Source organism: Octopus sinensis, linkage group LG4, assembly GCF_006345805.1.
Source record: "Octopus sinensis linkage group LG4, ASM634580v1, whole genome shotgun sequence".
In the NCBI taxonomy this organism is placed as follows: domain Eukaryota; kingdom Metazoa; phylum Mollusca; class Cephalopoda; order Octopoda; family Octopodidae; genus Octopus; species Octopus sinensis.
This window is the reverse complement of record NC_043000.1, coordinates 5834676-5906764: the sequence shown is the minus strand read 5'-3', so window position 1 is coordinate 5906764 and position 72089 is coordinate 5834676. Positions and strand designations below refer to the sequence as shown.

The 72089-nt window shown below is 39.5% G+C and overlaps 1 protein-coding gene across 1 annotated transcript; it reads left to right on the top strand.

Moving 5' to 3' along the window:
* The first annotated feature begins 19529 nt into the window (after nt 1–19529).
* LOC115210925 (anaphase-promoting complex subunit 10) lies at nt 19530–43597 on the top strand. The gene is made up of 4 exons (XM_029779714.2): nt 19530–19636; nt 26787–26933; nt 41496–41658; nt 43202–43597. The coding sequence occupies exons 2-4, from the start codon at nt 26819–26821 to the stop codon at nt 43479–43481; spliced, it is 558 nt and encodes a 185-aa protein (XP_029635574.1). The 5' UTR covers nt 19530–19636; nt 26787–26818; the 3' UTR covers nt 43482–43597.
* Nucleotides 43598–72089: the final 28492 nt, after the last annotated feature.

The following is a 72089-nucleotide window of genomic DNA, read 5'->3' as shown; positions in this document are numbered from 1 at the left end:
AAGAACTTGGAAGGTTGAGCCTCTAACCAGGCCTCAATGCAATAACCTCAAAGCCAGGAACTTTTCAGAACCCTTTTGTATAGTGAAAGGCATTCAAGCCTTCGGATCAGGTGGTCACAACAGCTGTTAATGGCAAAAAGGATTCGGTTCAAGTGCATACCAGTTGTTTTACTTCTCTGCATGTTTCAAACAATGGGAGTCCCTGTATAGTGTTCAACACTAGTATGAATAACGGTTGTGAAATGTAGAGACTTAGCTTCCAAAATAGAATTGCGAATTATTTTTCAGCTTATGGAAATGAAATAGTTAAGTACGGCTGAAAGGATATTATAATTTCCATGATACATTGCAATATATGTAAATGAGGTGTGTTTGAGAAAAACCTATGAGCAATATGAGTGAGGTGTTAGATAATATATGTAAGGTGCTATCAGTAACTGAAAACCAAGAGAAATGATATTGTGTTACCTTAACACAATAACGATCCTATAATATTTCATGTTTTGTTTAACGATCTTATAATATTTCATGGGAGATTTCCCCTTTTCAAATAGAAGGAAATAATCAAAGAATCCAGAGAAATATGTTTTAATTGGTAAGCCATTCTTACGTGTTTTGAATAGCCTGCTGATATATACACAGTTCTCTGAACTCTGATTATATTCTTTCTGCTATATAGAATCATAGAACAACTTACAGAATCATAGAGCATCTTATAGAATCATAGACCAACATATAGAATCATAGAACAACTTATAGAATCATAGAGCATCTTATAGAATCATAGACCAACATATAGAATCATAGAACAACTTACAGAATCATAGAACAACTTATGCAAACTAATACGATGTATTTTCTCTTTGTTTTCATTCCTTGATAACACTTTACATAGTTGCCTAACTCCTCACTTATATTGTGCAAAGGTCTTCTTCAAACCTTAATCTCCTCTAAATAAGAACTGACCCAGATAGACAACCCATCCAACCAGAAACAGCACCTAAAGCAGATGTCGAAATGCTGCTGTTGTTGCTGTTGCTGATGTTGCTGTTGTGGAATATGAACTAAAACCTAACAAACTTTAAAAGCGTAACATCTTATGTTCTAAATCTTTTCTTTTCATAAATAGAGTTGTGTCTATGTGTGTCTATGTGTGTCTATGTACACACATAGACACATTTCCACCCCTACCTACCTACCTACCCAGCTATCCTTGATTTTCTTCCCCTATACTCTCTTTACCCACCTACATGTACCTTGAAGGTACAGTCTGATACCCCCTTTCCACTATCCTTCCACCTTTTCCTGCTGGAACAGCCAGAAATCTCCTTCACAGTTAGACACATTTCGTTTTCCTCTTTTCTACTTTAGCCTCTCAACCCCTGATACAAAACCACCTCCCCCAGTACTACACCCCCACCATCATGGTACCATGAAAAAATGCATCCAGTACACTCTGTAAAAATTTAGTCCTTTAACAATTAAACTGGTCATATTCAGCCCAGATATTCTAGTTTGTTTTTTATGTTCAAACTGGCCAGATTCAACCTCACAGACACATCCTACAATTCCATTCTGAAAATTAACAATCACATCATTAAAATCTTAAAGCTACAAGATAATGAATGATTAACTCAAAATGATATCTCTCTCACTCTTTCTCTTTTCTTTCTTTTACTTGTTTCAGTCATTTGACTGTGGCCAGGCTGGGACACCACCTTTAGTCGAGCAAATCGACCCCAGGACTTATTGTTTGTAAGCCTAGTACTTATTCTATCGGTCTCTTTTGCTGAACCACTAATGTTACAGGGATGTAAACACACCACCATCGGTTGTCAAGCGATGTTGGCGGGACTGACACAGACACACAAACATATACACCCACATACATATATATATATATATATATATACATATACATATGACAGGCTTCTTTCAGTTTCCGTCTACCAAATCCACTCACAAGGCTTTGGTTGGCCCGAGGCTATAGTAGAAGACACTTGCCCAAGGTGCCACACAGTGGGAATGAACCGGGAACCTTGTGGTTGGTAAGCAAGCTACTTACCACACAGCCACTCCTGCGCCTATATGAACAATTAAGTATTACATTTGATAAAATAATTTGAATGCTAAAGGATTAAATTATGCAAAGATTTCTGAATTTAGCTCCTGTCCTTGTTTTACTTCCCATATCTTGAGCTATTTCATTTACAACCCATACTTGGTGAGTCAAGCTATGGTGAATGACCTCGAGCTGGAAAAACTTCACAAACCTTTCTTGTCCTAGATATACCATAGACAAGTTTTACTGGTATCATTTTGACCCAATATTAGTTACAAGACATTTTCAGAAAAAAAATTATGTTTCTGCAACACATTCGTTTTGAACCAACTTCAAAGATTGGTTAGTACCCCATCCATGTTGTTGACCCCTTCAGAAGGATGACTAACAAATTTGCTTTGGTAGAATTTGAACTCAGAAACTAAAGAGATGAATCTAAATGCTGCAAATCATTAAATATCTAATAATATAATTTCACCAATTTGCATATTTCATGGAGTATCTGCTATAAGAAACTGAATTTTGTTGTGTATTAACACACACACACACACTTAACACATACACATTCAACACACACACACATTTAACAAATACATGCGCATGCATGCACACTCAACACACACACACACACACACACACACACACACGAACACATACACAAGCACACACACTCAATATGCACACACATACACACACACATATTGACAAACACAGGCGCAGGAGTGGCTGTGTGGTAAGTAGCTTGCTTACCAACCACATGGTTCCGGGTTCATTCCTACTGCGTGGCACCATGGGCAAGTGTCTTCTACTATAGCCTCGGGCCGACCAAAGCCTTGTGAGTGGATTTGGTAGACAGAAACTGAAATAAGCCTGTCGTATATATATGTATATGTGTGTGTGTGTGTGTGTGCATGTTTGTGTGTCTGTGTTTGTCCCCCAACATCACTTGACAACAGATGCTGGTGTGTTTACGTCCCTGTAACTTAGTGATTCGGCAAAAGAGACCGATAGAATAAGTACTAGGCTAACAAAGAATAAATCCTGGGGTCGATTTGCTTGACTAAAGGCGGTGCTCTAGCATGGCCACAGTCAAATGACTGCAACAAGTAAAAGAGTGACACTCAATACACACACACACACACACACATTTTTTCTTCTTGCTGTAATGTAACTGTAAGAAGAAAAGGACAAGAAAAGGAAGTGGAGAGAGCTGGAAAAAGAAGCTAGATGAGGAAAGGCATAGGTGTGTTATTTGAGGTAGAGTGAAGATTGAGAGGAGGAGAGTTCAAGAGTGGGAGAGACGAGAAAGAAAGAAAGAAAGAAAGAAAGAAAACAATGAAGGGAAGACAAAGGCAAAAAAGGCAGCAAATGTTGAAACAAGGGGGAGAAAGAATAAAAATGAGAATGAAATACAAAAATATCATAAATAATTTAAAACCAGTCTGCCATAACTTTATTGAATATTCCTAATGTGTGTGTGTGTGTGTGTGTGTGTATTCAGAGAATGTGTGTCTTTTCTGTCTTTCTGTCGTATAGTAGGAAGAGTAGAAAGCATCAAAAGTGAATGGAAATATCTCATGCTAAAAAAGTTTTGTCTTTTTTAAATTTATTTTGTATTGACCTACACTGAAATAATTTATATTAAAGAGATTAGATCTTTCAACATATCTTCTCTATAAAAACCAAATTTCTTCCATATAATTACTTTCTTGGCAGGACAAAAAAAGGAAAAATAGATGTTTCCATATAAATACATGTAAAAAAAAGTTTATTAGACCACACACACACACACACACACACAAAACATGCATTTCTTTTCTGTCCCCGCTAAATTATCCATTTATACTTGTTTGCATAATTTGTTTTAGTCAATGTAGTTTAGTGCTAGAACTAACAAAGTGGGCTACAAGTTCAACTCCTTTTACAGATGAAGCACTGCCATCTTTTTATGGCACAGGCAGCTCATCAATGACTTAAAACAATAGTTGGAAAAGTCTTCAACAATTAAATAAAGCAGGTTTTATTGTTTATATCAAAATAACCAATGTAAAAATTTCCTTTGGAATTAATCCTCTTTGGATCTGATTCTTCAAAGAATTTTCAATAAAAAAAAATTAAATAAACAAGTCTATATAAATAGATGGGATGCGTATTACTTAGAGGTATTTATTTAATAGTACTTTCAGCTTGTTTCCTTTAATATTCTGTGAATCTGATCTTAATAACTGATAATTATGATACCTCATCTGGAGGCAAAGATCATCATCATCATCATCATCGTTTAACGTCCGCTTTCCATGCTAGCATGGGTTGGACGGTTCAACTGGGGTCTGGCAAGCCCGAAGGCTGCACCAGGCCAGTCAGATCTGGCAGTGTTTCTACAGCTGGATGCCATTCCTAACACCAACCACTCCGAGAGTGTAGTGGGTGATTTTATGTGCCACCAACACAGGTGCCAGACGAGGCTGGCAGACGGCCACGCTCGGATGGTGTTTTTTATGTGCCACCGATACAGGTGCCAGACGAGGCTCGCAGACGGCCACGCTCGGATGGTGTTTTTTATGTGCCACCGACACAGGTGCCAGACGAGGCTGGCAGACGGCCACGCTCGGATGGTGTTTTTTATGTGCCACTGACACAGGTGCCAGACGAGGCTGGCAGACGGCCACGCTCGGATGGTGTTTTCTTATGTGTCACCGACACAGGTGCCAGATGAGGCTGGCGAACGGCCACGCTCGGATGGTGTTTGTTACGTGCCCTCAGCACGGAGGCCAGTCGATGCGGTACTGGCTACGGTCACGTTCGGATGGTTTTCTTATGTGCCACCGGCACTGGTACCACAAGGATACAAATTCCATTGATGTTCATCTATTTTGGTTTGATTTGGTTTGACTTGATTTGATTTGACTTTGATTTGATTTGCCTCAACAGGTCTTCACAAGTGTCACAAGAGGGAAGGTATGCACAGGTGGACTGACTACGTCCCAGGTAGGGGCCACTGGTTATGGCTTCACTAGTCTTGCCGGGTCTTCTCACGCACAGCATACTTCCATAGGTCTCGGTCTCTAGTCATTTCCATGGTGAGACCTAACGTCCGAAGGTCGTGCTTCACCACCTCGTCCCAGGTTTTCCTAGGTCTATCTTTTATATTGTATGGTATTTAATATATCTGTATTTGTCTATGTTGTGAAGTCACATGGCTTAGTGATTGAAGTATTCAGCTCTCGATTGTAAGGTTGGTAGTTCAATTCCCAGCAATGCATTGTGTCCTTGAGTAAGACGCTTTATTTTACACTACTCCAATTCATTCAGCTGTTAAAAATGAGTAGTACCTTGTATTTCAAAGCGCCAGCCTTGTCACAATGAATCTTCCTGAGAACTACACTAAGAATAAACATGTCTGTGGAGTGCTCAACCACATGCACATTAATTTCACGGGCAGGCTGTTTCAATGATCGGATCAACTGCGACCCTCGTCATCGTAACCAGCGGAATGGGCACTTGTGCCCTGTGCTAGTAGGGTGCTAAGAGCACCATCTGAGCATGATCGTCGCCAGAGTGGCTACCTGGCTTCCATGCCAGTGGCACATAAAAGGCACCATTCGAGCATGATCATTACCAGCATCACCTTACTGGCACGTGTAAAAACATTCGAGCGAGGTTGTTGCCAGTACCGCCTGACTGGCCCCGGTGCCACATAAAAGCACCCACTACACTCTCAGAGTGGTTGGCGTTAGGAAAGGCATCCAGTTGTAGAAACTCTGCCAGATCAAGATTGGAGACTGGTGCAGCCATCTGGTTCGCCAGCCCTCAGTCAAGTCGGAGAAATCACCATTGTTTGCAAACAGGCGTTAAGTCCCCTTCTAGCGACGAGTAAGTTTTTGTTAAAACTTTTGTTGTTTTTTTCCATAGAGGAAAAAGTGTTTTGTTGATATACGGGCAACACACACACAAATATGTATGCGTACAAAAAACATGAAGGTAATAGGTGTACGTACTTACGAGTGTGTATTTGTGTGTGTGTGTTGCCTATATATGTATATATATATATATATATCGTGACACATATTTGCCATTTGAATATGGCTAATATATATATATATATATCAACGGATTTCGCCCAAATTCGACGTCGATGTTGCTTAGTTTGGTTTGAAATAAAGAACTTGATTAGCTTAATAATCCTAACTTAATCCCGGGCAAGGCCGGGTTATACTGCTAGTACCGTATAAATTTGAAGAATTCTTGATTCTTGAGATTATCTCTTCTTCTCAAGTGGAACTGATTTTAATTGTCATTTGGTAATTAGGAAACAGACGGAGATATTTTGATAAACTAAGAAATTTATGTTGTATGGTATTTAACAGACATATATTTGTCTCTGTCTTTTATATTTTCCTAGGCTAGTCTCTAGGGGAGATAATTCTTTCTGATCTATATTTTCAATAAACTAAATAGTAATCCTTCCTACTAAAGGTACAAGGCTTGAAATTTTGGCGGGTAAAAGACTAATCGATTATATCAACCCCAGTGCGCCACTGGTACTTTTTCATCGACCCTGAAAGAATGAAAGACAAAGTCGACCTTCGACGGAATTTGAACTCAGAACGTAAAGACGGACGAAATGCCGCTAAGCATTTCCTCCGGCCTGCTGCAATAAACTAAATAAATAATGAAACGTAAAATAGAGCAAAACCACATAATTTAGACGAAGGAAGAGTCTATTAACTCCATACATTACTCGATCACAAACTCAACCCTAACCCAGATTAATTCTGAATTAGATATCTTTATCAAAACATTTTTGTTTTGTCTGTTAATTTATTTCAATAGAAAAAAAATCAACGACATAATCTTAAAATATCAAGATATGAATAACGCTTTTTGAAACATTAATAATGTAGTTATTATATATTATGAAGTTAGTGAAGACGATAAACCCGGCAGAATGGTAAGCACGTAGGTCGAAATGCTGTTGGTTCCAGCTCTTTACGTTTCGGGCTCAAATTCCGTAGAGGTCGACTTTACCTTTTATCCCTTCCAGATCGGTAAAATAAGGGCGAGTCAAGAACCAGAGGTTGATTACAACGACTGTCCGCTTCTATAATTAAGAGCCTTGTGCCAAAAATTGAAACAATTATGAAGTTAATGACACAAGTGTCTGCGTGGGTTCTAGTTAGGCAGAAAATTAAGTTTATTGGTAAAAAGGATGCTCTTGTTAGGAGATGGAGACGGGGTTGTAGTTTGGAAGAAGATAGGGCAATCGCGAGGGCTCTAGATGTTTTTCAGCTCATTCTAATGAAGGGTTGCGATATCTGATGTCAGAATCCAGGACGCTTCCTCTGACAACCACCACGACCCATCGTAGCTCTGGCCGACACATTTTGGTCCTTTCGTATTGTGTGCGTGTGTGTGTGTGTGTGTGTGCATGGATTTTTAAGTGATGGAAGCTGAATTTTCTGACTTATGAAGAATCTTTAAAATTATTCCAGGTCTCAAATTTTGACATCTGAATCCAGGATATGTACTCGTAAATACAGACGTATGGCAGCCCAAGCTTAATGGAACGGGGACTTTCAGGCTTTTTTAATATGAACAGTTCTCATTAATTGATCCCAGAGCTCAACTGATACTTATTTTATCGACCCCGAAAAGATGAAAAACAAAGTTGACCTCTGTGTAATTTGAACTCAGAACGTACCGTCTGTTACGATAAAGAACTCTGAAATCTGTTTGAGATTTTTGATTTAAAAAAAATATGTTTATTTCTATCGTAAACAACAACAAAAAACAATGTTGGTACGACGTACGACAAAACATCGAAATAGTTCGAAGATTATTTTTCTTGAACTGATCTGTCAACTGATCATTGAGTTGTGGTCGCCGTGTGCTTATTGTTTTGTGTTGTCACAGCACTTTGGTCAAGCTGTTGTCCTCTATGTCTCATCTGGTGTCTCCTGTCCGCCGCCGTCTTTGTCTATAGTTAAATTACTCTTTTACTCTTTTACTTGTTTCAGTCATTTGACTGCGGCCATGCTGGAGCACCGCCTTTAGTCAAGCAACTCGACCCCAGGACTTATTCTTTTGTAAGCCCAGTACTTATTCTATCGGTCTCTTTTGCCGAACCGCTAAGTAACGAGGACATAAACACACCAGCATCGGTTGTCAAGCAATGCTAGGGGGACAAACACAGACACACAAACACACACACGCATATATATATATATATATATTATATATATATATATAATATATATATATATATATATATATATATATATATATTTATATACATATATACGACGGGCTTCTTTCAGTTTCTGTCTACCAAATCCACGCACAAGGCTTTGGTCGGCCCGAGTCTATAGTAGAAGACACTTGCCCAAAGTGCCGCGCAGTGGGACTGAACCCGGATCCATGTGGTTGGTAAACAAGCTACTTACCACACAGCCACTCCTGCGCAGTTTTTGTTTGTTTTTTTTTGCTCAGAAGTTTTTATTTTTAACTGGAACTTAATTGAATCGCAATTTAATTAAGAAGGGAAAAGAAAACAAAGGTGACGCTGGGTGGAGGTTTAAGCAGCGGAATGCGGATGGGGGAGGGGCAATAATCCACACATCCCACAACAAATGGCACGGTGTCACGTGAAGTCTTGGTTGGTCAGATTCTTTTAATGACGTGGTTAATATTCCAGCGAATCGCGACCGTTTATTGTTGAATGGTTTATTTTGACATGGGGTTATCGCGGTCCGAGTTCAAATGCCACACACCGAACATAATGCTCATTGTCTGGTTCGCTGATAAGTATTTCCCCAGATTCTGCCAGCTCGTCCCCATCTCCACTCGAATGGCGAATGTCAAAGTTGATACTGGCAGGATTTCAACTCAAAAATTTAAGAGACCTAACTAAGTATCAGAACCCATTAAATTTTTATCAATTTTAAGGGAAAGAGGGAAGTTGATATTATCAATTTCCAGTACTTGAGATACATTATTTTATCAACCCCGAAAGAGTGAAAGGCGAAGCTAACCTGGGCGAGATTTGAACTCAGAACGTAAAGAATTAGAGTATTAAATATCCAAAAATATAATGCAATCAGTGGGATTCAAATAGCATTTAGGGGGATAAAAACCAAAAGCCTAACGAAATTTTGCGAAGTTCAGTGGGTTAAGGGAGGTAACTCTTTAAAATATATTTATTTAATAAACTAAATAATATTAATAATAATAATTTGTAACAAAGGACAAAATCACAATTTTTCAGTGAAGGAATTAATCCGATCCTAATACTTGACTGTTACTTTATTTAATCGATCGTAGAAGGACGGAAAATAAAGTTGACAGTAAGATTTAAACTTAAAAGAGTAAAGGGGAATAACTAAACACAATATTTTTTTCTTTCTCTTTGATTCGAGTTAATTCCAGGGCGAAGAACGGGATATTTTATGAAGAGGAATTGCAAACCATTCCGTGGAAATATGTTGAAAATATATGGATGTATTGAAGTATATGAGAAATAATAAATGATCCTAGAAGGATAAAAGATAAAGCTGTCCCCGACGGGATTTGAACTCAGATGAAAGGAAGAATATTTCTAAACATCTTTTAACCTTTTACTTGTTTCAGTCATTAGACTGCGGCCATGCTGGGACCCTGTCTAGAAGAATTTTTACTCGAATGAATTGACCCCCAGTACTTACTTTATTTTTTAAGCCTGGTAATTATTCTATTGATCTCTGTGGCTGTACCTCTGAGTTATGGGGATGTAAACACGCCAACACCGGTTGTCAAACAATGGTGGGGGGCGAACACAATTGGCTTCTGTGCTGGTGGCATGTAAAAAGTACCATTCGAGCATGATCGTTACCAGTGTCGCCTTACTGGCACTTGTGCTGGTGGCACGTGAAAAGACATTCGAGTGAGGTCGTTGCCAGTGCCACTGGACTGGCTCCTGTGCAGGTGTCGTGTAAAAAACACCATTTAAGCGTGGCCGTTACCAGTACCGCCTGACTGGCCCTCGTGCCAGTGACACGTAAAAGCACCCATTACACTCTCAGAGTGGTTAGCATTAGGAAGGGCATCCATCTGTAGAAACTCTGCCAGATCAGATTGGAGCCTGCCTGGTGCAGCCATCTGGCTTGCCAGTCCTCAGTTAAATCATCCAACCCATGCTAGCATGGAAAGCAGATGTTAAACGATGATGATGATATGTATATATATACGATGGGCTTCTTTCAATTTCCTTCTACTAAATCCACTCACAAGGCTTTGGTTGGCCCAAGGTTATAGTAGAAGAAACAAGCCCAAGGTGCCATGCAGAGGAACTGAACCTGGGACCATGTGGTTGGGAAGCAAACTTCTTACCTGTCTCAAAAGAGATACAGACATCTCAGGTAAATTGGGTCACTTTCCAAATCTCCTGATGCTTCTTGTTATAAAATTATAGGCGAAAATTTCGATAGGAACCACAAAGCCATGCCTAACATGCAGCTCTCATCTGCTTTATGTCAAATTTACTGAAAGAATTTTCTTCTCTAATCTTATGTTCTTCTTCAAGAGGGACATGGGTCAGTTGACAAGAGCTTAATTAGAGAGGAAAAGCTTTGATCTTTCACCTGAGTCTTTTTCGTCTTATTCACCACATTACTTCTCAGTGATTCCATAAACAACCTAGCCTGGATTTGTGCTTCAAAGGGTAACTTTTTAGGTGCAATTCTATGGTCATTTATGACTGAAGGGGGTCTTTACCCTTTTTACACAGCTTTTCAAACAGTCACCTCTTTACTCAAAGAGACAAATTCTATTTCTATTGTTGTCATAAACTCCAGATTAGTGTTAGCTAATTAGACATATGATCAAAGGCATTTTAGCCATGACCATTTTAACCATTTTTTTTTACCAGGTATGAAGCTTTTCAGCAGTTCTTCAAAGGATTCTGAATTAGAACTAACTTGTCAGCAAATAAAAATTACTAAAGATATCGAAATTTCAACTTCAGTGTTCTAACAATTACACTTTACTCTTTACTTGTTTCAGTCATTTGACTGTGGCCATGCTGGAGCACTGCCTTTAGTTGATCAAATCGACCCCAGGACTTATTCTTTGTAAGCCTAGTACTTATTCTATCAGTCTCTTTTGCCAAACCGCTAAGTTACAGGGACCTAAGCACACAATGTAGGGGGGACAAACACTGACATACAAACATATACACACACATACATATATATATATACATATATATGACGGGCTTCTTTCAGTTTCCGTCTACCAAATCCACTCACAAGGATTTGGTCGGCCTGAGGCTATAGTAGAAGACACTTGCCCAAGGTGCCACACAGTGGGACTGAACCCGGAACCATGTGGTTCGTAAGTAAGCAACTTACCACACAGCCACTCCTACAGCAACAATACCAAGAACAATGACACTAATAATGATTATATCTAATTTAGACATAAGGCCAGCAGTTCTGATACCATTGACTCCACTTCTTGACCTCAGAGGGATTTGAACCCAGAATTTTAAAAAACCAGGACAAATATTGTATTGTAAAGCATTGTTTTTGACATTGCAGTGATTCTGTCAGTAAGTATATTATATAAAGTAATCAAGGTGCAGGTGTGGCTGTGTGGTAAGAAATTTGGGAAGCAAGTTTCCAAACCACATGGTTCTGGGTTCAGTCCTACTTCATAGCATCTTGGGCAAGTACTTTTTACTATAGCCTCGGGGCAACCAAAGTTATATTAATAGATCTGGTAGACAGAAACTGAAAGCTCATTGTGTGTGTATGTGTGTGTGTGTGTGTATATTTCATCACTATCATCATTTAACGCCCTTCTTTCCATGCTGGTATGGGTTGGACGGTTTGAATGAGGGCTGGAAAGCCAGAAGGCTGCACCAGGCTCCAATTTTCTGGTAAGGTTTCTACAGCTGGATGCCCTTCCTAATGCCTACCACTTTGAGAATGTAGTGGGTGCTTTTTACGTGCCATCGGCACTGTTATTAGCCACACTCAAATGGTTTTTACTTGCCACCAGCATGGGTACCAGTCAGGCGGCACTGGCATCAACCACAACACCGATTTCACTTGACTCAACAGGTCTTCTCAAGCACAGCATATAGCCTGACAATTGAAGGATACCTTTAAATGGGCTGGTTATGCAACACTGGCATCAGCCACACACACACACACACACACACACACACACACACACACACACACATATATATATATATATATATATATAGGGAGAATTCACAAAAACACAAAAGACGAAGACAGGTGGTGTAGAAAACAAACAGATGTATTAGTATAGCGCTCAGGAATAGAAAAAGTCTTTTATGTTTCGAGCCAACACTCTTCTACAGAAAGGGACACAGAAAAAACAAGGAGAGAAAAAAAAATGTGTGTAGTGGCTAATGTTTGGAGATGATGTACAGGTATTTTATATTAGAAGAAATGAGGTACTCAGAAATTTGGATGGTTTTTATATTTATGGATATTTATTTGTATATTACATGTTTTGATGTATAAAACATGTAATATACAAATAAATATCTATCTATCTATCTATCTATATCTATCTATCTATCTATCTATCTATCTATATATATATATATATCGATGTGTGTGTGTCTTTGTTCCCTATCATCTCTTGACAACTGGTGTTGGTGAGTTTACATTCCCATAACTTAGCATAGGTTTTTGGGGGTTATTTGCCCAAACAGGAGTGTACCAACAAAAAGGACTGATACCAGGCTTAATAAAAGAAAAAAATAAGTACTGAGGTTGATTCATTCAACAAAAACTTTTTTAAGGTGGTGCCCCAGCATGGCCACAGTCTAATGACTGAAACAAGTGAAAGAAATGATAAATGTACAACAATTTATCAGGAAAAAGTAAAAGAAGAGTCAGAAAGCAAAATGAGTCAAGTGAAGAAAGACAACATCATCATCATCATCATCATCATCGTTTAACGTCCGCTTTCCATGCTGGCATGGGTTGGACGGTTCAACTGGGGTCTGTGAAGCTGGAAGGCTGCACCAGGCCAGTCAGATCTGGCAGTGTTTCTACGGCTGGATGCCCTTCCTAATGCCAACCACTCCGTGAGTGTAGTGGGTGCTTTTTATGTGCCACCGACATAGGTGCCAGACGAGGCTGGCGAACGGCCATGCTCGGATGGTGTTTTTATGTGCCACCGACACAGGTGCCAGACGAGGCTGGCAAACGGCCATGCTCGGATGGTGTTCCATTGATGTTCATCGATTTTGATTTGATTTGATTTGATTTGATAACCAAAAGTGCATGCGTTGCACTCAGTCACGCATGAGTTGGTTATAATGAGAAGGACTCCAGTCGATCTGAGGAATAGAAAAGCTCGTTTGTGAAATTAGCATGCAAATGGCTGAGCAGCTCCACAGACACGCATACCCTTGACTTAGTTCTCAGTGAAACATTTAAAAAGACAAAATGAATGCTGTCACCACTCACTGCCTCTTTCACTCTCTCACTCTCTCTTTCACTCTACCTTTCTCTCTCTCCCTCTTACTTCCTCTCTGTTCCCCTCTCTCTTGATTTGCCACTTCTTTGATGTAAGTGTGACGCACACAACAGGTAAGTACAAAAACATAAAGTCAGCGTATTAATATTATTGATGATAATAATAATAATTATGATAACAACAACAACAATAATAATAATAATGATAATAATAATAATAATAACAATAATAATAACAATAATAATAATAATAATAATAATAATAATAATAATAATAATAATAAATTAAAATTTATTCCATATCATGAATACAAAATACTGCAAATAGTTGATGAATGATGGAATTCCAAATGTGAAATATCAATTGTAGTTTGGATTCAACAAGCCAAAACAGAAAAAAAGAAAAAAATTTAATAAAATATGGTGCAGTATGAAAACAATAGCTATAGCGAAAGGATCATTTTGATTAATATGTGGCAGAGAGTTCATGTTAATACAAATATTCATTAGAAAATTAAAACAAAGCAGGAAAAATTTCCAACAGCAATACACGTAAAGGGCATAATTCTGTTTTATGCACAGCATATAACCCCACATAACTTTTTCATTGTTCGGAATTTTCAGTAAATTTTTTGTAAATTTGTATTCTTCACACAGGAATTCATGAGACTATATTAAAAGAATTTTTCAGATCTTTACCTTTTGACCTACAGATTTAAAAAATAATTTTTTGTAACTAAACACTTTCAAACTTCGGACACTGGTAGAATGTGTCATATAAAACATCTTTTACTCTTAGCGTTTTTGAGAAAAACTTATAGTTAGGAAGTTATTTCACGTTAAAGTTGTCCTATTTTGGTAATTTCAACCAACCAAAGGCAAGAGTCTCAAGAGAGAAAAGAGATGAGACTTTCTCAAGATCAGCAAATGCATGATGCAGCACGTCTGATGGAGTCTCAAGAGAGAAAGGAGATGAGACTTTCTCAAGATCAGCAAAGACATGCTATAGAGCATTGTAATGCAAAAAAAAAAAAAAGGAAATTTACCAATAATTCTACTGATTTCTTATATAAACATAAATAATAAATTTTGGCAGGAGGGTTTGGTTTATTCATCTGACCCATGTTCTTGACTTGTTCTTTATTCTGTCAACCCTGGAAGAACGAATGATAAGGATCAACCCCAGGAGAATTTGAATTCAGAATGTAAAATGATGTAACTTTTCCGTCATTTGTCTAAAATGAAAGTGATGTCAGTAAATATTGCAAAAATATTTTGTGAAGAACTCTACCAAGTTTGTCATTCACTGTCCTAAAATTTCTAATAATTTAATAACCAAGAAATATTATATCCCTTTTTTATGTTTCTAAATTAACCCTTTTAGCATTCAGATTACTCTGTCAAATGAAATGCTAATTTATAGACATTGTTCTGAATTAATCATGCAATATCTCATAGCTTTGAAATTTCAATGATGTGATTGTTTATTTTTACAACGATGTTGTAGGATAGATGTGAGATTTTGGATTTGGCCAGTTTGAACATAAAAGAAGCAGAAAATTTTGGCTGGAATTGGCCTGTTTAAATGCTAAAGAGTTAAGCCTTCAAGAAGTGATGATTAAAAGTAATCCAGCCATTACATGTTAACACTGTCAGTGAGTCATAGACCGTTTGTAAGCATAAATGTAAAAAACAAAAACAAAAATAAACATTACAATCTGAGTTAAAAACAAACAAATAAAAAATACATAAACTATCTCTGTTGTTCATGTTTAATGCTGGAGGAATTTCAACTGTGTTTCGTGGTCTGCTACCACAACAGCTCCTTTATAGGATCCAGTTAGCTCAAGACATCATCAGGAGGAACCACGTCCGGTTTCAGCCCCTACTCCTGTACTGTTTTGGTGTGGCGCTCCCTCCCTTTCGAAGGTGTCTTCAGCTCTGGTGTTGGGTGCATGTCTTCTTTCTTCTGTTCTCTGGCCTCTTCGATGTAGCATCAACGAGTGTCCGTGGGCGAATTGGATGGTTTGACAGGATGTAATAAAGCAAAGGACTATGTTGTGCTCCAGTGTTTGCTTTGGTATGGTTTCTACGATTAGATGTCTAAGGCCAAACACTTTACAATGTGTACTGGGCACATTTTTTAGGGCGTCAACATTAGTGAGGTTACCATGTAGCTTGCATGACTAGGTCCCCTTCAAATGAGTACTACAGCCAAGAGGGAGGCAGCTTTATGCTAGGTGATGTGAGTAAAGAGTTTGAAGGAAGATTGCATAGAAGAGGGTTTTTTGCTGTAGAGATACACAGCTGCTTCCATTATATGAGTATCTGAGAATAAATAGAATGGGTGTTGGAGAGAGAGAAGAACAAAGTATTTAATTAAAAGAATAAACAGCAATTGAAAAGTTAGAATTGAATTAAGGTTGCGCTAATTATTAGTCTTGGAATGTGAAGTAGCATTATCAGTTGATGATATCACATACGCTGCAAGAGTCATTAAGAACCGTCAAAGGTTTTCTTGATAGCCAGTTGGTAGATAATGGAAGAGGTATCAAATTTGATGGCATAAATCTTCTGCTGGTTCAAGCTGTTTCAAAACACATCTGCCAAACGTAGAGAAGTGTTTGAAATACCTGATCAGCTAAACTGGCTGATGAAGATTCACTGGTTTTATTTATAGAAGAAGGAAATGTGCATATATGAGTATGAGGTGCAGCAGGCGTTATTAGACTAAGAGAAGGAGACAGAATGACAACAATAAATATTATAAGTAAATACTTTTTTATTCTCTCTCTTTCTCTCTCATACACATATGCATATGTATGTGTATATATATATATATATATATATATACATACAAATATTTATCTGTCTCTTTATCTATCTATCTATTTATCTGCCTCTCTGTGTGTGTGTGTGTCTATCTATCTATCATTTTATATATATATATATTATATATATATATATATATATATATATATATTATATATATATATATATATATATATACGTATATATATATATACTTTATTTAAAGCAGTAGAAAATTCAACAAAACCTGGTACTCTGAGTTTCCCGTTGCCGTTCATCGGACAGTTTTTACTAGAAAAACTGTCCGATGAACGGCAACGGGAAACTCAGAGTAACAGGTTTTGTTGAATTTTCTACTGCTTTAAATAAAGCATATTACTCTACCACTGGTATTTGAGTACTCTTTTTTCCACCTTGTTTCACATTTATGTGTTTACTCCGGTATATATATATATATATATATATAATATATATATATATATATATATATATATTATATATATATATATATATATATATCGCCTTACTGGCACCTGTGCCGGTGGCATGTGTAGAAGATTCGAGTGAGGTCGTTGCCAGTACCGCGTGACTGGCTCCGTGCCGGTGGCACGTAAAAAGCACCCACTACACTCTTGGAGTGGTTGGCATTAGGAAGGGCAGCCAGCTGTAGAAACTCTGCCAGATCAAGATTGAAGCCTGGTGCAGCCATCTGGTTCGCCAGCTCTCAGTCATTCATCCAACCCATGCTAGCATGGAAAGCGGATGTTAAATGATGATGATGACATATATATATACATATATATATATATAGCTTGTAAAAGTATATTAAGCCTGTACTCTATAAAAAGTTTTGAGTAATTCTCCACTTTATGAACATCACTGTCATACAAGTGATGTCCCTCATTTCCAGGTTCCTGTGAAAATAGGCTCACTTGTGAACAGGTGAGTGTTGGTGACAGAAAACGTATCCAACTGTAGAAAATCTGTGCCAATGAATTCCACCTGACCTAAGTCAGCATGGCAAATGGACAATAAAATGATTATGATGATGATTGTATGCTAAAGTAGAAAATAAAAATGAAAGAAAATTGAATTTAATGGTGTATATATATATATATATATATATCATATCATATTGGTATATTGGCATAGAAATCTTTTTTCTTTTCCTCTTGTTTATAATTATATATATATATATATATATATACATATACATATATATATATATATATATGTGTGTGTGTGTATATATCATCATCATCATCATCATCATTTAGCGTCCGTTCTCCATGCTAGCATGGGTTGGACGGTTCAACTGGGGTCTGTGAAGCTGGAAGGCTTCATCAGGCCCAGTCAGATCTGGCAGTGTTTCTACGGCTGGATGCCCTTCCTAACGCCAACCACTCCGTGAGTGTAGTGGGTGCTTTTTACGTGCCACCTGCACAGGTGCCAGACAGAGCTGGCAAACGGCCACGAACGGATGGTGCTTTTACGTGTCACCGGCACGGGGCCAGGCGAGGCTGGCAACGGACACGAACGGATGGTGCTTTTACGTGCCGAGCTGGCAAACGGCCACGAAACGGATGGTGCTTTTATGTGTCACCGGCACGGGGGCTAGGCGAGGCTGGCAACGGGCACGAACGGATGGTGCTTTTACATGCCACCGACACGGGGGCCAGACAGGGCTGATATATATAATCATCAATGTACTTTCCCTGATTATCTATGATTTCCTTCCATCTATTTACAAGCTTTTAATCCCATCAATGTAAAACTCTCTGGGTTTCAAAGCGAAGAACTCTGAAATGTCAGTTTCGACCTCCTCCTGGCTTGCGAAAAAAAAAAAAAAAATCAAACTCTGTGTGAGTGTACGTGTATGTATGTAAAAGGGAGTCATGTGAATGTGTGTGTGTGTGTGTGTGTGTGTGCAATGGAAGTGGGATGGTGAACATTCAACACTGAAAAGAAAACTCAAACAGCGTTTAAACTCTGTGTGAGTATATGTGTGTATGCGTGTACAAGGACAGTATGTGAATGTTTGTATCTGTGATTATTATCTACATTATTTATGTATAAACTGCTACAATTAGCTGTCATTTTTGACAGCATGGGACCAGCTAGTATATATTAATTTATCCTATATTGATTCAAGGTCGCTGTTACATTTAGCGACAGGTGTTACCGGCTGAATCAGTCCAGTATACAACTGGTGTACACTTCATTAACCTATACCCAGTGCCAGATTTAGACCTAGTTGGGACCCTGGGCCAAAGGGTTTGAAGGACCCTTATGATTTTGCTAATTCAAATTATAATAATATAATAAATATGACCCCATTAATTCTAGGACATTAGGCCTAATGAATCCAGTTCGGGCTCAATTAGATTTAAACCATTAAAAAAAAAAATTACAAGTTATTTATTTGATTGCTGTGTATACATTTTAAAATTTCTAATTTCAAGCTTTAAGCTTCTCTGATTTAAAAGGGCCTCCAATGCTTGGCCAACCCATTCAAGCAAGGGGGCTGGGCTACGGGCATATGGGACCATACATAAATTCGGTCCTGCTCACCACCCCTAAAAGCCGTCTCCCGTGGGATTTGATTTAGATGGCAGGTGAACGAAACTTAACACTATATCGTATTTAGGTCCAAAAGGGCGTAAACTGGTGGAATTGATAGAACGTCAAACGGAGGTACAGAATACGTACACCACCCGTTTTCGGCCTAACAAAATCCCTAAAGCTAACCCTAACACCGGGTGTACGTATTCTTTACTTTCGCCGAAGAGAATACCTAATGTGCTACGCTCTGAGATTCTGCCATTCATCCCTCTAGAGTTGATAAAATAAAATACTTGTCAAATACTGGAGAGACGGCATCGACTAACCGTATACCCTCAAAACTATTGTCTTTAGCGAGCAGGCAGGATCGTTAGCACGCCGGATAAAATGCTTAGCGGAATTTTTAATCCGGCTTTACGTTGTGAATTCAAATTCCACCGAGGTCGACTTTACTTTTCATTTTTTGAGGTCGATAAGTCAATATAATAAGTACCAGTCGATGCAATCGATTAGCTCATTCCCGCCAAATTTCGGGCCTTGTACCTTTAATAGAAAGAATTATTAAAGACAGGCAAGAAAAAAAAAAAAAGTATAGTAATTATTCCCCTTTGTTGTACACTCTTCCTTTAAAAACACCAGATTTGTGGTTATTGGTACCGGAAGTGAGGGTTGCGCGCATTATTTGGAAATGTGAGAATTTCAGGTAATCTTTGACTGTCTTCGTTTGATGTCTGCATAGATAAACATTTTGAAGGATAGGACCCCAAAAAATAAAACAAATGGAATTCTTAGACCTAGAAATGTCATAATATGTCGCTATTGCCTGGCTCTTAATATATTCTTTAACATATCTCTCCTGTTTTCTTAGATGTAAACACATCTTTCTTTCCAGCTTGACTCAATATTTCGTTACATTTTTCCAATTTAGATTTAATTACGAAGGTTTTAGTGTTTCTTAAACAAGATATTGTGAATATTATGTAACGTTAATTCTGAATTATCATTTATTTACTTCTAAGATTAACGTAAATGCTTGTTTTCAATGTCAACAGCAACAATAACAACAACGGTTTAATGTGGGAGTTTACGGTGTTGCTTGATGTGTCAAGTTAGCAGCCGAATCTTCCTTGAATCACATCCACTGTCTTTAAAAAATGGGCTAACACATTTGACAATTGTCGTGTATTTGTCCACGTCCCACAAAAAAGACGGAATAGTCACATCTGGATTGGTTTTGATCACGTGGCTGCTTGATTGAGGTTAACCAATAACAACAACAACAACGAGCCAACTTAGGTAGGTTCTACTCGCAACCTGCTAGAAATAACTACTAAATCTCCCTGAAATCTTACTTTTCAATATATAAAAAGAAAGGGCATATTGGAAAAAAACTTTGTTTTCGATTAGTACAAAAAGTCAGGATGGTCAAGGCTGGAACATCGTTGATCATACGTCTGCTGCTCGATTAGTACAAAATGACAAGAGCAACAGTTACAAAAAACATCGAATGTAGTTTATATTTAAATCTCATAGAAACTCGTAAATGAACGATGGAACTGAATTGCCGTATTCTAACATCGTTCCATTTTGGCGGCATTATTTCGCATGGAACAAAGTTGCATAAGCAATCGTTCTGATGCTACAGAAACGAATCATGCGAACACTCTTTATATCACTAATTACTGGTACATTGCTAATTCTCCCAGTTACATATTAATTGATTCGTCTTATCAAAAGACAAAGAATTTTGGCGATCTTTTTAAAACTAATTTCGGTTATTAGCCGATTCCAGTTACTAATTAAAAAAACAACAGTAAAATCAAAAGAAACCAAAAAGAACAGAGAAGTAAAATTATTAAGTTTTATCTTTTTTAAAACTAAGATTATGTTATTAGTTAAAAACAAATTATAATGTTTTGTAGGGAGAGAGAGAGAGAGAGAGAGAGAGAGAGAGAAAATATATTTTTTAACTTTCAAAGAATGTACTGTTGATTTAGCTATCAAATAATGTGAGCCTAACTTGGTTTATATCGATTATTCTATGTGCTGATATCTTGTATCTATCATAACCCGTGGAAATATCTAACAGTGTGACATAACCCTAGGAATGCTATCTGTGACAACTATCAGTTTATTGTCAATATCTTAACTCTTTTCATTTCGTCTGCCCTTACGTTATGAGTTCAAATCCTTTACCTTTCGATTTGCTCGACTAAAGGCGGTGCTCCAGCATGGCCACTGTCAAATGACTGAAACAAATAAAGGATAAGAGATAATCACATCATCGAAATCTTGAAGCTCCAAGATAATGCATGGATTAATCCATATCTATGAATAAATAAGCAATACATTTAACAGCTTTCGCTTAATTTCTCTAAAACAAATCACAAATGTGTGACACGGGGAAGCAGGCATCCACTGGAACTGGTTCAACCGATCCATACTTGGGATCAATTGATGTAGTAAATATTGTTTACAACTGTCTCCAGCCTATCAGGTTCTTTTCTTACCATATTTCTGTTATGCCTTTGTTTCAATTGATTTTGAAAATAATGAAGAATTTAGTAAAATTCTTAGTCATTATTTAGTATCTGGTATTTTGGACGTAAATTAACATGAAATTTTGATGGAAAGATTTAATTTAGATTACTTAAAAACCAAAGACTTTCACCTGGGAAAAAAAAAAAAAAAAATTAACGAGCCTGGCGGGTTGTTTGTTCCTTCTCGAACCATGCCTGGCTCATAAGGGCCGGTTTCCTTGGAGTACAGGTTCCCCATCTGGACGGGACGCCGGTCCATCACAGGTGAGCTACAAGATGCAGGAGGAAAATGCGCACTGACGAACCTGGCGGGATGAGGAGGGGACTTTAGGAAAATTCACAAGGTCTGATTTTTCCGTCATAACTTTTGGGAAAATGGTTTTATATTGATTTTTTTTTTACGGAATCCCATGCTTTTGGTTATGGAGGAACTGATTCTAAAAAAATTTTTTCAAAAATCAGTTTTTCATTTTTCCGGAATTTTTTTTTTTTTTTTTTTTTTTTTTTTGCGAAATACGTAGAAAAATGCGAAGATTACAATTTTGAAAAAAATTTGTTTGTAAAATTTCAAGTTTTCAAGGAAAAAAAAAAAAAATGTACCCTCAGGCCTTCAAGCAGGCTATCCACATGCTAGAAATAACAGCCAAATGTCACAAAACTGTGATAAGATAATGAAATTTTGAAAATGCAATTTTCTGAAATGCTTTTTTTTCCGAATCGGATCCTTCATAACCAAAAACGTGGGATTCCATAAAAAAAAATCAATATATATCCATTTTACCCGAATTTATGATGGAAAAAGTGGATCTTGTGAATTTTCCTCAAGTCCCCTCCCACCCCAGGGTCGTCAGCGCGCATTTGTTTTTTCATACCTGTTTTCCACACACTTATTAACACCCACCAGACTGGCTAATTTCTTTTTTTGTTCCCGGGTGAGGATTTTTATACTGACCGAGCAGTTTCAGGTGGAATGATAAAAGAGTTAAGATATTTATTTCTTTATTGCTCGCAGAGGGCTAAACATAGAGGGGGCAAACAGGGAGAGATAAAGGGATTAAGTCGATTACATCGACCCCAGTGCATAACTGGTACTTATTTAATCGACCCCGAAAGGATGAAAGGTAAAAGATGAGTATAGAATCCTCTGTACTGTCCTCAGATTGACACTCAAACACTCTGAAATGTTCAGATTGGAGTTTCTGGCATGAATGCCAAGCAGTACAGCATGTTGTTTCCAAATTTCTGGCAGAGTGAATGGCATCATGGTGCTGTTTTCCTCACAGACAGTGCCCAACTGACCCTACTATACTGTGTAGTCAACAAAATCAAAAACAATTGCTAGAAACTACTTTACCTCTAACTTGTTGCTCACTCTATACAAAACTGAAATGCAACTTACTTTCAGTATTTCTCACATGTCTGCGATAGTGTAGACATCCCCGACTGCATGCAAGAGATGGTCACCAATTGATTGGCAAAGATTCACTCAGCAGTCCATGAGCACACTTATCAAACAGTGTCACACAACAGTATCTGTGCTTTTTATTCTGTTACTTCAACCCAGTTATTGTGATATATTTACCTCTCTTCATCAACCAATCATACTATATTTCTTATTTCTTTATTGCACACAAGGGGCTAAACATAGAGGGGACAAACAAAGACAGACAAAGGGATTAAGTCGATTACATTGACCCCAGTGCATAACTGGTACTTAATTTATCGACCCCAAAAGGATGAAAGGCAAAGTTGACCTCGGTGGAATTTGAACTCAGAACATAACGGCAGACGAAATACCACTAAGCATTTCGCCAGGCATGCTAACGTTTCTGCCAGCTCGCTGCCTTATCAACTTATACTATATTTCATTTACCAAATCTTACTATTAACTCATTCTTTCGTATTCTGGGCTGCTATCCTCTGGAATTGCTCTCTGCCCAGTCATCAACCCACAGGAATTCAAGTTAAACAGCAATTGCATTGATTTCATTCTGCCTCCAACTAAATTACAGAAACGAATATGACCATCTAATTGCTTTTCGATTCAAATTAGATTCTATTATCATTGTAAAATAAAATAAAAACAAACTAAAAAGTTAATTATAATCTTAAGTTGTTATAACAACAATTAATATATATCAAATGACAATGCAATGTCATTTGAGATATCATGCAATGATATAGCCAATAGAGTAGTAGTAGTGGCAGTAGCAGCAGTAGTAGTAGTAGTTCTAATAATAATGGTTTAATGCCAGAAATTTTGAGGAGAAGGGGGATCATCAATTACACCCCCACCCCCAGTACATGACTGGTACTTTGTTTTATAGAAAGGCAAAGTTGACCCGGGTGGTTTTTGAAACCAGAACGTAAAGAACTAGAAGAAATTCCTCTTAGCATTTTGTCTGATATGCCAGCAATTGTGCTATCTCATCACCTTAATAATAATAATAATAATAATAATGGTTTCAAATTTTGGCACAAGGCTGTTAATTTGGGGGAGGGGATAAGTTGATTACATTGATCTCAGCAGTGCTGAACTGGTACTTATTTTATTGACTCCTGCCAAAAGGATGAAAGGCTAAGTCAACCTTGGCGGAATTTAAACTTAGACCATAAAGATGGATGAAATGCCACAAAGCACTTTTCCCTGTGTGCTCACTGTTCTACCAGCTTGCCACCTTTTTAATGATAATAATAATAATAATCCTTTTTGTTGTAGGCACAAAGCCTGAAATTTTGTGGGGAGGGGAAATAATAATAATAATAATAGTAATAATAAATGCCCTGATGCAGTACCAGGCACTGGCTCTCATGGCTTCTGATTGTAACTGATTGGATGAGTTATCATGAACATTATTTTGTCTTGGTATAAAAGATGGGCTACAGCAAATATTCTGCTCAATAACACAGATTTGCTGGTCAGTTGTTTGACCAGTTGAGCATGCTCCTTAGTGGGTGATGATATGTGCATCTCTGATCATGAACAGAAGTAGTTGGGGAGCATCACAGCTATGTGTTGAGAGGAATTCTTTGGGGTTTGAACAAATCATCTCTGGAAACATCAGTGTTTCGTTCATCATCCTTATACAATTCTCATTCAGGAACCTTTTGCATGGGACAGGCTACTCAACTTGAAAAAAATTCTAACTGGGCCCCACCTGCAAGGTCATGCACTGTTTATCTTGATATGAGATCACCATGTCACATGCATATAGTTGAGATGCATGTACCTGGTGTACCCTTATGAGACAGGTATTCATGATGGGTATATTGGGCTTTGTATATTGTACCCCAATGTCACTTTGATGGTATGCATTTACTCTCTCACTTAGTAATGATAATAATAATGAGAATTATTAAATGTTTTATAGGATGGAAAAAAACAAAAGTTTATGAGGTGTGCATTGGCCTTGATGAGACAAAGCCTGAACCATTTGTTCTCAATGCAAAATTCCACAGTTGTTGTTTAGGTGCAAGCCAGCCTTGACCCAGCAGATCTATGATCAAAGATGTTCTGTCCAAGACCATCCTGTTCTTTTTATATTTATATATGAATGTGGCCTATGCCAGGGGCGTATCCAGTCCACTTATGCGTACCTTTCCTTCTGTGGACACTAAACTCTGCTTGCGAAGACTAGTTGAGGCAAGTGAAATTGAAATCGAAATCAAACTCGGTGACTGGCATCCGTTGCTAGTGGAACGCTAAGAGTACCATACGAGTGAGATTGTTGCCAGTGCAACAAGCTGGCCTTCGTGCCAATGGCATGTTAAAAACACCATTCAAGTGTGGTCGTTACCTGCGTCGCCTTACTAGCACTTGTACTGGGGGCACGTGAAAAAACATTCAAGTGAGGTCATTGCCAGTGCTGCTGTACTGGCTCCTGTGCCGATGATGATGATGATGATGTGTGTATGCACATTCTTTTTGAAGTCAATAAGTATGATTTGAGGGAGATATGGCTGCTATGTCTGGCAGGTCGGGTGACCACACAAAAGTTCTCCATTGTTATTCACACTAGTATTTCATACAGAGGCAGATTAAAACAATGGTTAAAAAGCTTATTAACTCCTTTATGTTCTTGTATATAAATATATAAAGCCCTAAACATTCCTGTTGTTTGGTGCCATAGGTAAATAGAACAATGATAAAAAGCATTCCAACTGTGACGTACGTTTTTTTTATCAGTCATAATGTACCTAAGATTACATTGCTCTATGTTCTTCCTTGTTGTAATTTGTCTTCAAGTATGTATTTGTATTTACAAAATACCATAAAATGCCATGTCTGATACACAGTTTTTTTCACCAAAACCATGACTAAAACTAGAGGTACATATAATACCTGATATTAGTTGTAAAGTGTTCTCCCCACCCACTTTTTATTAAGAATAAAATCATACAATAATGCAATAAAGCTTTATTATTATCTTCTACCTGTTACCTGTTACAGTCATTAGACTCTGAGGCCATGCTGGGGCACCACATTGAAGAATTTCCAGTTGACCCCCAGTATTTATTTTTCTTCTAAGCACGGTACTTATTCTATTAGTCTCTTTTGCTGGACTGCTAAGTTACAGGGATGCAAACACACCAACACTGGTTGTCAAGCAGTGGTGGGACACACGCACGCACACACACACACACACACACACACACACACACACACACACACACACAGAGGCCTTCTTTCAGTTTCTGTTTACCAAATCCTGCCTGCACATATTTAGATTATTATTTTCATTCATCATCATCTTCATAATTATTGTTTTATGTCCACTTTTCACTGCTCACGTTGATCAGATGAAGTTTATTGAATTAGATTTTATACCACTGTATACTCCTGTTACCAAGCCTTACCTGTCTCCAAGTAAGGTAATATATCCCCATGCCTAGACATATTTTCATGAGGGATATAAATTGAAGGACACCACTTGTATGCAGGTGAAATTCGTTTACAACTGCAATGTGATATATATAGGGGAAGAATTCACAAAAAAACAAAAGACGAAGACAGGTGGTGTAGACAAGAAACAGATGTATTAGTATAACAGTCAGGAAGTGAAAAAGTCTTTAACGTTTCAAGCCTATGCTCTTCCACAGAAAGAAACAAGGAGAGAAAAGAACGCCAAGAGAAAAAGATGTTTTATGTGACACGTTCTACCAGTATACGAAGTTTAAAAGTGTTTAGTTACAAAAAATTATTAAAAAAATCTTCTGGTCAAAGTGAAAAGATCTGAAGTTTTTTAATGTTGGTTAAAAGTTTCAATTTTGCTTTTCTTTTCCTTTTTTTTAATGAATATTTTCCTTTTTCAGTTGCCTCTGCAACTTCTTCAGTTGTCTGTGTGATGGCTGTCAAACTAAACACCTGCCAAGAGGCTGCAATCTTTGAAGATGAACGAGAAGGTAAAATCAGAGAAGTTGGTAATCAAGCTGTTTGGTCACTTTCATCCTGTAAACCAGGTAATAATATTCTTGTATTCTTCACTGGTTTAAGTCCTCTGAACAGTTGTTAGCTTAGTCCACGCAGCTTTCAGTAGATGTTGTAGGTGGTTGGTATAAAACACATAGCTTCAAGAAGGTGGTTGATACAGTCCTTATAGCTTCTCTGCCCATCCATTCATCCATCCACATATATATATATATATATTGGAAGGTTTGGAGATGATGTACAGGTATTATATATTAGAAGAAATGAGGTAATCAGAAGATCGGATGGTTTATATTTACAGATATTTATTTATATATTACATTTTTTACATATATATCATATTTAGATCATTAGCGCTTTCTCCCATTCTAGTGGGGTTTTCAAATAAAAATTTTGATTTGAAAACCCCACTAGAATGGGAGAAAGCACTTATGATCTGAATGATATGATATATATATGTAAAAAATGTATTATATAAATGAATATCTGTAAATATAAACCATCCGATCTTCTGATTACCTCATTTCTTCTAATATATATATATATATATATATATATATATATATATACATACATACATACATATAATGTATGTGTGTGGGAAGACCCGGCAAGCCAAGTGAGACCATAAGCTGTGGCCTTTGCCAGCGGTGTCACCAGCCCACTTAGGGATACCTTTCATTCATTGGACACTAAACTCTGCTTGCGAAGACGTGTTGAGGCAAGTGAAATCAAAATCAAATTCGATGACAGCACCGCATGACTGGCATCCGTGCTAGTGGAGTGCTAAGAGCACCATCCGAGCGTGATTGTTGCCAGGGTCGCTGACTGGTCCCCATGCCAGTGGCACATAAAAAGCACCACTCGAATGTGATCATTACCTGCGTTGCCTTACTGGCACTTGTGTCAGTGGTATGTGAAAAAGAAAACATTTGAGCTAGGGTGTTACCCGTGCCACTGGACTTGCTACTGCATAGGTGACATGTAAAAAAAACCCATTTGAGCGTGGCTGTTGCCAGTATCGCCTGACTGGCCCTCGTACTGGGGGGCATGTAAGAGCACCCACTACATTCTTGGAGTGGTTGGCGTTAGGAAGGGCATCCAGCTGTACAAACTCTGCCAGATCAGATTGGAGCCTGGTGCAGCCATCTCGTTCGCCAGTCCTAAGTCAAATTGTCCAACCCATGCTAGCATGGAAAGCGGACATTAAATGATGATGATGATGATGTGTGTGTGCATCTTTTGACTTTTAACTTTGGCTTGTTTCAGTCATTAGACTGTGGCCATGCTGGGGCACTGCCTTGAAGAATTTTTAGTTGAATGTATTGAGCCCAGTACTTATTCTTTTGTAAAGCTTGGTACCTATTCTATTGGTTTCTTTTCTCGAGCCACTAAGTTACGGGGACGTAAACATACCAACATTGGTTATCAAGTAATGGTGGGGGACAAATACAGACACACACACACACATACATACATACATAGATACATACATACATACATACATAGGTACATACATACATACATACATACATTTCCACTCTCCTCTTGGTTTTCAATTATATATATATACATATGCTCTTTAACAGAAAGGAACATGAGAAAATCAACAGAGAGATATATATACATATACACACACACACAATGGGCTTCTTCAAGTTTCTGTCTACCAAATTCACTCACAAGGTCAAAGGTGCCATGCAGTGGGACTGAACCTGAAACCATGTGGTTTGGAAGCAAGCTTCTTACCGCATAGCCATACCTGTGCCTATATATGTATGTATATGTCTATATATGTATACACACACACACACACACACACACACACACACACAGAGTTCTCAACTAGCAATAACCAAACCTTGGATACACGTTATTTTCTCATATTTACGATGGCTCAGATGGGATTTATTGAGACAGATTTTCTGTGTAAGGCTGCCTTGTTGGTTTCAGAAACACTGCCAGATCAGACTGGAGCCTGATGCAGCCTTCTGGCTTCACAGACCCCAGTCGAACCGTCCAACCCATGCTAGCATGGAAAGCAGACGCTAAATGATGATGATGATGATGATGATGATGATATATGCAGGAAATAATTGTCTTTGAAATAATAGTGAAAAAAAGGAAAAAAAAGGAAATTGTTAAAATTATGTCCCTCTGCTGAATAATGTGCCAACAAACTTCTGTCATAATACTTATGTTTCCTTTTTGAAAGATTTAACCAAAAGAAAAGAAAAAAATAAGAAAGAAGAAAAACGTCATACGTTCTCTTAAATAGTAACAATTATTCAAATCGTTATTGTTGACTTTGGCAGTATTTTTTTTTTTATGACATGGAGCCAAAAATATTATGGTTAGGATTTGGGTTAGAATAAATGGTAGGAATCTTATTTGCCTAAAAGGAAAAAAAAATATCTATTTTAAGAGATTGTGCTTAAGGTCTGGTTTCATGGAATAAAACAGATGAAAAATAAGTTTTTTACCCCATTTCTGATGATGGTTTGTTGCCAGTAACATTCCCAACTAGTCTGTTACCTATTTCGCATATCTTGGTGAACTGGGCTAACATAAAGTACTTTTTAAAAAATTTTAATCTTTTTGTAATGGCTTGGTCTAGAGAACAGGGTGGTATGCATACCCTGTACAGGTCTTCTAAAACTGGTTAGGTTACTGTGGTTGTTGATGTTCTTGCACAACTGCAGGAAAAACACAGGCAGGGAGTGAATACTGGAAGGATGGACATCTGGTGGGGAAGGATTGGGTCTGGGGAAAGTGATTAGTGCAGGTTCTGGGAGTGGCTAGTGATGATGAGATGAGTGGAGAAGCATGAGTTAGCTGGACCTAGGTAGACAACACATGAGATGAATCATCTTCAAGGAGCCAAAGCCACTGTAGTAGTAGTAGTAGTAGTAGTAGAAGGGACAAAAACTGGAAAGTCATAGTTGGCCATTGTTTTAGAAGCTGCACCATTTTACACACCATCATCATAATTATCATCATTTTCATGTTTGCTTTACTCCACTTGCATGGCTCAGATGAGATTTGTCGAGGCACATTTGCTATGCCAGGATGCTCTTGCTGTTGCCAACCCTCTTCTGTTCCCAACAAATGTAATGTTTTTAACCCCCTAGTTTGGGCGTATTTTCATAGGAGATTATAAGCAAACAGTACTGCTTATAATACAGCTATGTTTGTTTATAATTAGTACATAATGAGTCGAGGAGACAGAATCAAACACATATACTAACACTCACACATAAGTGATACATATCATTCATACATTTACATATATATATATATATATATATATATATATATATCATCATCATCATTTAGCGTCCGTTTTCCAAGCTAGCATGGGTTGGACGGTTCAACTGGGGTCTGTGAAGCCAGAAGGCTGCATCAAGCCCAGTCTGATCTGGCAGTGTTTCTACGGCTGGATGCCCTTCCTAACGCCAACCACTCCGCGAGTGTAGTGGGTGCTTTTTACATGCCACCCGCACAGGTGCCAGACGGAGCTGGCAAACGGCCACGAACGGATGGTGCTTTTACGTGCCAACAGACACGAACGGATGGTGCTTTTACGTGTTACCGGCACGGAGGCCAGTCGGGGCGGCGCTGGCAACGGCCACAATCGGATGGTTCGCTTACTTGTCACCGGCACTGGTATCACAGCCACAATTTCCATTGATGTTGATCGACTTCGATTTTGGTTCTGCTTTCTGATATCTGATTTGATTTTGATTTTCACTTGCCTCAACGGGTCTTCACAGGTGGAGTTTTGTGTCCCAAGAAGGAAAGGTATGTATAAGTCGACTGGCTACATACCAGGTAGAGGCCACGGGTTATGGTCTCACTAGTCTTGCCGGGTCTTCTCACGCACAGCATACTTCCATAGGTCTCGGTCTCTAGTCATTTCCTTGGTGAGACCTAAAGTCTGAAGGTCGTGCTTCACCACCTCGTCCCAGGTTTTCCTGGGTCTACCTCTTCCACAGGTTCTCTCAACTGCTAGGGTGTGGCACTTTGCACACAACTATCTTCAGCCATTCTCGTCACATGACCATACCAGCACAAATGCCTCTCTTGCACACCACAACTGATGCTTCTTAGGTCCAACTTTTCTCTCAAGGTACTTACACTCTGTCGATTATGAACACTGACATTACACATCCATCAGAGCATACTGGCTTCATTTCTTGCGAGCTTACGCATATCCTCAGCAGTCACGGCCCATGTTTCACTACCATGTAGCATGGCTGTACGTACACATGCATCATACAGTCTGCCTTTTACTCTGAGCGAGAGGCCTTTTGTCACCAGCAGGGGTAAGAACTCTCTAAACTTTGCCCAGGCTATTCTTACTCTAGCAGTTACACTTTCAGCACACCCACCCCTGCTACTGACTTGGTCACCTAGGTAGCGGAAGCTATCAACTACTTCTAGTTTTTCTCCCAGGAATGTGGCAGAAGTTGGTCTCAGAGCATTTTCAGTGTTTATTGCTCCTGAGCATCTGCCACATACAAAAACTATTTTCCTAGTTAGCCTTCCTTTGACATTGCTGCACCTCTTATGTGTCCAAAGCTTACACTTGGTGCATCTTATAGAGTTTCTACCTACACCTTTTTTTACAGATCGAGCAGGGCCATCTACCTGAAGTTGTTTGTGATTGGTCTACCTTCCTACTTATTAGGACTTTGGTTTTGGCTAGGTTGATTCTAAGACCCTTCGATTCTAATCCTTGTTTACACACCTGAAACTTCTCCTCCAGTTCTGATAGTGACTCAGCAATTAGAGCAAGGTCATCAGCATAGAGGAGCTCCCAGGGGCATCCTGTCTTGAATTCCTCCGTTATTGCCTGGAGGACTATGATAAATAGGAGGGGACTGAGGACTGAACCTTGGTGGACCCCAACCTCTACCCGGAATTCTTCACTGTGCCTGTTGCCAACCCTCATCTTACTAGCAGCGTCTCTGTACATGGCTCGCACAGCTCTCACTAACCATTCATCTATCCCTAGTTTCCTCATTGACCACCAGATAAGGGATCGGGGGACCCTGTCAAAGGCTTTCTCCATGTCAACAAAAGCCAGGTACAGGGGCTTATCTTTGGCTAGGTATTTCTCCTGCAGCTGTCTTACCAGGAATATAGCATCAGTAGTACTTTTCCCTGGCACGAACCCAAACTGCATCTCATCTAAGCTAACTCTCTCTCTAATTAATTGGGCTATAACCCTCTCCGTAACCTTCATTACCTGATCCAGCAGCTTGATACCCCTGTAGTTATTTGTATCTAGGTCGTCACCTTTACCTTTGTAGCAGTTGACTATTATGCTGCTACACCAGTCATTGGGTATGACTCCTTCGTGTATCACCTGGTTAACTATACGGGTGACTAGGCTATAGCCGACACTACCAGATATTTTGAGCATCTCTGCAGTAATTCCTGATGGGCCTGGGGCTTTCCCTGTTTTTATGCTTGTAATTGCCTTAACTACTAAGGAACTGTCAACTCGGATTGCTGGTCCCTCTGTTGGGTTGACATTCGGCAGACTCTCTTTATCCCATTCATTTTCCTCATTCAGCAACCTTTCATAGTGGCGTCTCCAAGCCTCTCTCTTTGCATCCTCATTTAGCGTAAGTGAACCGTCATCCTTGCGAACACATTTCTCTCCTACCACATCACGATTCTCTCTCACACATTGTCTTGCAACACGAAATACCTCAAGTCTTTCATCCCCACGGCGCAGAACATTGGCAAATTTTTTCTTATCTGCTTCCCCTCTGGCTAAATACACCTGCCTCCTAGCTTCGCTTCTGGCAGTCTGATACACTTCCCTGCTACCACCGTTCTTCCAGTCCTTCCAAGCCTGTTTCTTTTGTCTAATAGCCCTGTCAACAATATTGTTCCACCACCACGTTATTTTGGGTCTTGAGGAGACTTTGCACCAGCCACAGATCTGGTCAGTGGCTTTCAGCAGGTTGTCCCTCAGAAGCGTCCAGTTTTTTTCTACCCCATGTGTAGCTATACCCCCTTCTATTTCGTCAAAGGCTTCAAGTAACATGTCTCTAAATCTCTGTCCATTCGCAGGGTCTTTAAGCTTCCAGACCCTTCTTCTCCATGTTGGTCGTCTTCTAGTCGTCCTTTTAGTCCTGATCCTAAAGTCACTAACTACCAGTCTATATATATATATATATATAAACATGCTTATATCATCATCATCATCATCATCATCATCGTTTCACGTCCGTTTTCCGCGCTAGCACGGGTTGGACGGTTTCGACCGGGGTCTGGAGAGCTCGGGACTGCCCCAGGCTCCAGTCTAGTCTGGCAGTGTTTCTACAGCTGGATGCCCTTCCTAATGCCAACCACTCCGCGAGTGTAGTGGGTGTTTTTTACGTGCCACCTGCACAGGTGCCAGAGGGGTCTGGCATCGGCCACGTTCGGATGGTGCTTTTTTTTTATGGGGGGGTGCAGAAATATAGGGGAGCACCAGTGGGAGGGGTGGTTCAGAGGACAGGTAATAGGCAAGTAGAACGTAGGATATCGAGAGAGGGGTAATGCATGGTGAAATAGCGTATTGAAGAGGGGGGTTCAAAGAGTAGACACCTATAATGGTGGTGGGGGGGTGCAGAAATATAGGGGAGCACCAGTGGGAGGGGTGGTTCAGAGGACAGGTTCTAGGCAAGTAGAACGTAGGATATCGAGAGAGGGGTAATGCATGGTAAAATAGCGTATTGAAGAGGGGGGTTCAAAGAGTAGACACCTATAATGGTGGTGGTGGGAGAAACCACATCTGGTATTGTTGGAGCAAAATAGAGATATCCGGTATTGGTGGTGGGGGTGGGTAGGGCGGGCGCGCCGCGAAGAACCGGCAGCCAATTTCTAATCAGCCCTGTAAGGGAGATAGATCTTAAATATCTATAACGATAACTAGTGAATTATACAGAATATGCAAAAACGAGGCGAGGCTGAAATAGTAAACAGAGTGGCGACTAGGGGGATCAGAATAATAATAATTAATAAATAATAATAATAAATAGAGATACGGATGAATTAAAGTTCAAAGATTTCTTATCTTGGGATCACTTCGTTACGGACAGACTTGGCAAAAGGAATTCGGAATCAAGAGTGAGGCAGGTTACTAGCTTAAGTATGCATAGCCATGTCGAGGAGTAGGAAGAGGAGTCCAGACAGACAATGTAAAAAGAGGGGGAGAGAAACCCCGCGAAGAACCGGCAGCCAATTTCTAATCAGCTCTGTAAGGGAGATAGATCTTAAATATCTATAACGATAACTAGTGAATTATACAGAATATGCAAAAACGAGGCGAGGCTGAAATAGTAAACAGAGTGGCGACTAGGGGGATCAGAATAATAATAATTAATAAATAATAATATATATATATATATATATATATACACACTAGCAGCTAAGCCCGGTTTCACCCGGTCTGTTTGGATGTTGTGGCTATGATCGTTTTCAGTTAGGTATAATCTATAAACAGCATTTCTCAATCTTATCATTTTGGGTCCCCTGTTTCAATTGGATCCTCCAACTGTATGAAAATTTCCTGACTCCACCCCATCAGAAAACAGCTTCTAAGCAACTGGTTGTTTTAATGGCGGAAGAAAGAGGGGAATTCCATAAGAAAAAAGTTTGAATCAATTTTCTCGGTAAGTATGGGGGTTAGGAAAAAAATACAAACTGCTTTCCAATCTATGAACCCGTCTCCATGTGTGCCATTTTTCATGGGAATCCTCCCAGCCGTTCGACTGTGAACCTCAAGACAAGAAAGAATACAATGATCACCCATGTCCAATTTATATTATAGATATATATTTTATTCACTTTGAAGGTGCATGGCTCAGTGGTTAGAGCATCGAGCTTAAGATCATGAGGTTGTGTGTTCGAATCCCGGACTGGGCTGCATGTTGTGTTCTTGAGCAAGACACTTTATTTCACGTTGCTCCAGTTCACTCAGCTGTAGAAATGAGTTGTGACGTCACTGGTGCCAAGCTGTATCGGCCCTTGCCTTTCCCTTGGATAACATCAGTGGCGTGGAGAGGGGAAGCTGGTATGCATGGGCAACTGCTGGTCTTCCATAAACAGCCTTGCCTGGACTTGTGCCTGGGAGGGTAACTTTCTAGGTGCAGGCCCATGGTCAGTCCTGACCGAAGGGGGTCTCAGCTCAGCATTTTATTCACTTAGTTTTACATGCTTACACTTCTATTGACTTCATAGCACCAGCTTTTGTCTCCAGTGAAGACCTTTGAAAAAAAGTTCCAGATCAATTTTCAGCTGCTCTTTCAGTTCACAACATGCATTCAGTTGTGACTGCTTTTGATCTTCTGTGACTAAGTGAGGCACAAATTTTGCTGCAACTCTTTTCAATTACAATTATTCATTCAAAATTCGTTGGCAGGAGCTCCAGGACACACCAGTCATATCAACAAGTTTATCAATTATTCGGTGATTGTCTTCTAAGGTCAGTTTATGAATTTTCATTCATTCAGGAGATCGACAGATGCCCTGAATGAGGTTGGTCTTCAAGCGACAAGTGACCACTCCTAAAGCATGAAAACTACTTGTAAACTTGTGTTTTGTTCATGGCAGCATCCTTGTAAGCTGTTAGAAGGATGACCACTGTTTTGGCTGCTGTTTTCCCCAGCAGAAAACAGAATTTCATGGAAGCAGGCTATTCCTTCATTTCAGCCACAGCAAAAATTGATGAACTGGGGAAAAGCACTATAAAGCAAAGATGCACCACATGGCAGTAGGATTACATGCGACCTGATGCCTGAGGGTCACATCAAGTGACTTCTAGTGGTGGAAGCTTTAACTACAAAGGGCTTGTCCCACAGAGAACATCTCCAGTTACTGGTTACTTTTGGGTACCCCCTTGTATATATACTTTGATACTTTGGTAGGTTTCAGCCAGTATTGGCCCAGGCCATGTGTCACTTAATAGCACCACCTGGCAAAGTCATTCAAATCAGGATCTGGACACCATGTGACTCTACTCTATATCGTTTTTCTCCCCCATCATTTTCTCTCTCATCCTTTCTCCAATTCCCTTCTTTCTCCCCTTCACCATTTTCTATCTGTCTCTATCTCTCTCTCTCCCTTTTTCTCTTGTTCTCTTTCTCTCCCCCTCTTTCTCCTGTTCTCTCTCTTGTTACACGTGACCCTCGTCCATCTTGCTTTTCCTCACATGATCATCTTTTCTTTAAGGACTGTCCTAAGGACTGGATGTATCCTATCTCTCTCTTCTATCTTTTCTCTTGTCAAAGAAAATATTTCTCCAGCATTCACTATTTTCCTCTCATTCTGGTCTCACAACACTCCACATTTGTTTTTGTTTGGTTTCCTTGTATGTCTCCACTGTCCTGGTTTTGGTCCTAACTTTGACCCTCCATAAATCCCAAATTTTATTTTGTTACTTATGGGAGCAACTGTCTTTGAAGACTCATATTGTCGTTCAGTGCTAGAAATAAGGAGTAGACAGACAGCCGACAATGGATGAAGGGTCATTCTTTATATTACTTGTCCTGTTTTCCATTTGTTTCTCTCGTTTGCGTATTGAACTCATTTGTTTTCGTATTTCATGTTGTTTACTGTTGGTGACGTCCTGTACCCATATATGCATATGTATATATGTATATATATTCAACATATTTCAGTTCAGATTCACACTTTTTGCTGCAGTCCTTCAGTCTTTCTAAGCCCTGTAAAAGAACTTGGAAGGTTGGACTTCCAACCAAGCCTTTCGCGATACTCTTAAAACCAAGAACTTTTCAGTACTGCCTCTTATACACACACACAATATATATATATATGTATATGTATATATTATACACACCTTGTAACTTGAGGGGAAGTCCCAATATATCTTCTTCACTATCTCTTTTCCTCTCTTCTCTCCTTATCCGTCTGAGGTAGCCATGTATCTCCTCTTCTGCAAGACACTTATTCTTGTCTAACCTTTCATCACCAGGCACAAATACTACTCTCCACCCCTCAATTGAGAGGACTCTTGTCTTGCAAGTTATTTGGTGACCCCACTGGTGCTGGTGCTGGTGTAAAATGCATCCAATGAACTCTGTGTTTGGCATTGGGAAGAGCATCTGGCCGTGGAATCCATGGCAAAGCAGACAATAGAGCCTGGTACAGTCCTCTGGCTTTCCAGCTCCTGTCAAACAGTCCAACCCATGCTAGCATGGAAAACCGACATTAAATGATGATGATGATGAATTGAAAAAAAATTACAGGAATATTTAAGGTTTTCTCATGAGCATTTGTGGCAAATGTGAAGCAGATTAGATTCTGTTTGGAATCAAGACCAACTAACAGTTCAAGTTTTCCAGAAGCTTCTATTTTTTTTTCTTCCCATTCCTTACTTCACAACTGACACTGGGGAATGGTGTTTTAATATAACGGATATAACGCTAAAACTCTGTAATGAGTTTTACAGAACAAGAGATAAATTACCTGTGAAGGAGACAACAAAAAGCCAATTTTGCTTTCTAAAGCTTTTTTTTGGCATTAGTTTTGAAGAAATTATCAAATGACATAGGATCTCAACCATCGCTACCTCATAAGCTTGAAACCTTATATCTTATTTGGAAATTAATGTGGAAAGCACAAGTTGAAAATGCCGATAGTCTGTGTGTGTGTGTATAATATATATATATCATCATCATCATCGTTTAACGTCTGCTTTCCATGCTAGCATGGGTTGGACGGTTCAACTGGGGTCTGGGAAGCCCGAAGGCTGCACCAGGCCAGTCAGATCTGGCAGAGTTTCTACAGCTGGATGCCCTTCCTAACGCCAACCACTTGAGTGTAGTGGGTGCTTTTTATGTGCCACCGACACAGGTGCCGGGCGAGGCTGGCGAAGGGCCACGATCGGATGGTGTTTGTTACGTGCCATATATATGTATTACTTGTTCTAGTCATTTGAGTGTGGCCATGCTGGAGCACTACCTTGAAAGGTTATTAGTCGAATGAATTGACCCCAGTACTTAATTTTTAAGCTTGGTACTTATTCTGTCAGTCTCTTTTGCTGAACTGCTAAATTACGGAGACATAAATACACCAAGTAGCTTGCTTACCAACCACATGGTTCTGGGTTCATTCCCACTGCGTGGCACCTTGGGCAAGTGTCTTCTACTATAGCCTCAGGCCGACCAAAGGCTTGTGAGTGGATTTGGTAGACGGAAACTGAAAGAAGCCCGTCGTATATATGTATGTGTTTGTGTTTGAACCCTCAACATCGCTTGACAACCGATGCTGGTGTGTTTACGTCCCCATAGCTTAGCGGTTCGGCCAAAGAGACCAAGAGAATAAGTACTAGGCTTGCAAAGAATAAGTCCTGGGGTCGATTTGCTCGACTAAAGGCGGTGTTCCAGCATGGCCACAGTCAAATGACTGAAATAAGTAAAAGAATAAAAGAGTACACCAACACTGGTTGTCAAGTGGTGATGGTGGGGGGGGGCGAACACAGACACACATACATAGATATACTTATATATATATATATATATACGATGGGCTTCTTTCACTTCTGGTGTGAATGCCAAGCAGTACAGCAGGTCGTTTCCAAATTTCTGGTAGAGTGAATTGCTTCATGGTGCTGTTTTTCTCACAGACAGTGCCCAACTGACCCTACTATACTGTGTAGTTGACAGAATCAAAAAACAAAGAATGCGCATGCGTGAAATTAAAAATATAAATTGGTGACAATTTACCCATTGCACTCTGTATATGTATGTGTGTCTTCATGTCTGTGTGTCTTCATGTCTGTGTCTGTCCCCACACCTCTGATTGACAACTGATGCTGGTGTGTTTATGTCCCCCATAACCTAGTGGTTCGACAAAAGAGACCAATAGAATACTTTAAAAAATAAGTACCGGGGTCAATACATTTGACTAAAAATTCTTCAAGGCACTGCCCCAGCATGGCCACAGTCTAATGACTAAGTAAAAGATAAAAAATTTGAATTTGCAAACACCTGTTTGTACTGGCTCTACCTCCTCCTCCTCTCTCAAAGTTGCTAACCAAAATTATTATTATTATTATTATCTTACTATCATCATCATCATCATCAAGGTGGTGAGCTAGCAGAATCATTAGCATGCTGGGCGAAATGCTTAGTGGTATTTCGTCTGCCACTACGTTCTGAGTTCAAATTCTGCCAAGGTCGACTTTGCCTTTCATCCTTTTGGGGTTGATTAAATAAGTCCCAGTTACGCACTGGGGTCGATATAATTGACTTAATCCGTTTGTCTGTCCTTGTTTGTCCCCTCTGTGTGTAGCCCCTTGTGGGCAGTAAAGAAATAGAAATAGGTATTTTGTTTACCACAATGTTCTAAGTTCAAATTCCTCTGAGGTCGACTTTGCCTTTCATCCTTTCAGGGTCGATAAATTAAGTACCAGTTACACACTGGGGTCGATGTAATCTACTATAAGCCTCTTCCAAATTTCAGGCCTTGTGTCTATAGTAGAAAGGGTTATTATTATCATTTTGTCTGTCGTCACATTCTGGGTTTGAATTCTGCTGAGGTTGACTGTGGAAGAGGCAGACCCAGGAAAACCTGGGACGAGGTGAGGAAATGACTAGAGACTGAGACCTTTGGAAGTATGCTGTGCGTGAGAAGACCCGGCAGGACAAGTGAGACCATAACCTATGGCCTCTACATGGGATGTAGCCAGTCCACTTATGCATACCTTTCCTTCTTGGGACACAAAACTCTACTTGTGAAAACCTGTTGAGGCAAGTGAGAATCAAAATCGATCAACATCAATGGAAGTTGCAGCAGTGATACCAGTGCCGGTGGCACGTAAGAGAACTATCCGAACGTGGCCGTTGCCAGCGCCGCCCCGACTGGCCTCCGTGCCGGTGGCACGTAAAAAGCACCATCCGTTCGTGGCCATTGCCAGCCCCGCCTGCCCCCCGTGCCGGTGGCACATAAAAAGCACCATCCGTTTGTGGCTGTTGCCAGCCTCACCTAGCCCCCGTGCTGGTGGCACGTAAAAAGCACCATCCAATCGTGGCCGTTTGCCAGCCTCGTCTGGCACCTGTGCCGGTGGCACGTAAAAAGCACCCACTACACTCATGGAATGGTTGGCGTTAGGAAGGGCATCCAGCTGTAGAAACATTGCCAGATCAGACTGGGCCTGGTGCAGCCTTCTGGCTTCCCAGACCCCAGTTGAACCGTCCAATCCATGCCAGCATGGAAAGCGGACGCTAAATGATGATGATACCAATATGGTATTTCTTTCTTTATTGCCCACAGGAGGCTAAACATAGAGGGGACAAACAAGGACAGACAAAGGGATTAAGTTGATTACATCAAACCCCGTGTGTAACTGGTACTTATTTAATCAACCCTGAGAGGATGAAAGGCAAAGTCGACCTTGGTGTAATTTGAACTCAGAACGTAATAGCAGAAGAAATATCACTAAGCATTTTGCCTGGTGTGCTAATGATCCTTATTTCTTTATTGCCCACAAGGGGCTAAACATAGAGGGGACAAACAAGGGCAGACAAAGGGATTAAGTCGATTACATCGATCCCGGTGCATAACTGGTACTTAATTTATCGACCCCTAACGGATGAAAAGCAAAGTCAACCTTGGCGAAATTTGAACTCAGAATTTAACAGCAGAAGAAATCCCACTAAGTATCTCGCCCGGCGTGCTAACCACTCTGCCAGCTGGCTGCTCTACCAATATGGTATTTCTTGAAATTCAGTTTAAATAAAAAACTTATAAATTCACAAATCTGTGGTGTTCTTTTAAAATTTGAATTTTCAACTGTTATCATATGCCAACAAATCCTCGACCAGACCTGATCCCAATGCTGGATGTTCAAGAACCAAATGAAGGGCAGATTTTCAATCTCAGGATCATCCTGATTCCAAAAAGGTATGATATGTCTTTGCAGAGCAAATGTAGACTAAGATGCAGGGGTCCTGGCTGGCTGGATGGAGGAACAGACACAAGTTTGCATTTAGTATTATAGATATAATTAACTAGGATCGTAGGGCAACCTGCTGTGCTTGAGGAGACCTTTTGAGTCAAGTACATCAACATCAACATCAAATAAAAATCAAATGGAAATTGTAGTTGTGATATCTGTGCCGGTGGCACATAAAAAACATCATCCGAACATGGCTGATGCCAGTGTCGCCTTGACTGACTTCCGTGCCGGTGGCACATAAAAAGCACTAACCAATTGTGGCTGTTTCCAGCCTCCCCTGGCACCTATGCCGGTGGCACGTAAAAAGCACCCACTACACTCACGGAGTGGTTGGCGTTAGGAAGGGCATCGAGCTGTAGAAACTCTGCCAGATCAGATTGGTGCCTGGTGCAACCTCCTGGCTTCCCAGACCCCAGTTGAACCGTCCAAGCCATGCTAGCAAGGAAAACGGACGTTAAACGATGATGATGATTTCATTAAATAAACCTTCAAATACACTTGTACACCCCCTTCTCTCTCTCTCTCTCTCTCTCTCTCGCAAGATACATAAGTCTTTCTTTGTAAATAGTATTAGTTGGATTTACATGATGTTGCATTTCTTTTTTTAAAACAGGGTTTGGTGTTGAACAGTTACGAGATGAAGATTTTGACACCTATTGGCAATCAGATGGTCCACAACCTCACTTGGTGAATGTACAATTCCGACGGAAAACAATTATTCAAGATATATGTCTTTATACAAATTACAAAGCAGATGAGAGCTACACACCCAACAGGTACAACAAACCTAAAAGATTTATTTTGTTCTAACCCTTTAGCATTCAGATTATTCTGTCAAATGTAATGCTTATTCATTCACATTGTTTTGAATTAATCATTCATTATTTCGTAGCTTTGAGATTTAACCCTTTCGTTAGCATATTTCTGTTGAGATGCTCTGTGTTTCTTTCCATTAATTATATAACAAAGAATTTAGTAAAATAATTTAGTTATCATTAAGCTTGTGTTAGGAGCATAAATTGTGACTAAGGTTTGGTGGAAGATTTTATTTCAGAACTTATGAAAACAAGACATTGGTACTACAGAGCCAGAGGCAGTTTCAGCTGGGTTGGTCTCGAAAGGGTTAAATGATGTGGTTGTTTGTTTTTAGAATGGCATTGTTGGGTTGGTGTGCAAGGTAAGATCTGGCCAGTTTGAACATAAAACAGAATAAATGGTTGGTTTAAATGCTAAAGTGTTAGAAGTAATTAATAATTAGTGAAATCTATACATATAAATTTGATATGGGCGATTCTTTCTTGTCTTGGGATTCACGGTCAAACGGCTGGGTGGAATTGTGCAAACAGATGTGTAGAATGAGCTGGTGGTGATGCTGGGCTTTGTATTTTTTCATAGCTCCCATGGTTACCAAAATAATCTACTATAATAATACTTTTGTGTTTATGAATGAGAAAGGAAGGGGTGGCAGATGAATAAGGAAGGTGTGATGTCATACTTGGTAGTGGGATGATGAAAATTGTATGCTGAAAAAATAAATCAAACAGCATTTCAGTTCTGTGTGAATATATGTGTATGTATATAAAAGGGGGTATGCGAATGTGTGTGTGTGTGTGTGTGTGTGTGTGTGTGTGTGTTTGTGCATGTGCGCACGCACGCAATGGAAGTGGGTTGGTTCATCTTTGTTTGCTTAGTATTTGAGTTTATTTTTTGATTTGGTAGAATTTTGTTTTTTTTTTGTCAGTTATTTTTATCGTTTTGACAGAAAAAAAGTCATTCTAAAATTGTTTTTTAACGTAAGCGTGCTCAAACAAGTCGAATGTTATGTTAGTAGTATAACACCGAGTCTCCAAATGTTGGTGTAATCAGCTCTCCTGGTTTTGGTGTACACAAACATCCAACTGTTGCTGTAGGCAAATCACCATTTGTTGGATGATCTGATGGCATTATGTTGGCATCAGTGGCAATCACTCTCCAAATGTTGGTGTAATCAACTCTCCAATCAATCATTCAGCTGTTGGTGTAGGCAACTCCCCAACTGTTGGATGATGTGACAGGTCAGCAACAGTAAAATCTTTGTGACAAGTACTTTATTTTAAAACAAATTGGTGCTCTTACTAAGTTAAATTATGTGACAATGATGTAATTTGAACCCTAATTCATAGGCTTTATGTTCAGTAATTTCTTAACCTTGGTACTCCTCTATAGATATGCTCAGGAAAAAAATGTTTACCTTATCGTGCCATGTTCTTGCTATAGCAGGAATAATTTTTCCTTGAAAGTCTTCCATAATAATTCAAGTATTCATTTTTTTTTTTTCAGAATCTCAATTCGTGCAGGAAATAATTTCCACGATTTAGTCGAACTTGAGCAAGTGGAACTAATCGAACCAGTTGGTTGGGTTAGGATTCCTCTCAAAGATTCAAATGACAAACATATACGAACTTTTATGATTCAACTTGCAGTTCTTTCCAATCATCAGAATGGCCGGGATACTCACATACGTCGCATCAAGGTCAGATCTCCAGTTATGGACACTTCAATTCATCCAGCACCAAAATTCACCAGTTCTGAAATGATGCAGTATGCTTATTTTAAATAATGGACATAGAAGTAGATTCAGGATTTTGAAAATAAAATAAGAAAATTAAAAGGCAAAAAATGTAGATAAAAATGAACTTACACATTTCATAATTAAATTTTGTTTTTTTATAATAATCTTCATTTGTCTTCTTTCCTTTATGTCATCTTTTATCTTTTATTTGTTTCAGCCTTGAAAAGTTTCATTGAACGAATTGATTCCAGTAATTAAGATTTTTTTGAAGTCTGCTATGGGGTTATAAACAAACCAACACTGGCTGTCAAGTGCTGGTGCGATACAAACACATGCACACACACACACACACACACACACACACACACACACACACACACACACACACACACACACTCTCTCTCTCTCTCTTTCTCTCTCTCTCTACTGAATTCACTCACAAGGCTTTGGTTGTCCCAGGGCTGTCGTAGAAGACAATTGTCCAAGTTGCTGTTATGTGGGACTGAACCCCAAACCTTGTGGTTGCAAAGTGAGCTCCTTCACCATGCAGCCATGCTTTAATTTGATTAATTTCAGAAACTCCCCCAGGTAACTGAATTTGCATTTACATAAAATTGTACGCTATTTGGCTTTTGCCATTGTTTAATCTTCGGTTAACCCTGACCAAGCAAACTTATATTCAAATACATTGTGACCATGACCACCTTGACTTTTTGGATTGCATTAATCAATATGTGATTCCTTTACATTTTTCTTTGAGGATGGGAAGTTGTTTGAGAGAGATTTGGCTGCTGATCTTAGCAGCCATGTAAAGGTTCTCATTAGATTGTATGCAAAGCATATATTTTCCCTAATACCACATGAAATTTACAGAGTATTCATTCAAATTCCACTTTCACATGAATGGGTTGGATAGGTCGTTATATTCTTACTGTGATCCACTACACTCTTAGAACAGGTATGTTTTATTTTCAGTTGGGTTTCTCTGTGTTGATATCCTTCCTATCACCAACCACATAACTGTGTAGTGGATGCCTGTAACAGTAGAGATATAGTCCTTGACAAGACCCTACTAAATAGATCTCGTGATGCTAAGCTTTCTCTGATAAATTGCGAAGGCGGTGCCCCAGCATGGTCGCAGTTTAATGACTAAAACTAGTAAAAGATAGACAAATCACCTACCCGCTGTTTCGTTCTTTCGCAATTCATATAAGGGAGGTAATTATTAATAATCAGTGATATGTCAGGGGGAATAACTTTGATAATAATGGTAGAATTGTTAGCAAGCCGGGCAAAATGCTTAGCGGCGTTGGCCGTCTTTACGTTCTGAGTTCAAATTCCGCCGTAATCCACTTTATTTTACATCCTTTCAAGGTAAAAGAGATAAAAATAAGTAATCTCAGTACTAGCTGAGTACTGGGATCGATGTAATCGAGTTACCCCCCCCCCCGAAGTTACCGACGTTGTGCCAAAATGATGTCGTTGACACTGGATAGCTATAAGCATGAGGACACTGATTCAATTTTCATACGATAGTGTCACTAGTTTTTCATCATTGCATCCTTGCTATCATTCTTATGGCAGTCAGTTGAAGGAAGAATCAACTGCGGAAAGAAAACGTCTAAACTATGTGGGCAAGTTGCTTCAAGTCAGTGGAATGGCAAACGTTCACGAATCAAGAACATGTATGGGGGACTTGATGGATTGTGCGCTCGCGCAATATCATTGAAGCGTCCGGGAGGACGGTCAAACCGAAGGAAAAAAAAACTTTCACCCTCTTCTATTTACTATTAGAACTCCTTGCTACCATTCAACCTCCTCCTTGACGCTCACCTTAATTCTCTTCGTTTAGGAGGTGTATGGCTCTGGTTAGAATATCGGGCTCACAATCATGAGTTAGTGAGTTCGATTCCCGGACAAGGCGGTGTTGTGTTCTAGAGCATGACATTTTATTTTACGTTGCCCCAGTTCACACAATTTTAGAATTGAGTTTCGACTTCAATCATGCCAAACTGTATCGGCCTGTGTCTTTCCATTGAATAATATCGGTGATATCGAGAGGGGAGGCTGGTATGCGTGGACGACTGCTGGTTTTCCTTAAGTAACCTTCACCGGACTTGTGCTTCGGATGGTAACTTTCTAGGTGCAATCCTATGGATATTCATAACCTAAGGGGGTCTTTACATTTTCTCTGTTAGGGGCTCTAGAGAAACTACGGTCTTGTTGACCACCAAGAAGGTAGAAATCTCATTAGAAGTAAATTTTAGTTATTCATATCACTGAAACCCATTCAACATCAGTACGGTCTTGTAGACATTGAGAATGACCTATGAAATATTGTGAGTTGATACTGGTACATTATGATGTTTATAAACACTGCGCATTTCTATTCGAATGCTGGCAACAGTGGTAAAATTTGTTGAAGTTAACCAATTGTTTGTTAGAATTGTCTTGAGTGAATGATTCAGTGATTATTTAAGACTGAAAAATACTTCCGACTTATGAAGAGACAGAGAGAGAGAGTATGTATTTATAATAGAGGTTGAGGGTCTGAGAGAAGAAAGACTGTGTTGGGGAGAAATGAAAAAATAGAGAGGAGAGAAAGAGTATCTCTCTCTCTAATATACATATATATATATATATACATATACCAAGTGGGGATAACATCTTTCATCTACATTCGTGCCTCCATCCTTGTCATCTTTGCTGTGTTCATTATCATAGATTGCATCAAAAGTGCTGATGTAGGATCGTATGAGAGCTTAGGAGCGTTTAAACTCTTGCTGTTTTCGTTCTGTGATAAAGTTCTTGTGTAACCATTGCTCTCCAGCGCAGCTGTGAATATTGTTTGGTTTATCTCTTCAGCACAGTACCAGACTCTCCAAAACAATGCCAATTCCATGCTCCTCCAGTTTCTGAACATTTTTATGGATATTTTATTTATTAAAAAAAAAATTAACGGTGTGATTGAGAGGCTGATAGAAGAGAGAAAGAGAGAGAGAGAGAGAGAGAGAGAGAGTTTTATCTATATATTTAGGAAGATTGAGAGGTTGAGAGAAGAAAGACGGTGTGACAGAGAGAAGTGAAGAGACAGAGAAAGAGGCGCGATGGAGAGAAATGAAAAAATAGGAGAGAAAGAGCGTCTCTCTCTCTTTCTCTCTCTCTCCCCCTCTCTCTCTCTCTCTCTCTATATATATATATATATACACACACACACATACATACACATGCATATATATGCACACACACACACACAGACATATACTATATTTAGGGAGTTTGAGGGGGTGAGAGAAGAACGGTGCGATGGAGAAAAGTAAAGAAAAAGAAAGCGGGAGAGTGTTTGTTTATGTATTTATAGAGAGAGAGGAGAAGAGAGATTGAGGGTCTGAGAGAAGAATTATGGGCTGATGGAGTGAAGCAAAGAGATAGAGAAAGAGAGAAGGAGCGTCTATATCTTTAGAGAGACGAAATAGCGAGAGAAAGAGTGACAGTGTTATGAAGATGGTGTAATGGAGTGAAGTAGAGAGAGAGAGAGAGTCTACATATTTTTTATGCAGTATTCGTTTCCAGAAGTCTTATCACACTTTTGGCGGGGGAATTTGAATCATGGCTACTAATACAATCGATTGAACCGAACGTGTGTTTGACGCTGCGTCAAAATTTAATGTGCAATTTAATAAATTGTATTTTAGGCAAACTTCTGCTGATGACCTATAGATGTTGTGTAAGTAAAATTACATATTACATTACTAATGAAACAATTGTCCAGAGTTAATCTATTTTTTCGTTATTTTTCACTTGCCCTACGTTAAATGTCGTGTTATTTCTCCTTGGAAACAATTTTTAGTGGCTATACCATAGCGGATCTACTTTTAGCACTAGAGTCGACCACATAGTGGTTACTCTCTCATATTTATGTATAAATTTGTATTGTATCCCTGGTTTTTATGTGTTAAGCCACTTTGTGTTAAATTGATGGTATTATTAAATTAATATCAAAGTTTTCACCCTCATTTGTATATATACATACATATATATATATATATATATATATATATATATATATATATAAATATATACATATATATATATACTACATATGTGGAAATTCGGTGTGTGCTTGCTTGTGGCGTTGTTAGCTAACTCCTCCTACATCGTTTTATTGATTTTGATGAAACTTAACACGTGAATAGAACTCATGTCTGGAAACCTCGTGACACTCTTAGATTGTTGGAAAAAATCGATAATACGGCCCCTGGAAGGGACCTTTATATCTACCTCATATAACTAAATTTTTTTAAACACCCAATTTGCACTTAAAAGAAAGTAATACATTTAAATAAAAGCAAAAGAAAAAAGTAAATGAAAGAAGAAAAAGAAAAAAAGAGAATCAAGGAACGAAATTCCAACATTCCTTCTACTTCCTGTGATTCAGATCGTGTAGGAGTTTAAAATTAGAAGTTGCAAACCACTATGGGACAAGTCACCATTACATGTAACCCAGATTGTTTGAAGTCACTTGGTCTAATGATGAATTACTATATATATATATATATAAATACATGAATGAAATTATCAATTCTGCACGCGGTCACATTTATTCGACAAGTATTGATGTAATTTTGACAAAACAGCTGCTTTATGTTTTCTTAGAGTCAACATTTTGGTTATCTGAGGTTCGTACTTTTTACCAAAGATAATACATGTTTTTTAAGGACCTATAATCAGTTCTATTCTTACGGCAAATAAAAAGGCATCTCTCCAAGGGGCTCTGATACCTATCTCCAACATTTAAAGTATTTTGGAAAACTGTAAAATTAAGGGTTTTACCTCGAAAATGAAGGGCAGAACCCCCCCCCCCATACAATCGAATATTATCAACCTATTAAAAAAACACCTTTGAGATAGTTCTACGCAGTATCTTATCCTCTCGATCTCCTGTCTCTAGATTCTAGATTCAGTTGGTTTGATTTGTGATGTGATTACGTAACAGACGTAATATGTCTCCATGGTAACGAAAATAAAATGGCAGTGAATTACATCGGAAAATATCATTTAAGAGGATTTTATATTCGGTGTTGCGAATGTTTTAATGATTCCAGAAAAAAAAATACAAACACGGATTTAAAAATAAGGTAACAAAAGAAATTCTTTCTTCTGCAGACGTAATTTGTCTTCGAGATTATTCCATATTAACTTGTTTCGACTCACCGATTTCGTTTTCCGCGTAACATGTGACTTACTTGGTAAACCTTAATCTTAATCTTAATCTTAGTCTAGAACCGGGTTAAAATTGAAAAAAGGATGTGAAAAAGATTATGGATCCTCACAATGGAAACAATTGTGAAATAGAAATGACCACAATTAGCTTTAGCGTCCTTCCTTCCTCCCTTCCTTCCTTCCTTCCTCCCTCCCTCCCTCCTTCCTTCCTTCCTTCCTTCCTTCCTTCCTCCCTCCCTCCCTCCTTCCTTCCTTCCTTCTTTCCTCCCTCCATTCCCCTCTTCCCCCTCCCCCTTCCTTCCTTCCTTCCTTCCTTTCTTCCTTCCTTCCTTCCTCCCTCCTTCTCTTCCTTCCTTCCTTCCTTCCTCCCTTCCTTCCTTCCTTCCTTCCTTCCTTCCAGCTCCCTCCTTCCCTTCCTTCCTTCTTTCCTCCCTCCTTCCCCCTCCCCCTCCCCCTCCCCCTTCCTTCCTTCCTTCCTTTCTTCCTTCCTTCCTCCTTCCTCCCTCCCTCCTTCCTTCCTTCCTTCCTTCCTTCCTTCCTCCTTCCTTCCTTCCTTCCTTCCTTCCTTCCTTCCTTCCTTCCTTCCTTCTTTCCTCCCTCCATTCCCCTCCATTCCCCCTCCCCTCCTCCCTCCCTTCCTTCCTCCCTCCCTCCTTCCCTTCCTTCCTTCTTTCCTCCCTCCATTCCCCTCTTCCCCCTCCCCTCCTCCCTCCTTCCTTCCTTCCTTCCTTCCTCCTTCCTCCTTCCTCCTTCTTTCCTCCCTCCTTCCCTTCCTTCCTTCCTTCCTCCCTCCCCTCCTTCCTTCCTTCCTTCCTTCCTCCTCCCTTCCTTCCTCCCTCCTTCCTTCCTTCCTTCTTCCTTCCTTCCTCCCTCCTCCCTCCTTCCTTCCTTCCTCCCTCCCTCCCTCCCCCTTCCTTCCTTCCTTCCTTCCTTCCTTCCTTCCTTCCTTCCTTCCTTCCTTTTTCTTCCTTCCTTCAATCTCTCCATCTAGCCATCCGTCCGTCCGTCCGTCCACTATTCCTGGGAAAGTCGTTGGGAGTAGAGTCCTCAGGTACCTCCTCCATAGAGTCCTATCAGAAGCAATCGTCATTACACTATCCGGTCTGATTCCCAGGCGTGATCGCCAGAGACTATGGATATTATCAAACCATCTCGCTTTTGGTCCAATCCGAACTCTTTCACCAGTTGACTCGGCTTCAAGAATCCATTTTACGATTCTTTCCTGCTACATTCTGGTCAAATGTTCGTAATATCGGTGCTGTGACCCCTCAATGCGGAGAAGCTGCGGTTCGACCTGGAAACACAAATCTGATCTCTGGGCTACGCACCCCGTCAAGTAACGTTACTCTACAGTTCTTTTATTTTTAAATTTCGCATTGCATTTTGTTATTTGAGGGAATGTTGTTGCTATTTCTGGCAGGCTTATTCCACTATGTATCATAGAAGCACTTTCATTGATTCCTTCTGTAACAGAAAAGTGTATCCCGAAGGATCATTAATCGAAGATGGCACAACATGTTGAAAATGTCCGCTACCATCACACCTCTCGACTAAATCCTTCGAGGTGGTTCCCTCATCCCCTTCCAATGGCCGCAGTCCAATGACTGGAACAAATAAAAGAATAATAATAAAAAAATCGATGGGATTTAAATATGTAACAATGAATAAAATGATATGAAGGATGTGCCAGGGGACTCTCTCCCCACGTCTCTCCGTCTCTCCTGGGAGTGTATATCTTACTTTGTGGAGGGGCAATGGCCCAGTGGTTAGGGCAGCGGACTCGCGGTCGAAGGATCGCGGTTTCGATTCCCAGACCGGGCGTTGTGAGAGTTTATTGAGCGAAAACACCTAAAAGCTCCACGAGGCTCCGGCAGGGGATGGTGGTGATCCCTGCTGTACTCTTTCACCACAACTTTCTCTCACTCTTACTTCCTGTTTCTGTTGTACCTGTATTTCAAAGGGCCGGCCTTGTCACTCTCTGTGTCACGCTGAATATCCCCAAGAACTACGTTAAGGGTACACGTGTCTGTGGAGTACTCAGCCACTTACACGTTAATTTCACGAGCAGGCTGTTCCGTTGATTCGGATCAACCGGAACCCTCGTCGTCGGAACCGACGGAGTGCTTCCATCCATCCATATCTTACTTTAAATTTTGCATATGAATAAACAGAGCGACGGATGTAGTATTAAGACCAAACGCTGAAATATTCCCCGGTGCGTTCGAATGCAGAAACCATTTTTAGTGGAGAATATTTTACCTTTGATTATGGATGCTTACGTTTGGAAAACCTTCGTTGTGTATTCTTGTCTTATATCAGTTGTGTTATGGAACTGAGACTTGGATAGGATTATTTAAAAAATAGTACAAAGAAGTTCCTCATGATTCTTATTTAAGATAGTCAAACGCATCCTTTTTCAGTTGCTGGAGTAAAATAAAATATGATTTGATAGAAAATCGTGTGAATCGAAAATTGTTCAAATGTGAAGTTTTGTCACAGAATAGTCTGACGTAATAAAACATATCTATGGCAACGAAACAAACGTTTGAAGATGACAACAAAACCGCATTGGAATGGACGGGGACACACACACACACACACACACACACACACACACACACACACACACGCGCGCACATACACACACGCACGCACATACACACGCACATACACACACGCACGTACATACACACACGCACACACACACACACACACACACACACACACAGAGTATACATGTAAGTGTGTGTATGTGTGTGTATGTATATTTGTCTGCAGTTGTCTCTCTCTCAATTTCTGTTTCTCCGTCTCTCCTCTCTCTCTATCTATATACACGCGCACACACACACACACACACACACACACACACACACACACACACACACACACACACACACACACACACACACAAATACGTGTATTGCTCCATCGTTTTATCATTCAATCCCTTTATCGATCAGACAATCAGATGTCATCATACATCCCTGGTTATGATTCGATCCCGCTCCTCCGTTGCTCACTTCTTATCTATTTGGGCCCGAATTTGTTGACGATGTCATCTTCCCACAATCTTGGCCGTCTTTTTCCGAGTGGTCTCTTTTGTTCTCTTGGATACCTATTTCTTTACTGTCCACAAGGGGCTAAACATAGAGGGGACAAACAAGGACAGACAAACGGATTAAGTCGATTACATCGACCCCAGTGCGTAACTGGTTCTTATTTAATCGACCCCGAAAAGATGAAAGGCAAAGTCGACCTCAGCGGAATTTGAATACCTATTTCTTTACTACCCACACGGGGCTAAACACAGAGAGGACAAACAAGGACAGACAAACGGATTAAGTCGATTACATCGACCCCAGTGCGTAACTGGTACTTATTTAATCGACCCCGAAAGAATGAAAGGCAAAGTCGACCTCGGCGGAATTTGAACTCAGAACGTAGTGGCAGACTAAATACCGCTAAGCATTTCGCCCGGCGTGCTAACGATTCTGCCAGTTTGCCGCCTTCTCTTGGATACCACTCGACGACTGCATGGGTCCACCTGTGGTCTTTGAGTCCTGCCGCATGTTCAGTCCAGTGAAACTAGTGCTTTGGGTGGCGAGCTGGCAGAAACGTTAGCACGCCGGGCGAAATGCTTTGCGGTATTTCGCCTGCAGCTACGTTCTGAGTTCAAATTCTGCCGAGGTCGACTTTGCCTTTCATCCTTTCGGGGTCGATTAAATAAGGACCACTTACGTACTGGGGTCGATATAATCGATTTAATCCGTTTGTCTGTCCTTGTTTGTCCCCTCTGTGTTTAGCCCCTTGTGGGTAGTAAAGAAATGGGTTTTCCGTGATCTGATCGTTCATCCCACTACGCTCTGAAGTCTCGCATAGGACAAGGGTAAGAAAGAAAGTAATTGTACATCCTGTAGAAAAATGTGTAAAGGTAGAAGATATCAGAGGACCGATGCTCTGTGGAAGCACGCGTAAGCGTGATGCTGAAGTTTGTGTCCGCTGAGCATCATATCCAACAACAATTCAGGAGCTGTAGAACTTCAGGTCGTATGTGGTTGTTGGAATGTCCACTTATGTACGACAGGCTGGCATTCGAACACCTATGTGCCACAAGGACAGACAGAGACATAAACAAAAACGGTATCTCTCGCACCTTAGAATACAAAGAAATTTGTGAAAGTTTCCCTAATGTATATTAACATTGCTTCATAATGATACGTATTTCAATGGAATTCCAATTTATTCTTAGGAAATATATTCAACTATAAATCAACAATAAATATACAAAATGGTTTGTAATTTGGTTTCAAAATTTGGCACAAGGCCAGCAATTTGGGGAAAGGAATCAAGTCGATTAAAACAACCCCAGTGCTCAACTTATTTTGTCGTCTCCGAAATGATGAAAGGCAAAGTCAGTCTCGGCGGAATTTGAACTCAGAATATAGAGACGGACGAAATGCCGTTAAGCATCTCGCCCAGCTTGCTAAAGATTCTGTCAGCTCACCACCTTGATATGGCCTATAATTTGCTGATGCAAAGAATGACTAAACTAACAAAAAAAAAAAAAAAAAAATACTGAATTTTTACTTTTATCATAAAAATTGTTCAACAAAACGTGAATATGCATGTGACATAGTCAAACAAATGGGAAGTTATGTTTTAAGACGCTCTGACGAAGTAACAAAAAAGTGCAAACATCTATTTACGAACTGTTGGAAGAAATATAATATTTAAGCAACGTGACATACATTTTTAAGTTGGTTACCCATTGTTCTGAGAATGTTTCTTTGTCCGTCAGTAAAGAGCAATGTGGTGAAGATAGCGGAAAGAAAAATCATATTTATTTTAGATAAAGCTGTTCTCATTCTCTTCAGTTTTAGTAAAGAAATATTTTCTTTTAGTGTTTCTAGAAATGTCGAATGTACCGCGAAAAGAAGATAAGAAGATAATTTTCCTTAACATTGGTATTTTTTTTCTTTCTTCTTCTCTAAATGAAGCACTCCGTCGGTTACGACGACGAGGGTTCCGGTTGATCCGATCAACGGAACAGCCTGCTCGTGAAATTAACGTGTAAGTGGCTGAGCACTCCACAGACACGTGTACCCTTAACGTAATTCTCGGGGATATTCAGCGTGACACAGAGAGTGACAAGGCCGGCCCCTTGAAATACAGGTACAACAGAAACAGGAAGTAAGAGTGAGAGAAAGTTGTGGTGAAAGAGTACAGCAGGGATCACCACCATCCCCTGCCGGAGCCTCGTGGAGCTTTAGGTGTTTTCGCTCAATAAACACTCACAACGCCCGGTCTGGGAATCGAAACCGCAATCCTACGACCGCGAGTTCGCTGCCCTAACCACTGGGCCATTGCGCCTCCACAACATTGGTATACGAATGCTTACAATAGGAAATCGTTGATGGGTAATCATCTTTGTTTTGTTTTTCGATTGAAAATTGGATAAGCATATTTCGGAATTTGTGGTCCTCTTCCACGAGGGAGGGACACTGCAAAACGTGATTAGGAAAATTGAAAGGGAGGGGCTTCTGTCCTGCACGGAGGACTCTGAGTGGCCTTCGCAGGTGGCTGCGGAGGTCATATGGGAAACCGATCTGTACAGGATAATGAATTCCTTCCCGGCGGACTCCTTCGAACATATGATGAAGTGCTCTGCCTTGCTACTATCCAGATGCTTCGAAGAAGCGAGGAGCCTGGTCGGGCAGAAAAGAAAGTAGTTGAATTTTTGTAAGAGGTTTATTGCCTCAATAGGTTTTTTGAACTACAAATATGTAAGAGGATTATTGCCTCTTAAATGTGTTTTTGTTTTTGAAATGTGTAAGAGGTTTATTGCCTCGATGTGACGTTTTAATGGAACAATGTTTTAGAGAAGCGAAAGTCGGCGGCCGCTTTTCGACTTCTCCCATCCTTATCATCCTTGTATCATTATCACTCATCTCATTAATGTCCGTGTCCAGCCCGCAAGCTTCTCTGTGTACTGCCCTTGTGGCAAATTAAATGAAATAAAGGTTATAACTAAAAGGTTCCTTGTGATACACGTTTTATTTTAGCTATAGAGTTTGAAGTATATTATATTTCTCTTCGTGTAGAGGCGCAATGGCCCAGTGGTTTGGGCAGCGGACTCGTGGTCGTAGGATCGCGGTTTCGATTCCCAGACCGGGCGTTGTGAGTGTTTATTGAGTGAAAACACCTAAAGCTCCACGAGGCTCCGGCAGGGGATGGTGGTGATCCCTGCTGTACCCTTTCACCACAATTTTCTCTCACTCTTACTTCCTGTTTCTGTTGTACCTGTATTTCAAAGGGCCGGCCTTGTCACTCTCTGTGTCACGCTGAATATCCCCTAGAACTACGTTAAGGGTACACGTGTCTGTGGAGTGCTCAGCCACTTACACGTTAATTTCACGAGCAGGCTGTTCCGTTGATCGGATCAACCGGAACCCTCGTCGTCGTAACCGACGGAGTGCTTCAGATTTCTCTTCGACTGTTTTTGTATGGTAAAAAAAACCCACCAAAACAACAACTGTGCATGTGTCAAAGTCAAACAAATGCTTTAAGAATCTCTGACGTAATAAACAAAACATATGTATGGCAAGACATGCCGAAGTTTCCAGACATTTACAGTTTAGCAAGTGAACAAAAAACATAACGATATTTCTAATCTATTTATAACAATGATACTTTTTCGACAATATTATATTTCTCTAAAATGTTTAAGGAATATTCAGGAATAACTTTTATTTAAAAAGTTGATATTAAATAACCAACGAAAATAGTTACTCTTTTACTCTTTTACTTGTTTCAGTCATTTGACTGCGGCCATGCTGGAGCAGCACCTTTAGTCGAGCAAATCGACCCCGGGACTTATTCTTTGTAAGCCCAGTACTTATTCTATCGGTCTCTTTTGCCGAACCGCTAAGTGACGTGGACGTAAACACACCAGCATCGGTTGTCAAGCAATGCTAGGGGGACAAACACAGACACACAAACATATACACACACACTTATATATATATACATATATACGACAGGCTTCTTTCAGTTTCCGTCTACCAAATCCACTCACAAGGCATTGGTCTGCCTGGGGCTATAGCAGAAGACACTTGCCCAAGATGCCACGCGGTGGGACTGAACCCGGAACCATGTGGTTGGTTAGCAAGTTACTTACCACACAGCAGTTGTTTATATTTTTAAATCAACATAGAAGAATGAAAAAGAGCAGAATACCAAGAGCAGCAGCAGCAGCCGAAGCAGCAGCAACAACAACAACAACGACGACGACGACGTGAAAATACAGCCAGAAATCCCTTGCTTTTGCCCTGGAGAAGAACATTTTAAACGGAGTTTTGGACAAATAAAATTGAAAGACGACAACCCCCGAACATCGTGAAAAAAAACACAAGCTGATCTGGACTGGAAGCACTCCGTCGGTTACGACGACGAGGGTTCCAGTTGATCCGATCAACGGAACAGCCTGCTCGTGAAATTAACGTGTAAGTGGCTGAGCACTCCACAGACACGTGCACCCTTAACGTAGTTCTCGGGGATATTCAGCGTGACACAGAGAGTGACAAGGCCGGCCCTTTGAAGTACAGGTACAACAGAAACAGGAAGTAAGAGTGAGAGAAAGTTGTGGTGAAAGAGTACAGCAGGGATCACCACCATCCCTGCCGGAGCCTAGTGGAGCTTTTAGGTGTTTTCGCTCAATAAACACTCACAACGTCTGGTCTAGGAATCGAAACCGCGATCCTACGTCTCCTTCGAAGGAGTAGAGGGTAGTATATTGATAGGCAAGCAAAGAACAAAATAGATGGACACTATTACGAACTGGTTTGGAGAATGCGCTTAATCTGAGACTTTCTCTGTGAGCGTACGATTCATGACAATGACGACGATGACGACTTTTATAATTACTACAAGGGAAATAACTCCTGATTCTCTAATATTTATTTGGGAATTATTTCCCGTTAATCTGACAAAATCTGCCCGATTAACAGGAGAAAATTAGTACTCTCAAAGAAGTTATATCTTTATTTTCTCTTGTACAAAATACCATATTTGCTGGAACAATTTCTTCAATATACATTTGTCTTATGCTTGGGCGAAATTATGTTTTAATCATTTCATAATTTCAGTAAACTGTGTCTTGAAGGAAGATGAAATAGGAATAAAATGATATACAATGTTTAATCCATTCCCCCATCCCTTCTTCCCTCTCTCCCTCCCTCCCTCCGTCCGTCCGTCCGTCCGTCCCTCCATCCACCCATCCATCCAAGTATCTATGCATATATAAAATAAAATGTGTAGATTTGCACATGCACAGACTCCAAATACTTGTAAATATACACACATACTTGCACAACAAGTCTGTTGATGTCGAAATTCCAATGACTGTGTCTTGGATGTATATTAGAAACCAGCTCTTGTCTCCATTTGCAAGAAACCTAGAAATACAACTAAATAATAACATACATGGTATTATTTTGGCGACAAAGGTCACCGTTTTAACACCATTGTCGAGATTCAGAGCAAATCGCAGAAGGCCCCCGATTCGTTTACGGAAAACGACTTCCAGGCCGGATTCTAAAAGTGGCAGGAAAGCCGGGACCGGTGTATTGCTGCGCAAGGTGACTATTTCGAAGGAGATGATGTTAAAATTTAGGAAAATAAATAATTTTTTTAATATTAAACATAATTAACCTGGGAACCTTTTGATACCACCTTTTATATATATATATACGATGCTCTGAGACACAAGCATATGCACATGCGCGCGCACACACATATTTCTGCATATACATACATGCATACACATATAGATGTATGTATGTATGTATGTATGTATGTATGTATGTATGTATGTATGTATGTACGTATGTATGCATGTATGTATGTATGTATGTATGTATGTATGTGTGTGTATGTGTGTGTGTGTGTATGTATGTATGTATGTATGTATGTATGTATGTATGTATGTATGTATGTATGTGTGTGTGTGTGTATGTATGTATGCATGCATGTATGTATGTATGTATGTATGTATGTATGTATGCATGCATGTATGTATGTATGTATGTTATGTATGTATGTATGTATGTATATATGTATGTATGTACGTACGTACGTACGTATGTATGTATGTATGTATGCATGCATGCATGTATGTATGTATGTATGTATGTATGTATGTATGTATGTATGTATGTATGTATAAAATAAAATACAAAATGGGACAAGAAAGCAAAACATCCGGACAACTAAGTGATACAAAAGGGGACAACAAAACATCCAGGCAGACGATACAAAAAACACCGACGAGTCATTCGAAGCTTTTTATCTTCAGTCAAGAACCGTATCATCCTCGCAATTTCGGCTGATTAATATTGAGATTGCTCCAATCTGGCCAGCCCCATAGGTTAAAGCTTTTGGCTTGCATTATATAATTATTGTCTATGAAAATGAAATGTTACATCAGTATTGACGTATCTACCATTCTGTCTCAAAAATCATTCCAGATGATCTGATACACGTGTCTGACATTGAGGGTATCTGAGAAATTATAGAAAGGTGCGATCTATCCAGAAACGTAGCTATATATTATCAGCCGATGTGAACTGATCATCCTTGGGAAGATTCTAGCCTCTAAATTTTTAATGAAACGTTCAGTAGGTTCCATTTGTGATATGATGTAATAATCGATTCTTGACGGAACCGATGACGGTGAACTAAATCGGTAAATGTGACTAAAATTGCTGTACTTTGTTTATCATAAAAAAGAGATGCTATGTGGTGACATTTGACTTCGAACTACTTCGTTCCTTGCGCAAGAAACCAGTGCCTGTTCCTTAGCAATACATGCACCAGACACTATTTTGAATTTGAATCTACCGAATCATGCTGTGTTGAGTTGCAATAATATAGTCCGCCTACTATGCCTGACATAACACATTATAGTTGGTATTTATCCCAATATTTACAGCCAGTCTTTTAAATATTTTATTCAACTCAAAAGTACAATCTAACAATAGTTACATAACATTAATAGTAATTTCTCTTACTAATGATTCTACATCGGTCAACGGCCAATATTTGGAAGTTGACTTGGATACAGGCATCGTATTATTTATATCGTCGTAATAGCGGTGAGCTGGCTGAATCGTTAGCGCTCCGGGCAAAATGACTAGCGGCATTTCGTTCGTCTTTACGTTCTGAGTTCGATTTTCACCAAGGGTGACTTTACCTTTCATCCTTTTGGGGTCAATAAAATAAGTACCAGTTGAACAGTGGGGTCGATGTAATTGACTACCCCCCTCTCTATGATTATAGTAGAAAGGATAATTGACTCCGTCTCCACTTCACAAACTGGAATTAAATTTTAAAGGAAAATTGCATAAATGGAAATCTCAACACATTAAACATTTACTGTATTTTGGATACTACGAAAGATATGCACCCTTGTAACTTTCATAGGAGTATATTGACTAAAACGTAGTTTGGTCTTTGGTCTGCTTTATTAGGGCCGGCCTAGGGTTTAACAACAACAAAAACTTTCCATGACTCGGGCCAACAAGGAAGCCTCTATGATGTCGCTCGACCAACAAGAGACAGCAGCCAACTTACCAGCCAATCATGTTCTACAGTTTTAATCAAAGCAGAACACATTGCATAATGTAGTTGTAAACAGCTCCAACAATACACGATGATCGCAAATACCTTTCATTATCGCTCTACTCATCGTATTGCTGAATACACTAACATTTCTTCCAATTACTTTTATAATCAAAACAATTCCTCTATTCATTCTCTGTGAAGTGTTGATTATCTACATTAGTCGTTTGAGTGCTTTGTATACATTAGCTGCTTATATGGTCCGATAGACATTAGCTGATCGTGTGTTTTCTGCTAAGAGAGGAGGCTATAACTTCTTGATAGGTCTAATGAGATAACGTTAACGGTTCTTGTGAATATTACATTAAATTAAATCACTGATTTCTTTTCACTGAATACAAAACTAAGGTATTTAAATCATCTCCGTTTATATTCAAACGATTCACAATGAGAATAATGGAAAGAAAAACAATTTTCTTGGGTCCTTTATTAGAGAGGTCATAGTGCACCAATATCGCTTATAAAATTATTTCTAGATGGTTTTATTCTGAATCTTCACCTTCTGCCTATAAACTATGAGTCTATACTCTAATTTTCTCCACATTGGAGATGATGGTTTAATCTATCCCAAGGTAGATGTAATATTTGCCTTAGCCTGTAGCCCGACAATTGGTTAACGTATCCGTTGACATATAAAATATGCTTTTGGTATTCAATGAAGAAAAACAGGCACTACTTAAATACAAAGGGTTTAGTAGCGTTAGTTTTAGGGTTAGTTAGGGTTAGTTAGGGTTAGGGTGAGGATTAGTTTTTAGGGACCCCTGTATTTAAGTAGCACCGAAATATATTTGAAGTGCGTTTCATTGATGTAGATTCATGATAGACATCTTAATATGTACAGAACTTTATCACAAAAAGTCTTTAAACAAAATGACGTTTGAGGAAAAAAATGAAAAGTACAGCTTCACTGGTTTCAAATTTTGGCACAAGGACAGCACTTTCCGGACAGGGGATAAATCGTTGCATCGACCTTAGCGTTCAATTGGTACTTATTCTATTAATCCCGAAAGGCTGAAAAAGCAAAGTCAACGCCGGCGGAATTTGAACACGGGACGTAATGCTCCCAAGCAATTCACCCAGAGTACTAACGATTCTGCCAGCTTCCTGCCTTAAGTACAGCTCCGTTAATTATTAACGAGATTGATACGGTTGATATTTCATAGCTTGTATGTATGGTAGAGTTAAGTTGAAACATGTGAAACGGGCAAGTGCAGTATTGACGATAAAACATTTGCGGAGTAAATGAAGGGCTAATTCGACTAAGTGAGATGTCATGCGTCTGTTTGGAAGATTCCAGGCCCCAACCTTGTCATGGAAAAGTCGGTGGTGAGTATGTGATTTTTGAACGCACGAAAAAGCTCTGAGTGGACCTGCTCCCTTTGCGGCTGTCGGCGCTGGCGCTACCACGCTGAACAACCAGCAGACATAGGAACTACATCTATGTGGCACGCGCAACAGCAGCAAATGAGAAAAATCTACACGAAAGAAAGGACGTGGTAAGCGGGGTGGATTGGCTGATGCTGTTTATGAAGCATTCCTGGCTAGGCGAAGACCACAAGAGAGCATTGGGATCAATCTTTTTTTTTGTTTCTTTTGTTTTTTGTTTTTTTCATCCCCCAAAAGAAAAGCTCTACCTTGTAACTTGTCCCATCTGTATGCAGCCCTGTGTGGCCAATAAAGAAACTTATCTGTCTGTCTATCTGTCTGTCTGTCTGTCTGCCTACCTCCCTGCTTCCCTGCCTCCCTGTCTGTTTGTCTGTCTGTCTACCTGTCTGTCTGTCTGTTTGTCTGTCTGTCTCTCCGGCTGTCTGTCTATCTGCACACATACACACGTAAATATTATCTTTAGCGTCGGGAACTTCTGTGGAGTTCAGTATATATAGTATATAAGTAAAAGGGCAGGCAACAGGTTGCTCTGCCGCAAACCGAAAGAATTAGAAATAGCAGTCAGAGACTGTTTATTTCCATTTTCTACAAGTGGGGGCTCCATATACGACATAACCCTGCAATTCACATATGCAAAATAGGAGGAATAAATAAACGAAAACAATGCCTTACCGTTAATGGTGAACATGTTTCTAGATCGGAGGTGAGAAATTGCCTCATGTCTTTCATCAGCGCCATCTTCGTTAGATTTATCAAATGCCACCAGCCTCCACTTTTGACCAGGCGTCATCAAATAGTGGGGAGGAAAGTGAGCACAGGCTAAAGCTATGTAGACGATTGAATCCGTAAATTCTCCCTCCAAAATTCTGCCATGCGCACTACAAGGATAGTCGTAAGGGAGTGAAAAATCCAATTAGTAATATAATAATAAGGGTAAAATTTTGGAGGGAGAATTTACGGATTCAATCGTCTACATAGCTTTAGCCTATGCTCGCTTTCCTCCCCACTATTTGATGACGCCTGGTCAAAAGTGGAGGCTGGTGGCATTTGGTAAATCTAACGATGAAAGACATGAGGCATTTTCTCACCTCCGATCTAGAAACATGTTCACCATTAACGGTTAGGCATTGTTTTCGTTTATTTACTCCTCCTATTTTGCATATGTGAATTGCAGGGTTATGTCGTATATGGAGCCCCACTTGTAGAAAATGGAAATAAACAGTCTCTGACTGCTATTTCTAATTCTTTCGGTATGCGGCAAAGCAACCTGTTGCCTGCCCTTCTACTTATATACTATATATATATATATATATATATATTATATATATATATATATATATATATATATATATATATACATAAATGGTAGGAAAACAAAAAAATGAAAATAAAGAGACCTCGATATTATGTAAATAGAGGAATTTATCTGTAAATGCAATATGAGATAATTATTCGGTAGCCATGATAAAACTCCAAGTTTCAGATGCCGAGGTGAAAATCCACACCGCCATCTCTTCAGTTATCCGGCCATCGGAAAAATGCCATGAAAAATGACCGTTATACAAAGGGAAATTACTGTGTGATTGACCGTTATTAAGACAAAAGAGCTATTCGAATGACCGCTAAGTAAGGGGGTAAAAAAGTTCATAGTATTCGCGCAAGCGTGCCTGTTCATACCTAAACATGTGCGCCCGCACACCCACGTGCGTGCGCCTAAAACCAATATCTCTATAAATATGTAAGAAATATATGTATAAAAAATATAAATAAAAAAATAAAAAATATATAAGAAAAGTATGTAAAATATATAAAGAAAAGTAAGTAAAAGGTATAAAGAAATAAAAAAGCTTGTGCGTGGACACAATATAGAAAGTAAGTTCTATCTGTAGTCTCGGGGGGACCAAAAACGTAACAAATATTTGGCCACATATGGACGTGATCCGAAAAATTCAGTTCTTGAATTTAGACATGTATTGGGGTCTAAGCTGCTTTTCCAGATGAGTCATCGTTCCATATCACATAGACTGCACTTTCCACTGGCCTTGGTGTAGGGCTTACACTTGGCTAAAATCTTCCAATGGATGTTGTAACTGACACCTTTATCTTTTAATGATCATATATGACTGGATAATTTGGTCGTTTTCCTTTTATCCCAGTACTTAAAGCTCAAGGTGTGATTATTGAACCTGGCCTTGAAATTACCCTCTGTAAGGTCCACGTATTTCTTCGTCGAAACCGTGTCTTTAGTGGGTATAGAGTCCACGGTGGCTTCGTAAATGATGTTCTCGGACATGCAAGCTTCATTTAGCGGGCACAATTTTTTTCCCTGCATGGTTTCGTATTGTGGCTTTTGTGTGTTGTGTGTGATCTATCTATCAGTGCTAAGAAATACTTGCCTATATTGAAGGTTACCTCGGGTGAGTAGGGGTGTGTGAACCAGATGGTTTTCCTATTCCTATGTTTCCTCTTCTTTATTGTTGGGCTGGTGACATGTGTATAGGTTATTTCCTCGCTAAAACCTCTATCTTTTAGAGCCTTATTATAAACTGGGGCAACGCTATTAAAAATGTCCTTATCGGAGGAGAGGCCAGAAAGTCTCTTGCTAATGTTTTTAACTAAATTTTTAAACACTATGGGGGGATGGCATGAACCTACATTAATATAACTAAGTCTATCATTGGGCTTCCTATAAGGCTTATAAATGTTCTTATTTAGATCTAAGGATACATCTAGGAAATTGACAACCGTCAGGTTGGTGTCTGTAGTTATACTAAGTCCGAGGGTTTTCATCAAATGGATAATGTCCTTCCTAAACCGATCCTGTGCTGGTCCATTGGTATTTGTGGTTAAGGCGAGGGCATCATCTTTGTAGATGGTGAAGTATACGTCAGGAAAGGTCTTGCGATCTTATTGGATTATTTCTACTCGATACGTTGGGCAAGGCCTTTCCTGACGTATACTTCTCCATCTACAAAGATGATGCCCTCGCCTTAACCGCAAATACCAATGGACCAGCACAGGATCGGTTTAGGAAGGACATTATCCATTTGATGAAAACCCTCGGACTTAGTATAACTACAGACACCAGCCTGACGGTTGTCAATTTCTTAGATGTATCCTTAGATCTAAATAAGAACATTTATAAGCCTTATAGGAAGCCCAATGATAGACCTAGTTATATGTAGGAAACAGTGAATAAGAATTCATTAATATTACGAATAGCCGACCGTCTTAATAGAAATCCTTTATATGCAATAAAAGCAGTATAAAACCGTAAGCAGTTAAACCGGCCATATCCAGCCCAAATATTCTACATTTTTTAATGTTCAAATTGGACAAATCTGGCCTCTCACACTGACCCTAAAGTGTCATTACAAAAATAATCAGTTACACCATCAGAATCTCAACGCTTCAAGATAATGGTAAGTTAATTCAAAACAACGTGAATAAATAAGGCCTACATTTAAGAGAGTTATGTAAATGCTAAAGGGTAATTAAAATAGCCATGTTTGTATCATGCTTAATGATGGTTCGACGATAATTATTTCGGTTGTTCAATCGATTGAATTACCTACTCATTGGAGCATAGTGGAGGCGCAATGGCCCAGTGGTTAGGGCAGCGGACTTGCGGTTTCGATTTCCAGACCGGGCATTGTGAGTGTTTATTGAGCGAAAACACCTAAAGCTCTACGAGGCTCCGGCAGGGGATGGTGGTGATCCCTGCTGTACTCTTTCACCACAACTTCCTTTCACTCTTACTTCCTGTTTCTGTTGTACCTGTATTTCAAAGGGCCGGTCTTGTCACTCTCTATGTCACGCTGAATATCCCCGAGAACTACGTTAAGGGTACACGTGTCTGTGGAGTGCTCAGCCATTCACACGTTAATTTCACGAGCAGGCTGTTCCGTTGATTCGGATCAACCGGAACCCTCATCGTCGTAACCGACGGAGTGCTTCCACACATTGGAGCATAAGAGTAAGTGGTTGAATCTCTCCCTCACGCACACTCGTAACCCTCAACGTTATAATTCTCAGGCAGATTTCAGCGTCCCACTGTGATACAGCAAAACCGCATGAACTTCATGTTCGATCCATGTGACGGGCTTTCACAAGTTTTTGTCTTCTTCGTTTCATTCACAGTGCTTACGTCATAACAAGTCCAAAATAGAACGCATTCCCTCAAAACACACACACACACAAAACAATCCGTAAGAATCGATGCATTTGACGTATCAAATTTGGCAGTCAGCCTCTTCAGCTATTGTACAATAAATACAATCGTGACTCTACTTCCGTGATCACTTTATAATCCATTTCACTATATTTATATTGATAATTAACTGTTTGAAAAGAACAATTGAAAAAATATGAACACCAATGTGTATAATTTCATTATGAATACGAAGCCTTGTGCATCTTAAGAGAAATCGATATTATATATTAACTCGAAATTAATAATTAATAACCTATTATGTTGCCGAAAGCTGCAATAATATCGATAGCGTGCTCCAACGTACGCACAACCCATTATATGGAACCAGTTGAAATAGCAGAAGGATACTATAAATAAAAAAAATAAAAATAGGCGCAGGAGTAGCTGTGTGGTAAGTAGCTTGCTAACCAATCACATGGTTCCGGGTTCAGTCCCACTGCGTGGCATCTTGGGCAAGTGTCTTCTGCTATAGCCGCGGGCCGACCAATGCCTTGTGAGTGGATTTGGTAGACGGAAACTGAAAGAAGCCTGTCGTATATATGTATATATATATATATGTGTATGTGTGTGTGTTTGTGTGTCTGTGTTTGTCCCCCTAGCATCGCTTGACAACCGATACTGGTGTGTTTACGTACCCGTCACTTAGCGGTTCGGCAAAAGAGACCGATAGAATAAGTACTGGGCTTACAAAGAATAAGTCCCGGGGTCTATTTGCTCGACTAAAAGGCGGTGCTCCAGCATGGCCGCAGTCAAATGACTGAAACAAGTAAAAGAGTAAAAGAGTAAACAAACAAAACAAACAAACTTTAGTATGCTTGAAAGAGTTATCTTTCCTCTTTTAAATACCTTATTGTTTTAAACTTCACCCACGCTTTTCAGGGACAGAACATTAAATTTGCATCAGGTAATTGAATTCGTTGTTACGTACATACAAGGTTTTCGGTGTCTTTTTGTTTATTACTCTTATTGAAGTCTGAGTGTACGCCTACATCATACCTACGTCCGTCCGTCCGTCCGTCCGTCCGTCCATCTACACACACGCACATTTTTGTATATATGTTTGTAGGTGTGTTTGTGTGGGTATGTATGTATGTATGCATGCATGCATGTATGTAATGTATAGATGTGTGTATGTGTATGTATGTATTATATATACAAATATATATATATATATATATATTATATATATATATATATATATAATATATATATATATAATATATATATATATATATATATATATATATATATATATATATATATATATATATAATAAAATATATATGTATATAAGAAAATGATATGACAAAGGAATAAATGACTATCATATGAACCTGATTAGCTTACAGTTGCCTCTACTATAAGATGCAGAAACAGTTGTAAGCCAATGCAGTTCATAAGATACTCGTTTATTCCTTTCTCATCTCATTTCCATATTATTCCTTTTTACTCGACTAACGCTTCATTTTGGAGCATAAAGTCTAATGAGTTCTACACCAGATTACTAGTCACGCAATGCCTAAGCGAAATATGTCTTTGGAAGAGTATATTGCAGTATTGATATGAGTCGTACATGTTTGTTAGAGATTTGTGTATGGTACAACATTTCCGTTACCAATATCAATGATTATCAATTTATCATGCTTAGCCACGAGCCGTTGTGCTCTATCTGAAGTCTTCAGAAAACTCTTTTGAGCATTAAGTTTTTTTCTGAAAATGCTGCATTTGGATTTGTTTCACTGTAGGATCCTTGAATCAGACATTTTTCTTGTAACAATATCGTAGAGTGGCTGTGTGGTAAGTAGCTTGCTTACCAACCACATGGTTCCGGGTTCAGTCCCACTGCGTGGCACTTTGGGAAAGGGCCGACCAAAGCTTTGTGAGTGGATTTCGTAGAAGGAAACTGAAAGAAGCTCGTCGTATATATGTATATATGTGTGTGTTTGTGTGTCTGTGTTTGTTCCCCCACCCCACCAACATCGCTTGACAACCGATGCTGGTGTGTTTACGTCCCCGTAACTTAGCGGTTCGGCAAAAGAGACCGATAGAATAAGTACTAGGCTTACAAAGAATAAGTCCTGGGGTCGATTTGCTTGACTAAAGGCGGTGCTCCTGCATGGCCGCAGTCAAATGACTGAAACAAATAAAAGAGTAAAGAGTAAAGAGAGTAGACGTTTGATTCTGTTACTGGTTTTGGAAACTCTGCACAAATAATCTCATCATTTTCAATTGGATCATTGAAAATTCTCTGTGTTTAATAATATGATGAAAATATGAACGTGAGGCTGTCCTCAATTTTGAAATTCAGTGGAATAATTAAATGCTTAGTTCACATGAAGAATCTTATAATTATATTGTCTGGCGTAGGTACAAGGCCTAAAATTTTGGGAGATCGAGGTAGTCGATTACATCGACCCCAGTGCTCATTCGGTACTTATTTCATTGACCCCGAAAGGGTAAAAGAAAAAGTCAACCTCGATTGAATTTGAACTCAGAACGTAAAGATGGACGAAATGTTGCGAAGCATTTTGTCCGGCGTGCTAACGATTCTGCCTCCTCGAAGAATCTTGTATTTACTCGTATGTCTTCAAATAGTGCATTTAGTAGTTTGCTTTTAAATACCCATGCTATCCAGTCAGAGCGATCTGAAGCAGTTTAACCATTTTATATATGTATTTAAAAAAAATTCTTGGTTATGATGGATTACATGTTATTCTAAAGAAGAGATCAGGTTTTCCATATTTTGGCACCATTTCTAGTGTCTTGTGATAAAACATTTTTATGTTGTGAAAGATACATGCAGTATAAGATTAAATTTATCTTCTCTTGCTTTTTGCAGTATTTTGTGTGTCAATGGTTTACCCTTATTTCAACCACCATCTCTCATTCTTCTTTCAGTAACTGGTAAATTAGATTGTCAACTGTTTTCAATATTGGTAAAATATTTATTTGCCATGAAGTTAAAACTTAGTTATCGTAATACGATTTATGTTATCTGAATTTCTTGGATAGATGCAGAAGTCTTTGTGAAATGGTGGCATTCTATTTGCATTCTTGAATGCAACTGTCACATTGTTCGTTGTCGACAAATTAGAGTCGTCTATCAAGACAACTGCTTCTTGTAAACACTATGCTTGTCTATTTTTCTGCTATGTGTGCTCCATCTCATCCTCCACTTCTTGTAGCATTTCTATGCCATAGCATAGACATTATTTTCGCTAATAATACTACAGATAATACCCATAATTTCAGGGATACGCCCTTCATTAGCTTCGCAATTAAGAGTTATCTTATAAGCTGTTGCTGAACCGAAAAGAAACCGTTGAACAAATTATCTTTCGTCTCCTATTGGCTGCATATAAGAAGTTCGATGATAAATCTACCCATGGGCCCTCGACCATGTGGCTCAGCTATTTGAAATCAACGAAAGTGCCAAACTGTAAACTCTAATATGGAATAAGGCAGATGATATTGCTGACTCATAATATTCTTCAGGTGTTCTGTTGGGGGGATCTGAACTTTACAGTTGTAGTTATATAAGCAATCATTGAATTTCTCTGTATCAAAGTGTTTCGCTCCACAAAACTTACATGTTACGTTAAATGAACGATGTTTTTATTTGCTTCACGGAATGTTAAGAGATTTATGTATGGCATCCCACCGCATATTCTCAGCATTGCAACATATCCTGATATTTCTATCACCTTCTAATTTACTTTGTACTCTGACAGTGGCACTCATTCTTTTGATTTCTTTGCCGTGCAGCTCGATGATGTTTTTAGCTTCATTATAGAAAGCAGCTTTATACCTCTTTAAACTTATCTCTGCCTTTTAAATCACTCCTCGTTCGCGTTTTGTTACATTGGAATGTTACAGAATATAATGGTTGCCATACGTCACATTTTAGCACGCACACACACACATACACACACACATGAACGCACTCACACACACATGAACGCACGCACGCACACACACCACACACACATGGACGCACGCACGCACACACGCACACACACACACACACACACACATGAACGCACGCACACACACACACATGGACGCACGCACGCACACACGCACACACACACACGCACACACAACACACACACACACACAGAGGCATATCTATATGGAGAGGTAGCTCGCTTTGTAACAATGTGGTTTCTGGTTCATTCCTATTGCGTAGCACCTTAGACAAGTGTCTTCTTCTATCGCCTCGGGCCGATCAATGCCTTGTGAGTGGATACGGTAGACGGAAGTCCACACACACACACACACACACACACATGTATGTATGTATGTATGTATGTCAGGTCACTTATGAGGCTCTCATAAGTGCTACTGGTAACATGGAATCCAGTACAACCTGTTGCATGGTCGGGTTGTCAGTGACTAAACCGGCACCCCCACCAGGCTATCCTGGTGAGGAGGGTTGCTAGAAACCCAACCCAGCGGGATTAAGGTAAAAAGACCCGTTGAAAGGTCGGATGAACCTAGTGCAGCCTCAATGGCCATCTAGTAATATAAGAAATTTCGGGATGGTGTCCGGCGTGCTAGAGGACCACTGGGAGTGAGGCACCCCTCAGCTTCTGTTGAAGCATGTCTCTAGAAGGTCACTCTGATACAAAACCAGATATGCAAGGAATGGTATTGGACATTTTGGGGATCTTTGGTTTGTGCTAGAGATCATGGCGCTCCCACATCCCCAAGCCTGCGACTCATATTGGCATCAGATATCTAGCTCTGGCTTGTCTCTGGATAATGTCAATAGAATGGAGAGGGTCTAAGAGGTATCGTGCAAGCCTTATTGGACCTAAAACTCTACACTACTGACCTCTGCTCGATATGTACAGCTTTTCCCCCCATATATATTTATTTTATTTTCAGTATATATGTATTTTTATTTTTAGTATATATATATTTATTTTTAGTATATATTTATTTTATTTTTATTCGGAAGTCCAGTGGCGACGGGAAGGCGGTGAAGCATGCAGACCTGACAGATTGGAAGCATGTAGTCAGCGACCTGCACATAGGCGGCCCATGCTAGATATAAAGTCGTCTCCGTGTCGCCCAAGACAGCGATAGGATTCGGTTACTGCATGGGTATCTGAGTTGCTCCATTTGGAGAGGGCACTGCTCACCCAGAGGCTGGGGAGGTTCTAGAAAATTGCCTGTCATTCTATATCTGGCCTCGAAAAACAAAGAGTTTTTTTTTTACAAAATCTGGATGGAACTTGGACGTTTCATGTTGGAATGTGCGCCCTCTGTTAGATAACAAGAGTGATTGTAAGCTTCAAAGACATACTGCACTTGTTGCTTGCGAGCTGAACCACTATAACATTGATATAATTGCACTTTCAGGGACTCGTATAGAAGGTGATGGTCAGCTTGGAGAAGTAGGTAGTGGATACACCTTTTTTTGGAAGGGGAAACTGAAAGAGGAGCGTAGAGAGGCTGGTTGTTAGCTTTGCAGCTTGATCTGATATACGTAAGAAGTTTGAGGAGCTTTCTGTTCTTATAGATGAACGTCTAATGACTACGATTGCACCTGAAAGGTGAGCGGTTTGCTATTCTGATAAGTGCCTATGCACCTACTTTGACTAGTTGTGATGAGGATAGAACTCTTCTTTATTCCCAGCTGAGAGCCATGCTTAGAAAAATCCCAAATTCTAATAAAGTCATTCGACTGAGGGATTTCAATGCCTGGGCTGGAACAGACTGGCAAACATGGAATTCTCTAGGACGTTTTGCTGTCGGGAAAATGAGCAGCAATGGTCTCATGCTGCTGAAGTTTTGCAATGAACATGGACTCTACCTCGCAAGCACTCATATTATGCACAAAGGGGATCACACAACAACGTGGATGCATCCAAGGTCTAAAGTTTGGCGCCTGCTGGATTATGTCATCATCCGCAAGCGTGACATCTGTGACATTTGTAATGTCAAGTCCTTTCATGGATCGGAATGCTGGACAGACCACTCTGGTGCGATCAAAGTTCCGGATGATGATTAAACTGAAAGAGGGAAGAGGGCCAGTTGGCATTCCTCGGCGTCTGAATGTCCACAAGATATATAATGTTGTGTTGAGGAAAGAGTTTCAGACTCGCTTGTCCAGTATTGAAAATACTACAGTATGGGAAGATTTCCGAAACCAGGTTCTTCAATGTGCTGTTGAAACACTGGGATATCCTACTGCCAGATCCAGAGACTGGTTTGATGAAAATAATGCTGAAGTTCAGCAACTATTGGTTGTAAAGTGCCAAGCCCACAATGTATTGCTGTACAGAAGACTTTCAGCTATAGAGCAAAATCTAGCACTTGCCCACTATAGCAGTGTAAAATCACCACTGCAATGATCTGATATACAGGAGACCGACTGGGAGAGCAATGCTTGTCATCACCACAGATGGAAGAAGCAGGTTAAGGAGGGTGCCGACACCTTTCAAAAAGCACATATTCTTCATAAATAATTTAATCGTGCTGCTCGAAAGTGCACTGCAAGCGTAGTGAATGGGGAAAGCTTGGTTTGCAATGGCTGCAGTCGTGTATGCTGGTCAAGGCTCTTTAGCCTTTTGTGTGTATATATGTATATGTTTATGTATATCTATCTATCTATCTATCTATCTATCTATCTATCTATCTATCTATCTATCTATCTATCTATCTATCTATCTATCTATCTATCTATCTATCTATCTATCTATTTATCTATCTATCTATCTATCTATCTATCTATCTATCTATCTATCTATCTATCTATCTATCTATCTATCTATCTATCTATCTATCTATCTATCTATCTATCTATCTATCTATCTGTGTGTGTGTGCGTGTGTATGTACATATATGTATTCACTCATGTAATCATTGCTTTATTATTAATAATGAGCTCTTTAGAGTAAAAATGTTTCCATACACGTAAGCTTTCAATAATTGTTGCTGCTTCCTTTTCGTTAGAAGGACCTTGTCTTTCATACTTATTGAGCGAGCGTGAAATGAAATCTACTGACCAAACCTCATAGGAGAGAGTTGCCGCCGAAGTGCAGAATTAGCAATTACTTCTTTCAGCTTTCCAAAAGCCACAATCGTTTTAGTGTATAATAGGAAATAAGACGAATCAAGAAGAATTCGTATAATGTCAGGATATCTTG

What these genes read in the sequence shown, in the direction of transcription:
- LOC115210925 (XM_029779714.2), top strand. Translation starts at nt 26,819, where the DNA reads ATGGCTGTCAAACTAAACACCTGCCAAGAGGCTGCAATCTTTGAAGAT. An exon ending in ACTTTCATCCTGTAAACCAG is followed by an intron (nt 26,934 to 41,495) that starts GTAATAATATTC and finishes TTTTTAAAACAG; the next exon opens with GGTTTGGTGTTGAACAGTTA. An exon ending in GAGAGCTACACACCCAACAG is followed by an intron (nt 41,659 to 43,201) that starts GTACAACAAACC and finishes TTTTTTTTTCAG; the next exon opens with AATCTCAATTCGTGCAGGAA.